This window comes from Gigantopelta aegis, unplaced genomic scaffold (genome assembly GCF_016097555.1).
Source record: "Gigantopelta aegis isolate Gae_Host unplaced genomic scaffold, Gae_host_genome ctg2798_pilon_pilon, whole genome shotgun sequence".
NCBI classification, from domain to species: domain Eukaryota; kingdom Metazoa; phylum Mollusca; class Gastropoda; order Neomphalida; family Peltospiridae; genus Gigantopelta; species Gigantopelta aegis.
In genome coordinates, this window is record NW_024533043.1 from 7,186 (window position 1) to 79,274 (window position 72,089).

General features: G+C 31.0%; 1 protein-coding gene and 1 pseudogene across 1 annotated transcript; one reads left to right on the top strand and one right to left on the bottom strand.

Annotated features, from left to right (window-relative positions):
• Positions 1–13,766: 13,766 nt before the first annotated feature.
• On the top strand, positions 13,767–34,364 carry LOC121391666 (annotated as a pseudogene).
• Positions 34,365–35,933: 1,569 nt separating this feature from the next.
• Positions 35,934–36,784, bottom strand: LOC121391667 (serine/threonine-protein kinase rio1-like; the record flags this gene model as incomplete). Its single annotated transcript, XM_041523216.1, is given in 4 exon segments — positions 35,934–36,139; positions 36,142–36,396; positions 36,399–36,723; positions 36,725–36,784. Coding segments are annotated over 4 exon segments (846 nt in total), but the record flags the coding sequence as incomplete, so codon positions are not given.
• Between the last annotated feature and the right edge of the window lie 35,305 nt (positions 36,785–72,089).

The window sequence follows — 72,089 nt, forward strand, 5'->3', positions numbered from 1 at the left end:
GAATAAGTTATATGATTAATAATTAATAAAGATGTTTATAAAAACAATCATTGATCAAGAATCAAACATAATAAAATGTTTGGGTTATAGTGATTGTCAAATATTTGATTACCTATGGACGATTGAAATTATAAAATAATTTCCATGAATGGTAAACTAAATTATAATTTGCTATCAATTTGTAATATGTCAATAATTACTGCTTAGTACTTGAATATATATTGAAGACTAATTCCTATACCCAAATCTTAACATTAGTGTGTTTTTATATAGAACGTTACATCTATATTATTTGATTGATTATAATCAATTGTGCAGACCTACCTTGAGTCATTATTATATATTTCTTTTTAATAAGGAAACAAATGATATTTACTTTTAATATATATAAATACATATATAAATAAATAATAATATTTACAATAATATATCTATATTATTATGACTATATATCTATTAATATAATGACACAGTTAGAAGTTATTCAGTACCCAGATCCAGATCCAGATCATCATTGTTATTATCACCAGTAAAACTTATTATAATAACTGGACATCAAACTGTAACTTGAATCCAGCACCTGTTGCATCTCTTTCATCAGAAATAACACTAAGAAGTATGAAGTGTGGAATTGGTATATTTTGTAGCAATGATTTGTCACTACCAGTAATTGACTGATAGACATTGTGCTTTTTATAGTCTATTATTCTCACTGAATCACCTTTGCTATATCAATCTCAGATCCCTCCTCTGATATTTTAACATGACTGTCATTGCATGGGCATGCTATGGTGTAGTTTATACATATTCACTCTTGAAATAGTTACTACAACCATATCGTGGGGATTTGGCTTACAGAAATGCCGTGATATGACAAAGCCAGACTGAAGAAGGGTGCCAATGTCACAGTCTGTTCTCTTTAGGTTCTTCTAGTGTGCATAATGGCAGGACACGGTTGGGGTATTGATGTTCTTCTCAATATGAGTATCTTTTAGCATAAAACATTTGAGGAAACTATTAAAGAGAAAAACATGATAATGAAGTGAAGAAACTGTCCAATTAGTTAACTCACTTTACAGGTACTTCCATGCTGGTATTGCACTATGGACTAAGAGCTACTGGAAGGTTAAGACCTGGATAAGTGAACCTTGGTCGTTCATGGTTTGGGTCCCCTGCTCACATTCTCATTGCCATTTATGGGCTTCATCTTTTATGTTAGACATGGTCATTTTTTGAAGAAAGGCTTCTAGCAGATCGGACATTTTGAAGAGGAGCTGCAGTTGTCCACTGACTACAAATACAACTAGAATTGTAGCACAGAAAAGAGTATGTTGTATAGTTGACAATATCTTGTTTTACAAAGATATATTTCTTTTCTTTCTTTTTACTATAGATATATTTCAATTTATGTTCTTGTTGTATCTTCATTTGAGAGTTAACCTATTTATACTTTCCAGCTAAGTTCCTAAACAACACAATGATATTATTTCATACAACTAGTTCATTACGTCATTGGTAATTATTTGTATTCAAGTCACTAGCTCAACAATAGACATCTGTCCAAACATACATTAATAATACAAGTCAATAAGTGATGTTAATATACTAAATCTCCAAGTGTCAAAACAGAAATTTGAGAAAGTTGTAAGTCTTTTTGGGATATCATGATGTTGATTTACAATAACCATCATTTATGGTGAATTATCTTTTAAAACCTATTGAATTAGAAGAACTTACATGATAATATTTGAGTAAAGTGAAATGTTGAGAAATTAAGAGAATGATGTATATGAGTTAATGTAAACTAGTACTGTAATGCTAACTTGCACCCCAGACTCTTTGAGCTTTTATCTGATGTCCACCAGATTGCTATATAAATTAAAACAGTTAAATAAGGGTAATGACATATTATGACATTAATGTAAACTAGTAGTTTATGCCTGTTTAAACTTGCAACCAGACTCTTTGGCCCTTGATCCTGTGTACAACAATGCTATATAATCAAAACAGAAATTAGAGTTAATAATGCATTATGAGTTAATGTAACTAGTAATGTATACTGTTAATGTTCAGCCCAGAGTCTTTGAGATACGATGGATGTCTTGAGCCTTGATCTTGATATCAACAATGTATTGTTTTATGGACGGAATTGGTACTTCAAAATTAGTATTGATTCAGATGATATTACCATGATAATATTTAAGTAAAGTTTTATGCTACATTAATAACTATACAATATTTATACAACTGTACATAAAATACTATATACAACTGTCATAGTTATATCATATATATTTATTTCTATACTATGTATTAAATATTATAATAATTTATGTCATACAAGTTAAGATTATATAAAGACATTTTATAATTAATATACTGCATCTGTTGAACTTCAATAAGTATTATTTGTAAAGATAGATATGATTAATCATACAACTGATGATATTATATAAGAATCAAAATGTTATGATATCATATATATTTTGATGTTAATGAACTAGTATTACAATAAAAGGACTCAATGCTTTAGTAGTTAATGATGTCATGTATTGATTAATAACTTAGCTAAAACAGTATTAATAGATTGACTTATCAGGTGAAGATATAATCACTGTAAAAATAGATTGATTTTATTTTATGTTGCATACACACTCGCAATAACCATTGACAAGTGTTGTTTTTTACTATATGGAAATGAGAACTTCATGTACTTCAAACAAACATTTCTTAAAAAAGACATGTTATTTATGTAGACTGTTTCTATTTTAAATTCCATAGTGACATTCTGTCACATATAGACCCAGTCCAGGAATTCTTGTGTCTAACCATATTATAAAGACTATTCTGCCCCCCAATTCATGGGCTGATTTATATTCAAACTTAATAACTATTATTTTAGTTAAACTATCCAATCAATTTTTAGTAATCTTTATCCAATAACTGGAAATATTTTCTGTAAAAAAAGGAAGAAAAATAGGAGTATATCTTTATAAACAAGTATTTTTTGACGGACATAATGGTTTAGTAGTTTTAGTTAATAATGATATCATTGTGTTGATTTAGAAAATACTTGAATGACTATCAATAAGTTGACTCTCAGATATGTCACTGTTAATGAGATTGGTTATTTATCCTATTATAGGTTGCATACAACGATTCCCAACTTGTATTGAATTAATTAGATTTACTATGGAATGGATATTCCATGTACTTCAACAAACCGGCTTTCTTAGAAAAGGACATGTTATTCATGTAGGACTGTCCTATTATAAATTCCATATGTGACATTCTGTTAAGCTATAACTAGTGATTGACCTCTGTAGCAGAAAATTATTCTGTTGTGATAATCGACTATGAAAACACAATGTCTATGAGTCAATTAATGGTAGTGACAAAATCATTGCTAACAAAAATACCACAATTCACACTTCAGACTTCTTAGTATCATTTATGAGTGAAAGAGATTCACAGTGCTTACTCATAGTTAAGTTTTGAATGTCCAGTTAATAATGAAGAGAATTGGTGATTATGGATCTGGATCTGGTTACTAAATAGTGAATAGATAAAACAGTAATTATGCACTTTTGATGATAATAGTTTATACACGAATTGTTTAAAGCACCCAAGTTTTCAAATTATAATTTTACATGCATTGTTATTATTTCTTGATTTTATTCAACCAGAAACCAAGCAGGTGTCATAGCTACATGCAATTATTATAGTTAAATATAAATTAATAAACATCAAAATTAGTAGTAATTAATACTTATTATTAATTAAATAATTAATAAATATTTCTTCCGAATATTACTGACTCTTAATTAATATATCTTTACTTTTATCTTAATTATTAAAATTCATGTTTTAAACAATACACATCATTGATCAGATATATTGATAAACAATATCTGTAATGAATGACTAAGTGATATAGTATACATAGTGGTCATTTTAAAGTTATGCAAGTGGGAATAATGAACATGTTTGGTATACCCAGATGGACAAATCATTCATTTAATTTTGAAATGACCTTATAAAATTATTTAATGAAGTATAAAAATATTTACACTTAAATCAACACAACAATATCAATAGCCAGAACATCATATGAAAGAGTGAGTATTTAAAAGTTATTTGGAAGGAAGACAACAAACTAGATGGTTAAACTTAACATGACCATCTGTCCAATGGTTGTTTTAAATAATGTCAAAACAAACTTTTGAGAAAACAGAACAAAGTTATTTAAAGACTTAGTTAGGGAAGCAGGGAATTATAAAATGGTAGAATAACAAATAATACCATTTTAATTGCTATATACTTGATTGATTAATTATATCTTACAAATAATACATATTGAAGTTTAACAAATGCAGTTTATTAATGTCTTTGTTATAATCTTAACTTGTATGATATAAATTATTATTGATCTAATATTTATATCATTGTATAGAATGAAATATAATTTTTTATAAGTAACTTCTTAATGTGTCATAAACAGTTTACTCAATAGTGTTTTAAAGTGCTAGAGATTCTCCATAAATAATACCATCATAAAATCAACATCATGATATCACTGATAATACCACATTAGTCTTTGAACAACTTACAACTTCCACAAAATTTGTTTTTGACACTAGACTTAGTATATATAAAATCAATGTTGACTTATATATTCATGTAGTGTTGGACAGATGGTCATTGTTGAGCTAGTGACTTGAATGACAATTACCTGACGTAATGAACTAGTTACTAACAATGGGAATTATTGTTTAGTAGTTTTAGTTAAATATATCATTGTGTTGATTTAGGAACTTAGCTGGAAAGTATAAATAGGTTGAGTCTCAAGTGAAGATACAACAAGAACAAAATTGAAACATTTCAATAGCAAAAGAAGAGAAAAGAATATATCTTTATAAACAAGATAATGTCAACTAAACAACATACTCTTTTCTGTGCTACAAGTTCTAGTTGTATTTGTAGTTCAGTGGACAACTGCAGCTCCTCTTCAAAATGTCCGATCTGCTAGAAGCCTTCTTCAAAAAATGACCTGTCTACACAAAGATGAAGCCAATTGGAAGACTTGTGTTAGAGGATCCAAAAATGAACGACCAAGGTTTCACTTACCCAGGCCTTAACCTCCAGTAGCTCTTAGTCATAGTGCAATACCAGCAATGGAAGTACCTGTAAAGTGAGTTAATAATGTGACATTCTCACTTCATTATCATTTTTCCTCTTTAATAGTTCCTTCAAATGTTTTTTATGTTAGAAGATACTCTATTGAGAAGAATATTGGTACCCCAACGTGTCCTGCATTATGCAAACTAGTAGGTCCTAAAGAGAAAGACTGTGAAATTGGCAACCTTCTTCAGTCTGGCTTTATCAATAGTCGAGGCATTTTGTAGTCAAATCCCCACGATATGGTTGTAGTAACTATTTCAAGAGTGAAATATGTATCTACAACATTAGCATGCCATGCAAAGACAGTCATGTTAAAATATCAGAGGAAAGGATCTGAGATTGATATAGCAGAAGGTGATTCAGTTGAGATAATAGACTATAAAAAACACAATGTCTATCAGTCAATTACTGGTAGTGACAAATCATTGTTACAAAATATACCAATTCACACTTCAGACTTCTTAGTGTTATTTCTGAGTGAAAGAGATGCAACTCAAGGTGCTGGATTCAAGTTACAGTTTGAATGTCCAGTTATTTTAAATAAAGTTGTTGAATCTGGATCTGGATCTGGATCTGGTACTGAATAACTTATAACTATGTCATTATAATATGTGTTTCTTTATTTCTCTAATGTACTAATATCAAATACATGACTGAATTATAATTAATTACATCTACAAATTTTATATATTATAAAAATATCGTATTATTTATTTATCATATTTGATACTATTATTATTTCATTTTGCCTTAGTTAAATGATTTAAACAAAGAAATTAATGACTTTAAGTGTTTGCTGCAAAAGTGATTAGAATCAATAGTATAAATAGGTTGACTCTTCATGTGAAGATATAATAAGAACAAAATTGGAAAAAAACTCAATAGCAAAAGAAAAAAAAGAAATATATCTTCACAAATACAATAATGTCAACTAAACAGAGATATTTCTTTTCTGTACTACAGTTCTAATTGTATTTGTGATTCAGTGGACAATTACAGTTCCTCTTAAAATATCAGACCTGCTAGAAGATTACTTATGAAAATGACTTGTCTTCATAATAGTGTATTAGTGATGCTAAAAAAGAAAGACTGTGAGGCTTGTATATTCTACCCATTGCTGAATAATTACCATTCATTTATCTAGGCCTTAACATTCCTTTAGGTCTTAGTCATAGTGTAGCAGTGGAAGTACTTGTAAAGTGATTCCAAATATAGTTGTTTCCGAATATATAGCCAATGTGGCTGAACATCATATACTTTTATTATTTTCATTAGTTTTTCACATGTTTTTACTGTTCAAAGATTCTCAAGTAGAAGATCATTGGCATTCCAACCTGTCCCAGACTATTAGATATTAAAGCGAAACTGGTCAAATTGACAATCTACTTCAAACTGGTTTGTCAACACTCACTGCGTCTCTGTGGTTAAATCCCTACGATATGGGTTGTAGTAATTATCTCAAAAGTGAAATATGTATCTACAACATTAGCATCCATTGTTGAGGTGTAAGAGTTAAAAATTTTTATGCATAACAATAAAATGTAATAGAAAATAATTAATTAATTAAAATTTAGTTAATTAGTTATATAATAAATAGTTCATAGTTAATTAATTAGATCGTTATAGTAGAAATAGTTATATAATAAATAGTTCATAATACCCTAAGTGATTTTATATACTCATGATGTACAGTTGTACACTATTACATGTGTCTTTGTTTTAGAACAATTGTATCAACCACAGCTTGTTTCCTATGTTAGTTCATTTCCTTTTTTTACATAGATATTTGTTCAGTTTTTGCTAATTCTTTTTGTTTAAAATATTTATTGTATTTAAAATATAATTATTAAGAATAATAATTATAATATTTGTTATATGAGTTGATGAATACATATTTAATTATATAATAGATATATAATTAATTATGATTATACTGTAAAAAAATTATAAAAAAATAAAATTAGAAAGTATTGTTCATTGTTTGACTGTAATGATTGCCAAAGTTTGCCATATCTATCATAATGTCTTGATTTCTGTGGAAATTAAAATAAGATAACAGATCTTCATCACTATATGGTAAAATTATAATCTGTATAATACACGTTCGTATGTAAGCAATCATCATTAAGTTTGTATACACGAATACTGCTTACCTATTAAATCCATTACCAGATCCAGATCCATCATTGTCATCATCATTGTCATTATCTTTATTTATAATAACTGGACATTCAAACTGCAACTTGAATCCAGCACCTTGGGTTGAGTCTCTTTCACTCAGAAAATAACACTAAGAAGTCTGAAGTCTGAATTGGTATATTTTTGTAGCAATGATTTGTCACTACCAGTAATTGATGGATAGACGTCATGTTTTTTATAGTCAATTATCACAACAGAATCATTTTCTGCTATATCAATTTCAGAACCTTTCTCTGATATTTTAATGTAACTGTCATTGCATGGCATGCTAATGTTGTAGATACATATTTCACTCTTGAAATAGTTACTACAACCATATCGTGGAGATTTGGCTACAATGATGCCTTGATTAAGAAAGCTTGTATGAAGAAGGTTTCCAATTTTGCATTCATCAGATTCTTTAACGTTGTCCAATTTACACAGAGCTGGACAAGTAGAGATTTTAAGGCTCTCATCAGTGGCATATCTTCGAACAGCAAAGCATTTGAAAGAACTGTTGAAAGAAAGAATACATAAATATTAAAAGTAAAATTGAACATTAGATACAATGTAAATAAATGGTGATTATTTTGTAACTCACTTCACTGGTATCTCCATTGCTGGTAACATACTGAGACTAAGAGATACTGGAATGTTGAGGCCTGGGTATAGGTAAGATGGTTTGGTCAGCGTTAGCTCCTCTAACACAAGTCTTCCATTCTTTCTTTTTAGCATCACTATTACGGAGGCAGGTTATTTTCTGTATTAAGCTTTAGCAGCAGGTCGAACATTTTTAAGAGGAGCTGCAGTTGTCCACTGAACCATGGATACAACTAGAACTGCAATACAGCAAACAGTAGGTAATTTAATTGACATCCTTTTATTTGATGTATTCTCAGGATTTGTCTTTCTTGTTATTAGAAGACTTAAATTATAGTTGATTTACCATACTTCTCAACTCCTTTTATACTGCCAAAGTTTACTACAGACGGCCCACATTTATTTCCACCTTGAAAGTCTGAAATCCCCACATGTATAGTGAAGATGATAATGAACATATCATGTTTCCTATTTTCTTGGTGATATAACAAGAGGATAGAGGGGGAGTAAATATTGCATATTCATTTTCCCCTGTATACGATACTATTATAGTGAGATCAGCATTTCCTTAGTTTTTTTATCTCATGTACATATATGGCTTGGCTCGTGATAATGCCATGTCACAGTTATTTGTTGTTTTGATAGTAGCATTCTGTTTTTATATATTAGTGGCAATAGATATCACTGTTAGTAATTGTGGAAACATAAATGATGCCCCTAGGTAATTTGACTGTTTTAAGGCCATGATGTCATTATGACATACACTTCTATATAAGATTGTTAATAGTATGTGTACATCATATTTTTTATATGAGAATATAGGTAAAGTTAATAGGAATAGCAAGTTTAAATTAGAGAATACACTTAAAGACTCAGTTCATGTAAATCATATGCTGTCTTCAAGCCCGTAGCCAGGGGGGAGGGCATTTGGGGCTTGAGCCCCCCCTTTGGCCAAAATACACCCACACTTAATTACATTGATCAATGGGTGGAGCTGATGCACTGTTAGGCTTCTTAGCTACGCTACATGCACAAACCACAAACATAACTCACCATTAGCACCTACAAACCACTGAATAAGACTCAATGGATCAGCTTGTTCCTATGATGCAATACTTTTTTCTTATTTTGTAACTATATATTATAATAGAATTTTAATTTAGCAGCTGTCCACTCAGCTATCCAGCAGCATAGAAACTAAGTACAGGTGTAACAGTATACTATGTTTGCTAGGAGGCATCCACGTCGCTTGCAACTTGAGAAAATTATTAACAATTAGTATTATACATGTTTTAACTCTACATGGTATGAATCATTCTTTCTTTAATATGACAAAGTAAAGTCATGGGTGTGGATATGGATAGTCACTGATTAAGGGTGTGGTTTATTTTTTTACAAAAACCCCCCCCCCCTTTAAGAAAATCCTGGCTACGGGCCTGGTCTTGATATAATGAAAATAGAGAAGATTTATCTATATCTTAAACTTGTATTTGATTAAATGTTGCTATCATATGGGTAAGCCTTAGGTTTATAATTAACAGAGTGCTGGCAATATGCATATTCAATATTTAAGTTATGTTGAGGTGCAAGAGTTAAGAATTTCTATGCATAACAATAAAATGTAATAGAAAATAATTAATTAATTAAACATAGTTATGTAGAAAAAAGTTATATAATAAAATAGTTCATAATATCCTAAGTGATTTTATATATCATGATGTACAGTTGTAGACTATTACATGTCTTTGTTTTAAAACAATTGTATCAACCACAGCTTGTTTCCTACTGTTAGTTCATTTTCCCTTTTAATTTGCATAGACTTTTTACAATTTTTGTTAATTTTTTCTTTAAAAAATTTAAATAAGATAACAATTATAATCTATTATATAAGTTGCATTGATCAAGTACATATTTCATAATATAATAGATATAAATGACACTGTAAAATATAATTATAATTGTTATAAAGTATTGTTCATTGTTTGACTGTAATGATTGCCAAAGTTTGCCATATAGCTATTATAATTGTATCTGTGGAGATGAAAATAAGATAACAGATCTTTATAACTATATGGGAAAATTATCATTTGTTATAGTACAAATCACACTTGTTCTTATGTAACCAATCATTGTTAAGTTTGTATACATGATTACTGCTTAACCTATTAAAATCCAGTACCAGATCAGATCCATCATTGTCATCATCATTGTCATTGTCTTATTTATAATAACTGGACATTCAAACTGCAACTTGAATCCAGCACCTTGAGTTGCATCTCTTTCACTCAGAAATAACACTAAGAAGTCTGAAGTATGAATTGGTATATTTTGTAGCAATGATTTGTCACTACCAGTAATTGACTCATAGACTTTGTGCTTTTCATAGTCTATTATCACACAACAGAATCATTTTCTGCTATATCAATTTCAGAACCTTTCTCTGATATTTTAATGTACTGTCATGCATGGCATGCTAATATGTAGATACATATTTCACTCTTGAAATAGTTACTACAACCATATCGTGGAGATTTGCCTTACAATGATGCCTTGGACTAAGAAAGCTTGTATGAAGAAGGTTTCCAATTTTGCATTCATCAGATTCTTTTAACAGGTGTCCAATTACACAAAGCTGGGACAAGTAGAGATTAGAAGGGCTCTTTTCAGTGGCATATTTTCCGGACCCACCGCAAAGCATTTGAAATCACTGTTGAAAGAAAGAATACATAAATATTACAAAAGTAAAATTGAACATTAGATACAATGTAAATAAATGGTGATTATTTTGTAACTCAACTTCCCTGGTATCTCCATTGCTGTAATATACTGAGACTAAGAGATGCTGGAATGGTTGAGGCCTGGGTATAGGTAAGATGGTTGATCAGCATTAGTTCCTCTAACACAAGTCTTCCATTCTTTCTTTTTAGCATCACTATTACGGAGGCAGGTCATTTTCTGTAGTAAACTTCTAGCAGGTCGAACGTTTCAATAGGAGCTGCAGTTGTCCACTGAACCATGGATACAACTAGAACTGCAATACAACAAACAGTAGGTAATTTAATTGACATCCTTTTATTTGATGTATTCTCAGAATTTGTCTTTCTTGTTATTAGATTTTAAATTTTAGTGATTTACCTTACTTTCTCAACTCATTTTATACTGTCAAAAGTTCTACTACAACGCCCACATTCATTTCCATCTTGAAAGTCTGAAACCCTAACATGTAAGTGAAGATGATAATGTACATATCATGTTTTCCTATTTTCTTGGCAATATAACAAGAGGATAGAGGGGGAGTAAATATTGCATATTCATTTTCCCCTGTATACGATATTATGATAGTGAGATCAGCATTTCCTTAGTTTTTTATCTTATGTACATATATGGCTTGGCTCAGTTGATAGTGCCATGTCACGGTTATTGTTGTTTTGATAGTAGCATTCTGTTTTTATATATTAGTGGCAATAGATATCACTGTTAGTAATTGTGGAACCATAAATGATGCCCTAGGTAATTTTGACTGTTTTAAGGCCATGATGTCATTATGACATACACTTCTATATAAGATCGTTAATAATATGTGTACATCATATTTATATATGAGATATAGGTAAAAGTTAATAGGAATAGCAAGTTTAAGTTAGAGAATACACTTAAAGACTCAGTTCATGTAAATCATATGTTGTCTTGATATAATGAAAATAGAGAAGATTTATCTATATCTTAAACTTGTATTGGATGAAATGTGGCTATCATATGGGTAAGCCTTAGGTTTATAATTAACAGAGTGCTGGCAATATGCATATTCAATATTTAAGTTTTGTTGAGGTACAAGAGTTAAGAATTTCTATGCATAACAATAAAATGTACTATAAAATAATTAATTAATTAAACATAGTTATGTAGAAATAGTTATATAATAAAATAGTTCATAATACCCTAAGTGATTTTATATACTCATGATGTACAGTTGTACACTATTTCTTTAAAAAATTTAAATAAGATAAAAAATCTATTATATAAGTAAGTTATTATATAATTAAATAATCTATATATAAGTTGATCAGTACATATTTCATAATATAATAGATATAAATGAAAACTGTAAAACATAATTATAATTGAATAAAATTATAAAAGTATTGTTCATTGTTTGACTGTAATGACTGCCAAAGTTTGCCATATAGCTATTATTAATGTATTGATTCCTGTGGAGATGAAAATAAGATAACAGATCTTTATCAATATATGGGAAAAATTATCATTTGTTATAGTACAAATCACACTTGTTCTTATGTAAGCAATCATCATTAAATTTGTATACATGCATATTGCTTACCTATTCAAGCACAGTACCAGATCCAGAGCCATCATCATTGTCATCATTATTGTCATTGTCTTTATTTATAATAACTGGAATTCAAACTGCAACTTGAATCCAGCACTGAGTTGCATCTCTTTCACTAGAAATAACACTAAGAAGTCTGAAGTGTGAATTGGTATATTTTGTAGCAATGATTTGTCACTACCAGTAATTGACTGATAGACATTGTGCTTTATAGTCTATTATCTCAACTGAATCACCTTCTGCTATATCAATCTCAGATCCCTTCTCTGATTATTTTAATATAACTGTCCTTTGCATGGCATGCTAATGTTGTAGATACATATTTCGCTCCTGAAATAGTTACCCACTACCATATCGTGGGGATTGGCTACAGAGATGCCATGACTGTCAAGAAAGGTTGTATAAAGAAGACCTTCATAGAATTCATTAAGTTTATAATTAGTATCTCTCAGTTTACACAAAGCTGGACAGGTATGAACTTTAAGACTCTCGTCTTCGGCATATCTCTGAACTGTGAAACATCTGAAAGAAACTGTTGCAATTGAAAGAAAGAAAAATGCATTTATAATTATTTACTTGAAAAAGTGGACTATTATACTGAAAATCAATGGTGATATATTAAACTCACTTCACAGGTATTTTCATTGCTTTTTTTTTTTTTTTTTTTTTTTTGGCAATGCACTGTTACTAAGAGATCTTGGAATGTCAAGGCCTGGGTATAGGGTAAGATGGGTGCTCAGCATTAGTTCCTCTAACACAAGTTTTCCAGTCTTTCTTATTTGCATCACCATTATTGAGACAGGTCATCTTTTTGCTAACATCTATTGCAGTCGTCCACTGTACCATGGATACAATTAGAACTGCAGCACAGCAAAGATTAGGTAATTTGGTTGACATTGTCTTGTTTTAATGGTTAGTAGCCTCTTTTGTTCTTAGTAGGTAGGTTGGTTGATTTTACTGCAGCTTCAGTTCCTTTTATACTGTACAACCCCACACTTATTACACCTCAAGAAATTCCCCAAAGAATCCCCATTGATGTTGTAGTCATTGAGATGGGTATGTATATGGACAGTGAGTAATATTGATGTAGGAGAGGAAGTGAGCCATTAATTATTAGTATTGTAATCGTTAATTGTTTTTAAAGTCTACATTACGATGTGATTAGTAATTTCTCAGTTTTTGTAACTATTGTGCATATTAACATATTGTTACTTAGTAGATAATTATTATACTAATAAGTGTGGTTTGTTTATTTTATGCCGTCAGTTTCAGTCTGGCCAACAATCAGTGCCGGTTGATATTTTCAGAGTAGATATTGCTGCTAGTAATCAAGATGCATAAACTTGTCCCTTGATAGTTGACTGCAGTAAGGCCATGATGTCATTATGATCACTTAGAAACTACCAAACTCATCATCATGTGAAAGGGCGTGTCACAATTAATTGCTGGGTGCAACAAAATGGCGACTGTCGACGAAGGTCAGAAAGAACAAACCAAAACGAGATCGAGCTTTCTTAGGTCAACTCCCAAGTGATTTCTTACGTGTGGAGGAGTCACCTCGGAGTGAGCAACGTACCAATAATGGACAGAGGTACGCGAGCGCTCTGATATATTAATTACCCATGAAAACAGAGATAGCATATTGAACTGTCATTACATATCAGAATGTCAGAATAGGCTGTGCTTGTGTTATTACAATCAATGTTTCAAGGCTTACTTGAATTTGTATATTATTAATGCATTTATACAATGCATTATTCATACAGGTGTTATCAATCACAATACATTAAATAAAGGCCTGTCTTCACTGTATTTTTTATGCGCATTCGATCCGGATTAATGTGCATTCCTTGCGTCCACATTCAATGCGCATTAGACAAAACTGTTTTTCAAACCAGTTCAAAGTCAATCCACTTCCGAAGGTGGTTTGAATCCAGTTCAAAGTGGTTTTGTTGATCTGTTACATCACTCACGTGACCATTACAAGTGTCAAAATGGCTACTGGCTTATTAGTCTCTTTTGATAGTATTTTTTTTCTCTAGCCTCTCTCTCCATTATATTTATCCTACATAGCATCACAAAACGCCCAGAAAAGCATCAGCAAAACAACTTGATATGAATTGGCCATCTTTATTTCACAAGTTATCCATGTGATGTTTATAGGCGGAGTTATGCAAGTGTTGGATGGCTGATGCGGATTCATTCATTGCGGGCTTTGCGGATTCATTTTGAATCCAGCTTGTTTTTTGATATGGTATAGACAGGCCTTTAGATAGGACTAAATCTAAAACTTAACCTATTAACATATAATAAACCTGATTTCTAGAACTTAAATCTATTATTCATATTAAAATGTTATATTTTATTCAGCATTTAATATCTTTTATTTATCTAGGGATCATCCTCATCTAGTACCCATGACATATACTCCACTTCCAACTCAGTTTTGGACATGGTGATGGGTTACGTTGCAGACTTAAAAGTAACAATAGCTCAAGTCAGTAATCAACTATGACTTTGACCTTTGTATGTTTTATAATCATAAATTATTGCTTAGTCTCAGTTGAGGTGTCTTGTCATATCATCACTTTTACTAATCTTTAATTATTACCATATTGGTATCTAATTAGTATGTTTATTGTTTGGATATGTAATATGTTTAGGATTTTTCCTCCTACTTTTCTTATGATTGGGATTGTCCCATGGATATTCCTACTTTTTTCTTGATGACATCATTTTAGGGTGTGTGATTCCATTATCACTGTAACAGGATCTTTAGTAAATAGTAGTAATGTTTGAACTTTGTAGTGTTACTTAGGGTATTTAGGACAGATTACACATTATGTCATCACTACTATGAACTTTAGACCAGTACTGACACATTGATCTGGGATAGCTGTCATTAGTAAGCCTCTATACTAGTGAACATTAGTACTTAACATAGTAACCTAGGATAGCTACCATTAATATTTTCTAGACTAGTGAACATCAGTGCTTATCATAGTAGGCTAGGATAGCTACCATTAGTAAGTTCTAGACTAGTAAACATCAATACTTACTACAGTAACCTAGGATAGCTACCTATTAGTAAGTTCTAGAATAGTAAACATCAATACTTACTACAGTAACCTAGGATAGCTACCATTAGTAATTTCTAGACTAGTTAACATCAATACTTACTACAGTAACCTAGGATAGCTACCATTAGTAAGATCTAGACTAGTAAATCAATACTTACTACAGTAACCTAGGATAGCTACCATTAGTAAGTTCTAGACTAGTAAACATCAATACTTACTACAGTAACCTAGGATAGCTACCATTAGTAAGTTCTAGACTAGTAAACATCAATACTTACTACAGTAACCTAGGATAGCTACTATTAGTAAGATCTAGACTAGTAAAAATCAATACTTACTACAGTAACCTAGGATAGCTACTATTAGTAAGATCTATACTAGTAAACATCAATACTTACTACAGTAACTAGGATAGCTACCATTAGTAAGTTCTAGACTAGTAAACATCAATACTTACTACAGTAACCTAGGATAGCTACTATTAGTAAGATCTATAATAGTGAAGTGATATGTTCACAATGATAGATCTAGTAATTTCGTGTAGTTGACAGATATGTCTAACACAGACTTGCAATGTCGCTTATGAATAAGTCTGATCATAACAATATTCAGATGTACCTATTAGGTATTGAATCAATGGATTACTCTTTTAGGTAATACAGACTGACTACATCTTGCTGCAAGTTTTATTTTTAGTCGTATGGGTTTTCATTATTGTAGGCGAAATTAGTCAAGAATTACGGCTTGACTCGCATGGATCCATATTGTAGAGTGAGAATTGGACACTCTGTCTATGAGACTCCCACTGATGTAAATGGGTCAAAAAATCCTCGTTGGAATAAGGCTTTCTCATGTGAGTACAATGTACCCACACACAACACACACACACATACACTCTTTTGTGACACAATCATTTTCTTTAACTCTTAGCAATTTAGCACGAGGTGTTACCAGTATGTACATCGAGGTCTTCAATGAGGTAAATTTATTATTGTAGTCTATTTGCTATTAAAATACTATTGGACAATGCTGGTATTAAGTATACTATATTATAATAGCTTAGTTGTGTATGTTTTCTAAATGTTTCCAAGCTATATCAAAATTGAATGCACATTTATAGTTTCTATCTTGTTCATGATTATATCACTACATTTAACTAATAGCATTATCTAAATGCTTCCTACTTGTTATGTTCCTCTTTCAATTTCTCTTGTTACCACAACTTCTCTTCCTCTATATAGCGTTACTTATCTCTTGACGATCGTATTGCTTGGGGTTATTATGAATTTCCTGAAGATATGTATAAAGGAGAGACTATAGAGGAATGGGTACCTTTAACAGAAAACAGGGAGATGAAAAAAGAAGGCAATGTTAATATGATCATGTCTTTGACGGTCAGTAACATTAACAATTGTGTTCATGATTAGTTACTTTGTTCATAGCCTTTGCAGCAAACATATCATCATCAACTCAGTGCTTATGGTGGCCATCCTGTAGTTCTAGGTGGCCAACCATCCTTAATCTGGCTACCAATATCCTCAGGATTTGTACCCCAACAACCTGTTCTGTATCCTCAATATCCTGACCCAGTTGCTGTTCCTCAACAAGGACCACCACATCCCACAGGTGGACCAGGTAACCCTTATGTCCATACATCTATCCATTTAATTACTAATCTTTTTCCTATCAGTACCTCGACGTCCCATCACAGATGTAGGATGTGAAATCGATACAGGAGATGTTTCCTACAGTTGAGGAAGGTGTCATACGCTCAGTATTAGAGGCTGCAGGAGGTAAACGGGGGGGGACCAGCTGTCACAAATCTCCTCACAATGACTACAGATTAGACAGAACTTTGACTACTTGTTTACAAACACTGGTTATAATATTGATTGTATATTAATTGTATTTTTTTGATTATAGAGTATTATAGTTTAATTAGTTGGATTCAGTTCCACTCTTTTTTTTGTAGGTCTTGTTTATTTAAGTTTGTGTGTGTCAATTAAAAAGTTAAAAAAATCATTTCTCTATAATGAATGACAACCTTCAGTTAGGTAATTGGAAGCATGGTTGCAATTGTTAGACATGACAACACATGTGACCATAATATAGAGTTATGATAGTATTGAACTGTTGATGTACACGTGCTGATATGTGCACTAAAAATTATGATCTAAATTTAATTTATGATATCTTAACAGACTTTTCATGTATCATATAGATACATTTTAGCTATTGACTTCTCACATAGATACATAACAATTGTTTCTGAACCTATGAGTTTAATAAAGGACAATATCTTCTATGTAAACACTAACTAATATATATATGGTTCCTTTAGTAATTTATCAGTGGTTTCACAATACAACAATTTTTCCCTTAGATAACTTGTGTATATACAGAGCATATGTACAAGTGGAAATGAATAACAACTTTTTTTATCACTATATGTTATCAGGTAAAGATTAGTTTCCCTCTCTGTACCACATTTAACATATATATATGTGGAATGGATATTAAAATAACAAGGAAATACAAACTAGAAGGATATCCTGTTAGAGGTGCCAAACACCTTTTATGACAGTGTATCATTACTACAATTTGTATAGTAAAATATATTTTCCCTTTTACATCATTTATAGTAAATTTGTACAATCCTAACACTTGTATTTCAGATAAGATATGCTCACACAAGTGAAGAGTAAAATGTTCATAAATTACTAGTACAAGATATTAATTACCACATAACAATTTGGCTTAATTTTCATAAGACAATGTGTAGAGTTTCATTGGACTTTACACTAATAGTCCATACTAAATAAAAATATTAAAGACAAACCATTATCATGACATTTAGTTACCACATCAAAAAAAAATGAATAACTAATAATTATTTTAACACTTTTCTATAGTATTATATGTCATTATGAAGTGGACAATTTCAGTTCCACTGTTTTTATCAAGTTTTGTACAACACACTCAAAAAAAAATAACAACATGCAAATTTTTGAAAAAAACTTTGTTTCATGTTCGTGAATGACTTGCAAATTTCCCATAAGAAAAACACCCAAACTAAAGCTTACATCATTATATGTAATTGATTTTTAAAAACTATATATAATATGATATAGTAAAAAAAGTGTTAAAATTATTTGTTTGTCAGGTGATGAAAAGTACCATGTATGAAAAATAAGTAATTGATTTTATTATGAAATATTGCTTTTCTAGTTTTCTAAATAAACCTACCTAATTTTCTCACACATATATAATTGATAGAAATGTTTATTAAAATTTGTACATTTTTGCACATAAGATGACATCTTTACACATAATGCTGTAATGTAATACTAAAAAAACCCTCTTCTTGTGTGTCCTTACTATCAATGATTTGAATTTATTATAAGTAGCTATGAATATTGATATCATCAGGTGATTTTTTTTGTCTAATGTTTCTAATTCAACTTTAAACATTTTAAAACACTGGTCACTAGGTCCTTCTTTTGGGTAAAACATATAGTTATTATTAAAATACCGTGTAGTTAAGGGATTATATAATACAAGGTAATCTTGTGTCTGTTTATATAATGGACTGTCATGTTACTTAGACATTTATTGATACCATATTATAATAGCCAGAGCATCATATGCTGTAATGATGGCTATTTAGTGACATTTGATACTAGAAGTTTACAGTATCAGTGCCAACCTATATTGATTAGCAGAAGCCATCACATATATGACATCATGGGTGTGAGTTATTATTTACAATTGAGAATTAGAGTAGCATGCAAGCACATGATAGGACTATTCAAGGGGAAAATTATGTCAATGATTACAATCATGAATTTTTACTTTACTTTAAAATTTTAGATCTAATTTTGCACACACATGTCAGGGGGACTGTTCATGGGAAGATTATGTCAATAATCATAATCATGAATTTCCCTCTCCTACTGACTATATAATTAACGGAATAAACTGGTTAGCTACAGATCAAACTTCCCTCTCAGAAAACCAATTGAAAAAAGGATGTCTTTCACTGCAACTGGCTTTTTTTGTGCTGGCTAGTACAATAATTACTAATTATCATAAATCTACAATGGGGTTGTCCCTCAGTCGGCCCATGTACTGTTAATGCAGGGCTGGTGGTTCAACTTCAACTTGGTATGATTCAATATGAATCTTACAATATTGTAGATAGTCAAGGAAATGTGTGTCCTACCAGTGGTACCATTCCCTAAAAAAGTATGTTAAAGTACTGTATATAATTATTATATATTTATTCTTCGCCCTCTAGGTGGGTACAGATGTTTCCAGCACAGACTCTGCTCAAACAATTGTAGACTTCGAACATGGATGGGAAATTCCACCTCTGAACAGTCCAGCATGCCAGCAGATAGTAATAATCCTACTACAGTAATACTTAAAAGACACCAAACTCCCCAAATCCATATCGCAAAAATGGATATTTGTGTGTACAACCATTTCATAAGTGGATGTCCCTAGTACTGTACGTGTTAACTTTGATAAGTTCAACTTTTCCAGGAATAGCTAATTTCAAAAGATTCCTGCAACAGATTATGTCCAGTTTCTGATGGACAATTACATACCAACGATGTGGCCAATCAAAAACTGGAGAATATGTACTATTACCTTCATCTAACTTTTTAGTATGTTCTTCTCTGATAAACTTAGTAGACATTTGAGGACAAGGATTTCAATTGAGAACTCATGTGGTTAAGTTATGCAAATACAGAATCGAACATATCTCCATCAAACTTTAAATTTATATATCAACAATATTTTTCCTTCATAATTATATACTTTTAGTTTAATTATTATACTTACTATTTGTATATTAAAACCTTATTTTATATAATTATTTTACATATAATATGTAGTATACTTCTCATTTTATTTTATTCAATAAAAAGCTGACAATACCATGACATGTTGATGTCACAACACTCACTCATTTCTGACCCATCACCTTTATTATTAGTAGTAACTATTATTTGTATAAGTAAACATGTATTTTCCTTTTTCATGATCTATACAGTAAATTGTACAGTCCTAACATTTAAATTTCAGATACTATATGCCCACGAACTAAAGAGTAAATGTTCATAATTACTAGTACAAGATATTATATATCACATAACAATTTTGGCTTAATTTTCATAAGTCATGTGTAGTTTCATTGGACTCTACACTATAGTCATACTAATAAAATATTAAGACAAAACCATTATCATATACAGTAGGTCTACATAAAAGAAAATATATTATAATTTTTTTAACATTTATATAATTGTAATTAGGTTAGTCATAATGAAGGTCATTATGACTTGTTTGTTTGTTTTCTAGTAGTTCCCTGTTTATCAATTTTTTTTTGTACAAAACACTCAATATAATACAAATTTTAAAAAAAAACTATTCAGCTGTGAATGACTTGGAAATCCCCATGAATAACACCCAAATTAAAGCCACATCATTAATGTATTGATAAAATACTATATATATATATATATATAATCTTATATATTAATAGTAGAAACTGTGTACGTTTTATTTTTCTCATTGATTTTAGTGGATGCAAAAGCACCATGTATTGAAACTTTCCCATTTGATTTATTATGAATAATTGAACTACCTACTTTTTCTCAATATATTAGGATGATAGAATCTTAGAAAATTTGTACATATGACATCTTGTGTTTTACATATAATGTTGTAATATAATAAAACTCTTCTTGTCTGTGTCTTATTATCAATCTTTAATATCACCTTAAGTAGTTATGAATATTGTATCATCAGGTGTTATTTTTTTCATTTGTTTTCAAATTTCACTCTAACCGTTTAATACACTGGTCCCACTAGTCCTTTCCTCTTTGTAATCATATTGTTTATCTCAAAGAACCTTAAATATTCGTAGTAAGGGATTATTCCTTATAAGGTAATATTGTGTCCCTGTTATAATACTGGACGGTAATGTCCCCCCACTTAGCCATTTCATTTGATTACTATATTAATAGACCGTTGCATCATATGCTTGTTTCTATATGTCTACATTGGAGACTAGAAATGTAGTTAGCACCAAACTATAGTGATTAGCCAGAGCTGTAATTATACTCATCATGGGTGTTAGTAATAAATTTTTAGATTTTAATTTTGCCACACGCATGTCAGGGACTGACCCTGTTTCATGGGGAAGAGAATTATTCGTCAATAATCATAGCTCAAGGAATTTCCTCCTCCTATAACATATATAAGACTGAATAACTGCTTAGCTCTTACATATCAATTTAGGCTCTAGGAAAACCAAGTGAAAAAAGGATTGTCCTTTCACAGCAACTGGCTTTTTTGTGCTGGCTAGTACAATATTACTAGTTTCATCAAATACTACAATGGGTTTGTTCCTCAGTCGGCATGTACCGTTAATGCAGGCTCCGGGTGTTCACTTCAACTGGTTATGTGATGCAAATGATCTACAATTGTAGATTAGTCAAGGCAAAGTGTGCCTACAGGTGTACAATTCCCAAAAGTATGTCCATTACTCCATATAAATAATATATATTTATCTTCTTCCTATAATAGTCCGAATACAGTTATGTTTTCAAGCATAGATTCCTGTTCCAAACAATTGGTAGACTTCGAACATGGAGTGGAACCCACCTCTTGACAGTCAAACATCCAGCACTGATAGTTAATAATCCTACTACAGGTATACTTAAAGACCAAAAAATTCCCAAGTCCCATATCGTAAAAATGATATTTGTGTGTACAACATTTCATTAACGTGGATGTCCTAGTACTGTAGTGTTTAACTTTGATAAGTTTCACTTTTCCAGGAATAGCTAATTCACAGATTCTTGGCCACAGATTATGTCCAGTTTCATGATGGACAATTACATACCAAACGATGTTGGCAATCAAACTGAGAATATGTACTATTTACTTCATCTAACTTTTTTTAGTATTGTTCTTCTCTGATAACTTAGAACAACAAAGATATCGGATTCAATTTGAGAACTCAATGTGGTTAAGTTAGATATGCAACTACAGAAAGCTAGCAAATCTTCCAGCAAACTTTATATTATCACAAAACATTTTTCTTCATAGTTATCTCTTTTAGGTTTTATTATTATACTTACTATTTGTATAATTAAAAACTATATTTTAGATAATTTTTTCACATAATATATATGTATGTTTACATTTTTTTTTACAATAATGAACATTCATGAAAAAGAACATATGATATTTTCTGACAATAACATGACATATTGATGCCAACAACACTCACTCATTAAGACATACCCTCATCATGACAGTAGTCCAAATTAAAAGAAAATATACTATATAATTATTTAACACCTATAAAAACTATAGTTAGCTTTATTATAATGATGTCATTATGAATTGTTGTTGTTTTTGTTACATATTAGTTCAAAAGAAACACACACCAAGAGGTGCCAACAACACCCATTTATTCAGACAGTTATCATTACTATAAATTTGAGTTTTTTAGATATTTTTCCCTTTTGCATCATTTATAGTAAAATGCTACAGTCCTAACACTTACATTTACAAGTGAAGAGTAATATATTCATAATTTCTAGTACAAGATATTAATTATCACATAACACAATTTTGGTTTAAATCTGATAAGATAAGTGTATTTCATTGGACTTTACTTTTATAGTCTACTAATAAAATATAAGACAAACCCTTATCATGACGGTAAGTCCACATGTAAACAGAAACGGTATACTATCATTATTTAACACCTATAAAACTATAATTAACATATAGTCCATAATGATGTCATTATGAATTTGTTCATATTTTTTGTGGTTTTTTGTTCCACTGTTTTTTTATGCAAAACACTCAAAATAAATAACAAAATAACTTTTTTTTTAAAACTTTTCATGAATGGACTTGCAAAATCCCATAGAAAACACCCAAAACTAAAGCTACATCATTATATGTAATTGATAAAAACTATATATATTATATATAGTAAAAAATGTTAAAATTATTTGTTTGTCATTGATTGTCAGGTTGATAAAAAAGTACCATGTATTGAAAAAATAATGAACTTTCCATTGATTTTCTTATGAATATTGGATTTCTATAGTTTCTAAATAAATTACCTAATTTTCTCACACATATATAACTGATAGAAATTTTTTAATTAAATAGCAATAAGATGACATCTTCTTTACAATAAGGCCTGTAATGTAATACTAAAAACCCTCTTTTTTGTGGGTCTTACTATCAAGGATTTGAATATCAAATTTAAGTTAGCGCTAGCTGCTACCCTGAATGAATTAGCTTATGAATGAATATTGATATCATCAGGTGTTATTTTGTCTATTCTTTCTAATTTCATCACTCCAACAGTTTAAAACACTGGTCACTAAGTCCTTCTCTTTGTAAAACATATTTATTATTCTAAAAAAGTAGTTAAGCGGATTATACAATTATAAAGTAATCTTTAATATACTGACTGTCATGTCACTTATATTAGACATTTTATTGATACTATATTGTAATAGCCAGTGCATCATATGTTTCTATATAGTAAACATTTGATACTAGAATGTATTAACACCAGCCTATATTGATTTAGCAGAGCTGTAATTATGACATCATGGGTGTTAGTAATAAAATTATCTAATTTTTGCACACACAGTGTCAGGGACTGTTCATGGGAAAAATTATGTCAATAATCATAACTCGCATGAATTTTCCTCTCCTACAGATTATATAAGAATGGAATAAACTGCTTTAGCTACAGAATCAACTTACTTCTCAGAAAACAAACTTGAAAAAAAAGGATGTCTTCTATTACAAATGGCCTTTTTTGTGCTGGCTAGTAAATATTACTAATTTATCATAAATACCTACATGGCGTGTCCTCAGTCAGCATGTACCATTTAATGCAGGCTGGTGTTCAACTTCAACGGTTATGATGCAAACGATCTTACAATTGTAGATAGTCAAAGAAATGTGTGCCTACCAGTGTGGTACCCCATTCCTAAAAAAAGTATGTTGTTAATTACTGTTATATATAATTAATGATATTTTATCTTCTTCCTCTATAGGATACAGATTGTTTCAAGCACAGACTCTTGCTCAAAAATTGTAGACTTCGAACATGGAGTGGAACCCACCTCCTGACAGTCAAACATCCAGCAGATAGTATAATCCTATCCTACAGTATACTTAAAGACACCAAAATGAAGGTCATCCCAAGTCCATATCGTAAAAAAATCTTAGGGGGAATATTAGTTGTGTGTACAACAGGGTATTTCATTAAGTGGATGTCCTAGTACTGTACGTGTTCCAACTTTGATAAGTTCACTTTCCCATGAAATACGGAAAATTCAACAGATTATTGCACAGATTATGTCCAGTTTCATGATGGGACACATTACATACCAAACAAACGATGTGGCAATCAAACTGGGAGTAAAATATGTACTATTACCATCATCTAACTTTTTTAGTATTGTTCTTCTTTCTGATAAACTTAGAACATCTGAAGATATCGGATTCAATTTGAGAACTCAATGTGGTTAACTTATATATGCACTACAGAAGCGATCATATCTTCCAACAAACTTAATATATCAAGAAACAAATTTTCCTTCATAATTATATACTTTTAGTTTAGTTATTTATACTTACTATTGTCTATAATTATAAACTTTATTTTTATAATTATTTTACATATATATGTATTATACATCTCATTATTTATTCAATAATAAAATCAATTACATATAATAACAGTCATGAAAAGGAATAATATGATGATAACAACTTATAGAGGAACGATATTGTTGGTACATCAAACACCCAATCACTTCTTGCTGTTATCTCTACTATTTGTTTTAAATATAATCGTAACTTCTTCAGTATAATTTATACCATAAATAGCATAAGATATCTAGTACAGTTCAAGCCTACATATGAAGGATAATTACCAATATGAAGATATGCCATCGTGTAAATTATCCTATCACTAATACATGTATTGATTACCAATCATATCACCAAAATTTTCCGCACCAAAAGATGAGGGACTGCCTGTTGTTGAGAAATTATGAGGAATGCTGATGGCTGTTCTTGAGCATCAGTCTATTGACCAATATCACTAAGAGTCCAGGAGCTACCTGAATGCTTTACATGTTGTCATCTCTGAGATTGTGGATGGATGATTTCAATTGTTTTGTATTGCTGTTCGGTTTTCCATAGGTTTTCTCCTTTTTATGTAGACCCCCATACTGTTCACATCACTGTAGAACTGACTTTAAGTTATGCTACACATGTATGGTCTTTAGCTACAGATTATAGTGAAGGCCCCATTTACTATAGCACATGGTTTGGCGATCAATGATATTGTTCACAAGGCCACTAACTTAGTTCAGTTCATATTTTCATATAGACGGGTAACCTTCAGCTGGTCTATCATTCAGATGAAGTGCCTCCCAATGGCATCACAACAGCGTCTGTGAAAGAATTGGAAAGTTGTTTAATGTGGGGATGCAACTTGGTTCCTAGAGACATATACCCTGTAATATGGTTGCTAGTGCACTATGGAAGCAGAAAAGTAGCTATCATTAGAGAGTAGAAGATAGAAATACTCTCATTTTTTTTAACACCACCCACTTCTTTCTTTTTTCCCTGGCAATAGAGGACACCTAGGAGTTTTGGGACGGGACCATCAAGAACATCCTTACAGTATTTACATACATTTTCAATGAGATAAATTTATTTATTGAGTTTACTGTGCTATTAAAATAATCCCGGGACATTGACTGGTATTAATATACTATAGTATAATAGCAATTAGTTGTGTGGGTTTGCCAATATTTCCAAACTATATCATATTAAATTGAATACACAATTTACAGTTCTATCTTGTTCATGATCATATCCCTTACATTTAACTCAATGAAATTATCTAGCTGTGTTCCTATGTTAATGTTCCTCCTTTCAAATTTCTTCTTTTGTTACTATAAACTTCTCGCTTCTCTATATCCTTCTATTTGTTGTTATAGTGTTACTTATCTCTTGACAATTTCGTATGCTTGGGGTTCTTGTGAATTTTCTCTGAAGATATGTATAAAAGGAGAAGAATATAGGATAAATTAGAAACATAGCTTGTAAAAATTGTTGAGACAGACAATGACCAACACACGGACGGACATGGCTGACCAGCTATAATAGTACTGAACTGTTTTGAAACCCACACATGATGGACATTATTGAATATAAATGAATGAATAACATTATCTTAATTATGATATTTTCACTTGAAATATCATAATAGTGCATTTAGCTATCAATATGTATGAATAATAACTATTTATTTCCCTTAGATAAAATTGTGTATAGACAGAGCAGATGTACAAGTGGAATATGAATAACAACCATTTTTATCACTATATGTTATTAGAGAAAAGACTAGTTTCCCTCTCTGTACAAGTTTAGTTGACATATATATTATTTCTATTACTATGTTTTTAGAAAAGACTAGTTCCCCCTCTCTGTACATAGTGTTCCTATAACATTATTTCTATTACTATGTGTTTATTAGAAAAGACTAGTTTCCCCTCTCTGTACATAGTTACATATAGCATTATGGAGGATGGATATTAAAAATAACAAGAGAACTACACACCAAGAGGTGCCAACAACACCCATTAAATTCAGGACAGTTATCATTACTATAATTTAGTAATATTTCCTTTTGCATCATTATAGGTAAAATGTACAGGTCCTTAACACTTACGTTTTTTCAAAAGTTGAAGAGTAAATATTCATAATTACTAGTACAAGAATAATAATTACCATTGTTTACCCACATAACAATTTTTGGCTTAAATTTGATAAGTACAATGTGTAGTTTCATTCCACTTGACACTATAGTCCCATACTAATACAAATATTAAGATCAAACCCCTTATCATGAACAGTAGTCCACATTAAAAGACAATATACTATAATTATTTAACACCTATAAAACTTAAATTAACATAGTCATAATGATGTCATTATGAAATTTGTTTATTTTTTGGGATCTTTGTTCTCACACTGTTTACCAATGTTTTTTTATGCAAACACTCAAAAATAAAACAAATATACATTTTTAAAAAAATCTTTGTTTTCAGTTTGTGAATGACTTGCAAATCCCCATAGAAAAACACCCAAACTAAAGTACATTCATTATATGTAATTTGATAAAAACTATATATTATATAATATAAAAAAAAAATGTAAAATTATTTGTTTGTCAGGTGATGAAAAAGTACCATGTATGAAAAAATTAACTTTTCCATTGATTATTAGAATATTGATTCTTAGTTTTCTAAATAAATACCTATTTTTCCTCACACATATATAACTGATAGAAATTTTTTATTAAATTTGCCACATAAGATGGACATTCTTTTACACGTAATGTTTGTAATGTAATACTAAAAACCCTCTTTTTTGTGCGTCCTTACTAGTCAAGCGCTTTGAATATTATTATAAGTAAGCTTATGTGAATATTGATATCATCAGGTGATATTATTTGTCTATTGTTTCTAATTTCAGCTCAACAGTTTTTAAAACACTGGTCACTAGTCCTCCCTTTTTTTGTAACCCATATTATTATCTGAAAGATGCATCATATACTATGGTATTAAGGGATTATATAAATACAGGTAATCCTGTGTCCTGTTATTATACTGGACTGTATGTCAACTTAGATATTTCCATTGATACTATATAGTGTAATAGCCAGAGTTATCTTTGGTGTGTTTTTAATAATGCTTTATAGAGCTATATGACATATGATACTAGAAAATTCTATAATATCAATGCCAAACCTATACAATCCCAGTACTAATAATTGCCATTAATTAACAATAATCCAGCCTTGATGGACATCCAAAGATCATGATTGTTTTTGTCTAAGCGGACATATCATGTAAGACCCAAGGCTTATCCCTAGGGGAACATGTAATAAGGTGGCAGGAGCAATATAGATTCTATAAAGACAGAAAAGGCCAGAGGTATATTTTCAGAAAAATACGATTACTTACTTAGAAAAAAAATGTTTGACTACTCCAACTAGTTGTTTTGGTGGTAAATAGTGCTCTTGGATAGCAATACTTAATTTTTCAGTGTCATGCACTCAGTCCAGCATGTACCATTAATGCAGGCTGGTGTTCGCCTTCATCTGGGTAATGATTGCAAATTAGTGCGCTTACGATTGTGATACTCGTCAAGGAAAGTGTTGTGTCTACCGGGTTGGTACTATTCCCAAAAAAGTATTTCAATTTACTCCATATAAATAATGAATATATTTTATCTCTCTCCTCTATAGTGAAAAATACAGAAATGTTTTAAGCATAGACGTCGTGTTAAAACATTTGTAGACTTCGAACAGGAAGCGGAAACCCACTCTTACAGTCCAAACATCCAGCAGATAGTAAACTAAGCCTACAAGTATTACTTAAGAACACCAAAATGCCAAACCCTTATCGCAAAAATGATATTTGTTGGTTACAAATATTCATTAAGTTGGCTGCCCCAAGACTGGTACCGTGTTAACTTGATAAAGCTTTTGTCACTTTTCCAGGAATAGCTAATTCAACAGATTTTGGCCTTATTATGTTCCCCGTTGCATGATGGACAATTACATACCAAACTTGTGTTGGCAATCAAACCTTGGAGAATATTAACTATTACCATCATCTTAACTTTTTAGTATTGTTCGTCCTCTGGAATAAACTTTTAGAACCAACTAAAGATTATCGGATTTCAATTTGGAAACTCAATGTTTTCAAATAAATAATATAACATATGCTCTCAAATGTCATCATTCCATATGTAATTATGATTTTTAAAAATTTATGAGATACATTATTTTTTCTAATGTTTTTTTTTTATTATTAAAATCACACATTCCTAACGTTTTTAGGTAAAATCCCTCATCATTGGATATTATACTACTATAAAGAATTTTATTCAAATTACCAATATCTATCAGTAGGTCAATCTCCACAATGTTCCAATTTCCTAATGTCAATTAACAAAATGGTTACTGAGTGGTTTGACGTGCATTTTTTGTTAAGCTAAGATAAACTATCGTCCCCTTGGCCTGGCCACTGGTTTTTTCCTCAACTCAAACCAGAGTTAAAAATTTGAGATAAATGTATTCAACCTGTCCGTAGCAAGATAGGGGTACAGTATATGCATTTGGGTTACTGCCAATTAATGTAGCAATCGTTATGCTTTTATCCACACCTTGAATTTATTAGTTTTATTTATTAAGTTGTCCTCTAGCAGCCAAAATTGAATTCTACATTTTTTCCATAGAATAGACTCTAATCAATATGATTCTTGCACCACCACGTTGAGTAACAGATAATAAGCATACACAGAATCCAATGTAAAGAATGTGGTAAATTACAATTGCATGGACCACAAGAATTCATATAAGTATAGTGAGTGGTGTGTTTAGGCTACATTAGAACCTGCACAATTTGCCAATCTTCATATTTTTCTTTACAGAAGTAGTAAAGAGTAACCAGACTGAAGAGACAACCAATTGCAATTCATTATGTCTAGTGTATTAATTCTAGCACTGCTTGTGCTATTTTTGTATGAGAGCTCAGGCAATACCTTGACAGGGATTGCTTGAATTTGGTACGGGGACCATGACTCTTCTTTGCCAATGGTGATGATGAAACGTCGAGCGTGTTCTTGCAAATAAATTTTGGCTTCTATGATCTAACTACATTAATCTTTTTGAAGTTTACATAAGAACTACAAACACACATATATATTTATCTTTGCATTATTACATTCTATCAGATATCTACTAATGGAGCCATTTCACTAGGAGATGAGCTGTCAACAGTTGTAACTGTTCCATTCCCCCTTTCAAATGACGAACCCCTCATTGCTCCCTTTTTTGCTGATGTAGACCCTCGTGGTAATGGTACAGTCTGGTATCGTGGTTAGCACTACCCAGTCAAGATATTGCCTTTGCTGAAGGACAAATTAGACATGCTTTTTTGCAGCAGCTACTCAACATTCACTCCAACAACAGTTGTTGTCGTTACCTGGGATGTGTGGGTATTATAGGAGAAATACTGATAAGGTAAGTAGTAGTCTGTTTTATTGTTATATATATTTAGTCAATTTATGAAAATATGCTTTCCTTTAGTGGACTATAGCATGAGAGTTTATTTAATTTATAAATAGTTGTATCAATTAGGTGTTGACTACAATATAAATCATATTTACTAATCTTAATTAGTTATGGATGTATTTTTACTTGACAGACCAATACATTTCAATGTATTCTAGCCTGGAATAACTACATGTCATTCACTATAGTCCCTTATGTTGAAGACCTTCAATGGGACAACTGGAGATATCAATGGTGGGGAACGAAATGGGTCTTGGAGGAGAACGAAGCTCAAGTGGATTTAACTCTGGTGGCCGGAAGCCATTTTTTCTTTACCAGAAATCACAAACACCTAAGGTCTTGATGTTGGATACAACAAGTAATGTTTCGATTACCTGGTGTGTGGTTTTCAAGTAGATGGCTCCAATCTCAACATATCTGAGCAAGTAAGTCATTGAATATTTCTTTACATTACTGGAAGTAGATGTTTTAAAATTGCTATTGTCAGAACCAATAGTCAAGGTCACTAGGGTTGTAGTGTTTCTTGTTCAAAACTGGAATGATATTGTTTGGTTCTTGTTCTAATTAAGACAAAAACTGTGTTATAATTCTTGTTGCCTTTTGATAATAATAGACTTGAAATGAGTGGAACCATTTTCAATAGGTAAATTTCCTGAAATGTTTTTATTGTTGTTTGTATAACTTGGATTGTATAGGAACAGACAAGGAAATAACTACAGTTACTACTGTACATGCATTAGTATGTTCAACATTAAATTCCAATAAATATCCAACATGGTATCCACGCCAACCTATAGGAAAATTACCTTATGTGAGAATTAGACGGTAGCTATCCATACTCATTGTCTCCCACATGTTCATTAATTTTTTTATTAAATATTTCACTTACAATTTTCAGTATTGAGTGCATAGTCAAATTCAACTCATCATTCATAGAATCATAATTTGCCAATGAGCATGAAATTGATAGTAACTACAAATAAGAAATATGTAAATATTTACATTCATTCCTCTTTTAATCTCTCTGTGTATAGTCCCCCATTGATGTGGTACTCTGACATAAACAGTAATTCCACTGTCATAGCTCCAAATACTACATTTTGAAACAGAGCAGTCTATATTCCTGTCCGTGTGGGTTTTACACTTCGTGGAGACTCTGTTAGAACATGTCAAATTGATGGACAGTGGTCTGGGAATGCCCCAATTGCACAGGTCAGTGGACAATATATATATATATATATATATATAGATATATATATAATAGTTTAAGTCTAATATCATCTTTAATATTCAGCTGCTGAGTTGTGGAATGCCTGACACTCCTGACACCCACTGGTTTAACTGTTACAACACCATGTCCAACTAAATATAAGGAGTTGCTACATATTCCTGCTCTCCAATTGGATATGTACTGGTTGTACAGCAAATCGAACCTGCAATCTAACAGTATGTGGTCTGAGAGGCACCCACATCCTGTGAATGTAAGTTGATCATAGCTTACTTTTCACATGGACTGACTGTTACATAATCCCATTCAAGTATCAATAGATTCATAGTTCTCCAATTAGCTTAATAAAACTGAATTTCAGCAACACCAACAATATCCTATTACTGTATTAATATTCCCATCTTTTCATTAGTGATGAAAATGCAGTAAGGCTGATTTGATTCCAGTAATACATCTGTTCTCGCTATTAAGCTCCCATAGTGACATATAACAGTACGGCTGTGTATTCCTGTCTGCCAGGATACGCTGTAAGAAATAATGTCAGTCGAACATGTCAAGCTAATGGTGATTGGACAGGAGCAGCCTCTACTTGGAAAGTTAGTGAATCTGTCCATCCATCCATCCTTCCATCCATCATCTACCATTCATCCATTCATTCATCCATCTATCCATCCATCCATCATCTACCATTCATCCATTCAATTCATCCATCCATTCATCCATTCATCCACCATCCCATCCTTCCATCCATCATCTACCATTCATCTATTTATTATTTATTTATCATCAATCCTCCATTTCTTGGTTTACATCTATGTGCTTTCATGTAGTATTAACTGTGGTCCACCTGATCTGCCTACAGCTAACTCAACTGGACTTATTGTAACTAATACTAGCACATTTCTTGATGGGATAGCTACATATAGTTGTTCTATTGGATATAATTTTGTAGGAAGTAACACTAGAGTTTGTGAGGAGGAACAGGGTTGGAGCGGGAGAACCACCTCAATGCCATCGTAAAATAAAAACTTGACCAAAAATATAATTAAGCTCTAGCTCAGTGCTAATTTTCCTTCATTGTTAAAGTATTAACAACACCAGAAATGCAGGAAATATGTGATGAGAATAATTAGAATGAAGGAGAAACATTTCTATTTTTGCTTAGCAAAGTTTGTATACATTGTAATTATCTGCTAGTATTTTCCTCATAGCTTAAGAAAATGAAAATTAATTAACTAATTATGGCAACAGTTAATCTTCATTCCTACTACTGATTGTAGAACATATTGTATCTAGTCTAACTTAATTATTATCCACAAGTAATAAACAATATCTTCTTTGGCTATAGTGGTAGACTGTGGTAGTCCTCCTCTTCATGCCACAAACAGAGTCAGTCAGTGTCTGCTCCCAGTACTATATTCAATCAAATTGCCACATACTCCTGTGCCGTGGGATTCACTCTTCAGGGCCCAGGCCACAAGAAGATGCCTGAAAATGGGTCTGGAGTGGAGATGCTCCGCTCTGTCTAGGTAAGTTGGTTATTATGTAGTGATATGTTTGTATTACATTGAAGGTTAGAACCATTCAATATATCCTTGTTATATATACTGTGTATATACATAATATATATATATATACAGTATATATGTATAATAAATAATATCTATATATATATATAATTAATATATATTAATATATATGTATGTATGTATGTATGTATGTTGTGTGTATGTAGTATGTGTGTATGCATGTGTTATATATATATGTTAATTGCATTCTTATATGCACAATGTTTAGCTAACTAAATGTAATCGCTTTGATATCTAAATCCATTGTGGGAGCTACTTAATATGATATATTAATATTACGTGTTATCATATATTGGTTAACAAATTGAATTGTTTCTTTTTAGTTGTTGATGTGTGTAAACCTGATTTTCCATCGTCTGGTACAGCTGGAGGACTTACAGTGATTTATGATCTCACTGAATATAATGCGACAGCTACATATTATTGTAATATTACTGGGTATGAATTAAATGGAGAGAATGAAAGAGAGTGTTTGGTAAATGGGAATTGGTCAGGAGAACCTCCTGGTGTCAATGTAAGATTATTTTTTTATTTACTATTATCACTAGCTTTTGGTTAGTGACCCCAAACCTACTGTAATACCAACCTTACTGTTTAATTTATTTTATTTTGATCTTAGTGATTGACTGTGGTGAGCCTGAATCTGCAAACTTCACTATGGAGACCGATATTGAAGTAACAACAACATCTACCACATATAATAGTGTAGCAACTGTACACTTGTGTTGAGGAAGGAACGAGGGATTGGTTGAGAAAGTGAAAGGATATGTGGAGCTGATGGAAACTGGACAGGAGATTCACCAATGGACTGTGAATGTAAGTGAAGTATAAATATTTATAAATGTATTAACAGCATTATTTTTTATTGTAGTTTATTGACTGTGGACAGCCAGACCTTCCTTCTGCTGAGGTTTTGGAGCTGGCTGGAATTGTTTTATGACAATACTACATTCAACAATAGTGTCTATTACAACTGCTCGGATGAGGGCACTCACTCTTGTAGGAGAAGAGGAGAATATGCCAAGTTGATGGAACCTGGAGTGGAGAAGCACCATACTGTCGAGTAAGATGAGAATACAAAGACAAGTTTGATAATACTATCCATACTGCATATGATTATCTTTGTTGTGTTGATCACTTCAATAAAGAGAGCATTTGGTAATACAAGTACTTTCAATTACTCCATGTTAGTATATGTTAATTTGATATACCATATATGGTGTTAATCTAGATGATAGTACTGCTTTATGAGTTATGTTCTCCTTTCCTTATTGTGTTGACCACTTCAATAGACATTTGGTAATACAAGTACTTTCCATGTTGGTATATGTAACTTGATAATACCATATATGGTGTTAATCTAGATGATAGTACTATCAATACTGCTTATGAGTTTGTTTCCTTTCCTTATTTGTGTTGATCACTTCAGTAGACCAAATAGTAGTTCTTATTAATCTCTCTATTTGTTTCTAAAGGACGCTCTCATTCATTTGTTATTGGTCTCAGTATTGGAGTTACTTTCGCTGTTATAATTCTCCTGTTGTTAATACTTCTTATAATCTTTTGGTTTTGTTTTCGTGTTTGTAGAAAGAAAGATCATTCAGAGAATAAAAAACACATGATCCTGAACAGCCGCTATAATAATGAGTAAGATATGTTGTTGTATATTGTTAGTGATACTTTATATGGTCATTTTTAGCAAACAAAAAATATAAATAACATGTCAGTGACGAAGAGGAAAATGGTGGGATTGAAGAAAGTAATGGTGATGTTGGTTGAGAAAGATCCATTTGCTGACTTTGATCTAGAGGAATACCCAAATGTTGACTATCGTCTCCATTATACTGGCTCAGACACAGAGAGTCTTGCTAGTGCACATTCTTTTAGGAGGAAAAAAAATCTAAGTCCTCTACTGTAGAAAAAAAAACAACAGCAAGTCTTTATGCCATTTCAGTTTTTACATAGTTATAACTATAATGAAATTAATTAATTAACTTTTATTGTGCTAGTTTTTTGCATAAATTTTTTAATCAAAACACAAAACACAATCAATATATATTCTTAAAATATAAATAAAATCTTAAACAGAATTTATTTTTTAGAAAAATCTCTGTCTTGCCACTTTCTCTTTTCTCTTCTAACATGTTTTTGGTATTGTTTTTTTCGTTTCTCTCTTTTCTCTTCTTTGACAGCTTGTTTATGTGCTTACGTAACTCAGCTCGTTCCTTTCTTTGATTATCACCCTTAGAGGGTGTGCTTCACTTGAATTTGTCATCATCGTTATCAGAATTTCTCTATATTTGACAAATTGCCAGAGTTTTCATCGGAATCACTAAGAGGTGGAGTGGTCTCCTTCTTTTGATATATGGTCAGTGGGAGTATCAAGTAATAACTGAGGAACAGTCTGAGCCCCAGACAGATCAGGTCTCAGTCCAGTCACAGTCTGATAAGCTATATCTAAAGGCTGACCACTCTGTATTTGATTGACATCTTTTCAAAGCTAGGAACTTCACCAGTGATCGTGGAATAAAAATGTTCTGAAATCAGCTTCCGAAACTTCATCTTCAACTGACTTAGATGAAAAATCTCTTGAAGTGGCCTTTTCTTGAACACGTTCTAAATATTCCTCCAAGTTATCTTCTGTGATAGTGGGGTCAGTAATTAATTCAAATAATTCTCTAACATCCATAACATGCACATATTTCTTACGGAAAATTCCGTGATATTAGTACAGTCTTTACGAAGGAACTCTAAGGCTTGCTTTGGGTGATCATGCTCAACCGATTGAGATACATCGATAATATAAGGTGTTTTGTTACCATAAAGAATGTTGTACTCACTCAAATCAGCATGCACAAGTCTGCAATGATGGTATAACTTACGCATCATCAAGATACATTCTAGATATTTTTCACGTGCTTTACTATCACTAAGATCAATGTCTTTTAATTTAGGATATGGCCACCATTGTTACCTAAAAACTTCATCACCAATACATGACTACGCAGTATGATAGGTTTGAGGACAAGTATACCGTGTTGGTACAATCGCGACAAATTACGCATCTCTTTCTCTGCCCAGAGACGAACCATCTTTCGTGGATTATGGCGAGAATAGCCATGTCTGAAACGGAATTCACCGGTCACATATTTGTCTCTGTCCTTGAAAACTAAAATAGATGTTTTATAGACTTTTATTGCACAATCTCCTTCAGGACTTGTTGCGTGATACAACTTTGGCTTCTTTCCTGTACTGACACACCCATTTATCTCTGATATGTAGCCTCGACTGAGGAGTTTTTAAACATATCATTCTGGTCCGAGGGTCAAGAACTTGTTCAGTAGTTGCACGATCTGATTTTTATCCTTGGAACGTATCCGCCTCAATTCAGTTTTTACGACACAGACCTTCCAAGCTGTTAACACTAGATGTTGATAAAACTGGAGCTTCATAAGTACCTAGATTGATTTTGTTTTCAAATTTTTTTTAGTACTTTTGAAGATGGGTCAAAGTTCTTTACAGTAGGTTTATTTGGATTTGATGTGTTTGGCCAGCCTTTGCAGCATTATATTTCTTAGTGAAATCAGCTGAAAAGGGAGAGAAATAAAGGCAAGTAAATAAAAATAGCACATTGATCCATAATATGCAACTGAACATCTGATTTGCAATAACTATAAGAAAAAGGGAAGCAAATTTATAATAGAGTAATATAATGTGGTCGTTGATTATATGTCTGACCCAAATATTAATAGTTTAACGAGTAATCTCAACATAATATTCATATTCATTATAGCAGATAACGATAAAACAGATATAGGTACTTACTAGTCTCATCTTCCCAGTCCCAATTAACGTCTTCTTCATCATCGCTTGGCCAATTATCATCAACGCGTATTTCTTTCTTCCATGGTCACCACGTGTTTGAGCCACACCCACTTATATAGCAAGATTATTGCGCATGCGTGTAAATTTGAACAGTTTTGCGGGACCGGGATCTAATGTGTGTGAGTGCTAAGTGGTGTCTTGTTTCAAATTTGTAACAGAACTCTTGTGTATTCATTAAAGTATTTCTGATCAACATGGCAGCTGCTCCACCGACTCCAGGTTATTGTGGTGGTTCAAATTCAAGATCTTGTTCACGTAGACTGAAAAGTCCGTTGAATCATGGCATCAAATAGAAATAGGGTCAACCCATTGTTGTCATGGCAACAAGCAAATGAACCTATTAAGAAGAGATTATTTGACTCACATGATGACATACCAGAAGAGTCAGAATTATGGCGACTTGATGTTCAGAGTCAATACCAATGGAAAGCCCCACAAGTCCTTTTGTGAGTTTTAACCCTTTACATTACATAAGATAATTATGTCACTGTCTTGCATAGTCAATCCCTGGCTAGTCCTGCCCCAGCCTATAACACCCTATATCAAAAAATAGTCTGGTACCTTTGCTTGGTTTTCTTGGGACAGAAGCTTAAATATTGTATTATTGATAATTTATATGCCATGTCCCTGTTTTCCTACCAGTCTAAAATAGTATCTCTAGTTTTAGATGATGATAACTTATTCACTTACCAAGATTTAAATTGAATGATTTCATTTGGATTAGCAATGCCATGTCATTTTGCTATGACCAATGAGATTACTCAATTTAAATTTTTGGTATATAATATTGTTATTATTATCTAAAGCCAAGTTACTATGTTTAGACTTGGCAGGAAACAGGACATAGGCAGATAAACATCATATTGCGACATTTAAGACTTCCTGTCTCAAGAAAATCAAGTAAAGATACCAGACTACTTTTTACCATAGGCTAGTGTAAGACTAGCCCCTACCTATATGACAATATCATTATAATCTCATTGAACCAACCACATTTCAAAGATGTGTTTTGCTCCTTAAAATGACTGTAAGATTATCAGTATGTGGTGTGAACTTTACTTGTACAGTTGGACTACTTCTCTTGTATATCCTTATAATGAGTTGTCCTTAATTCAGTGGTTAATTTATATGTATGGTTTTATAGGATTATTCTTTGTGTGTCCTTATTATGGAGTTGTCCTTAATTCAGTGGTTAATTTATGTATATTGGTTTATAGGACTATTTCTCTTGTTTATCCTTATTATGAATTGTCCTTAATTTTAGACCGTCTGTAATTATAAGGTTTGTAATAGTAATGTTTTCTCCTTTATCCTTTCTTATGTGTAATTCAAGACAGGATGATGTGATAAGGTCATAGTTTACTATTGAATTCCATTGATGTACTTGTTTTTGTGTTGTATGATGACATAGCCTTGTGTGATATCTATTACCGAAAAAGTCATTTGCTGTTTTATCATTTCACAGAAACAAATTGAGAGACATATTCATGAAATATTATTTCTAAAGCCACTGTTGTTGTTGTCATGAGTTTTTTTAAGCAACCTTTTTTTGATCCATTGATATTCTAAATGTCATCATATGATTCAATAAGTATCCTTCAACCGAAGAAAACTCCTTCTAAAGCTCTTTATTATAATATATAGCATTGAATATTTTAAATATCAGGTTATTGAACTCTGGTATAAATTCAGTATTATGGTTTTGGTAATATTTTTTGATGGTCAGCTCTTGGTTATGGAGACCAATTATACAAAATGGCTGACAAAGGTTTACTTCTTGTGATGACAAGTACAAATTATTATAAATTTGTTGTTTGGTTTGGTAAGGATAGTCTTGTTTCTATACTAGATTTTTTGTGGTAAATTTTTGAATAACCCAGATCATGTTAGTAATGTTGTTATAATCTATTATTCTACTATTACTCCTATTGACATGCGTGTGCGTGTTTGTGATGGTTACAATTTTATAGTGGTTCATTGAACAAAGTCATTACATTACATATATATTTCCAATAAATTAATGATCTTACATAGAACAAATAATAATGAAATATTATGAGAAAAATACATTTAATTTTTTTTTTTGTTTGAAGTAGTGTTATTTTTGCTTGTGCTTCCAACCTTTGTAAGTATTCTGCTGTTCTGGTATTTGATCTATGTATATGTTATGTAACTTCTCCCAGACTTTGATCTTAAAACCGGCTTTAATAAGATTTACAAGACCTTGATCATCATCTCTATCACTGAGGTGCCATATTTGTCCAACGTATAGGGTAGGTTTATGATGGTTTTTAAAATACTCGACTAGAGCTTTTGAGCAGTTTGCACATGATGTATTCTTAATCCCATAAGTTGTAATATTTTGAGGATTAGATTGACCTTTCATAAACATCACTTCAGCATGTGGGTCCTCCAGGAGTATTAATATAGATCTGTATAAGAAAAAAAATTCTTTTAATTTTAATGTTTAAAAGCTTAGCTTATGAATTTAGTTAATACTACTTACACACTGCAGCTAAATAGCTACCACAGTGGCTGTTTTACCTTGCCAGTGTTAGTCAGTAGTAGTGTTCCAGTTTCTTCACACTTGCTCTCATTGCAACATCATATTCCTTATTATTATCTCCATCATCAATTGACTCCAGTGGTGGTTCAAACTCTGATGCGACTGTATAATATATGTTAGTTTTGAGAACTTGGTATTGCAAGCCGCCATTGTTTAAATCACCAATTTCTACATTAACATTTGTCATTTTCTTTGTTTTTATATGAACTGCTTCAATACTTGATACAACTGCCTTGTTCTTTCTTGATGTCTTCTTGCAAAGGCATACACAACAGGAAACAGATGCATAGTGCAAAAAATGACAGCTGATAATACAGCTAAGGTTATCAATAGAGCAAAATATAGAGTCTCCATTTTGAGTCTAATGGAATAAACACCTTACTAGTTCTTCTGATCTAGTAGACAGAATGACTTAGTATATCCTTTTATAATCTGTTCATGCTGAGCAGGTAGAAACTATATACTGCTTTATTATAGTATGTTATTTACTAACTTTACTATATGAATAGTCCTATGATATTTTCCCTACATGTTTACTGCATTACCTCATAGTGCTATTCTAGGACAGTTACTATTAATTGCTTTTGTTGGTTAATTGTATTCATTGTGTATTTTATTCATTGCTATATATACAGTAGTACGTCATGAAGTGTTAATAGATTTAGGTTAACTTTGCTATTGAGACTAATACATGTGCTGTCAAGTTTATGATAACTTGTTATTTGTTTGTGTGTGTGGTGTTATTTTTGTGACTAGCCATCTGGTGTTGTTGTTATAATATAAATACATTACATATGATGACATCATAATGAAAGGATAGATTTTGCTATTCTTGCTCTTGAATATTATAATAAAAATTCATCGGGTATGAAGTTTACTGACATGTTAATTGTTAAAATTTGTAAGTAACAAACAACTGATGTGAATTAAAATGCATTTTATGGATGTCCTTCATGTGTTGTTTATTTTATATATCATAACAATATGATAGAAAATTCATAAATCTCCAAACATCTAATTTGAAGCGGCTGTTCACTAATTTGTGTAATGCCCTATTATTATCATATCTAAGGTCAGAAATCTCTTTGATACTGATGGTTAGTTTCAGTTTTGAAAGAAATATTTTAGTTGTCACATGTCACACTATGTACATGTTGAAATCTTATATTGGTAAAGTTAGATCTGTTTTAAGAATCCATCATACTTGTTCAGAATGTACAAACTGATTGTTTTTATAGACTTCTCTAGTGTTAATAACAAGATAGATGTGAGATTGATTGTGTACACACTAAAAAGTTAAATCTATAAATAGCAACATGCTGAAAATTAAGTCTATAAATAGTAACACACTAATTACAATTAGAGGAAATCCTGTCAATTAGTTTATATTATTTCTTAATAAGATTATGAATAACATGTCATGGGATACATAATTTTTAATCACAACCACGCACACACACACACACACACACACACACACACACACCACACACATTGACTTAGTAACAATATTTCATTACTTGTGACCAACTATTCACTTATGATATTATTAATGAGTTATAAACTCACTTTAGATACACAATGGACAAAAACTAACCACATAAAGTTACTCTTAATAATTATATTTATAATTCTTTTTTCTTGCTTGTTCTTTAAGTTATATAAGTAGTTTGTAGTCTTGGGACTTGATCCGTATTTCCTGTTTTGAAATGTTTCCCATTCCTTTTGATCTTAAAACCTGCTCTCATAACATGTATGAGTTCTCATCTGTATTAGGGTGCCATATTTTTTAATTCATCAATGATGTGTACTAGTCATTAATTCCTGGTTATGGAGGGAAGGAGGGGGGGGGTAACCACAATAACACCTAGACAAAGCCATATAAGTTTCTATAAACTTTTTTGTTTATCACAATGGGTCATCAGTTTTAGTTTTACTTTAGATCTGTTTTGTCTTATATAACAATTCATCAATACTTGTCAGGATGCACAAACTGATTGTTTTTTATAGACGACTTTAGTGCTAGTAACAAGATAGATGTGAGATTGATTATGCGCATTAAATATTAAATTTATAAATAGTAATGTACTGAACGTTAAGTCTATAAATAGTAACACACTAATGACAATGAGAGGGAATCCTGTCAATCATTTTATTAATTCTCTCTCAGTAAAATTATGAATAATTTGTCACAGCATTCATAATTTTGATTACACCACACAATGGGCAGTAATAAAATATTCATTACTTGTGACCTTCTTTAACTGTGTATAATGATTTATTAATAAGTTGGAAGAAAGCTAAATAGTAAATACATAAAAGGCATTCTTAATAATAATAATTAGAGTTCTTTATGTTGTTTCTTATTCATTTTTTCCCATAATTTTCTTAGGTAATCTTTAGTCCTGGTATCTGAACCATACATCATATCATGTAATGGTCTCCCACACTTCGATTTTAAAGCCTGCTTTAATAAGATTTATGAGTCCTTGATCATCATTTTTATCATTGAAGTGCCATATTCGTCCAACATAAATGGTCGGTTTGTGATGATTTTTTTTTAAAATAGTCAAGAAGTGCTCCTGAACCATGAACACATGGCGAATTCTTGATCCACAGCTCTTTGATAAGATTTCGATTGATAGATTTGTCATTTATAAACTGATTTCAGCGTGTGTTCCTCTAGGAGTGTTAAGATATTCCTGTAAAAATAAACAAAGTAATACTGAAGTCACAAATAGAATATCGCACTAGTGGTTTTATAGGAATTTGCTGAATATTTTTAAAGCTACAGTAGTTATACAACTTTGTTTGAGTACTTTTCTGGCTATTTTTAGATCCTTCTGGAATTACACACTTTGTTGTGTATTAAATTGATCCCCACTTCCTAACCCAAAACACTTAATAATATACAACAAAGTTTGACTTCTTGCTGGACGTACAGGTACTATTACCCTTTTTTATTATGTACTATTTACTTTGCCAGTGTTGGGTCAGTAAAAGTGTTCCGTGAGAGTTATTAGCTTTTTTTTGCTGCATCATAATCATTATTACTGACTCCTGTTATTATTGTTGTCAGTAAAATAAGTAAACATAAGATCTTCATGTTGAGTTTGCTAGAATAAAAGTATATAATAATTTTACACAAGTTTATAGTTCTATTCTACGTATAAAAACTACAGTGATAATTTTATATTTATTATACTAATATTGTGGACAAATACGTTTTAATAGTATAAAGGTTTACTTTTAGGAGCTTGATTAAGTTTAGAAACTCTCCCCTTGCAATTTTAGTTCATTTTGTCTCTTGTTAATTACACTATAAAATACCTGGAAATTCCCACGGTAATTTTTGGTGCAGGGTCAATTGTTGATATAGTTTTTAATTATATTCACTGAGATGACTGTTTTTTATGATACCATTGACTGTATCTGTATTCTTGACTAGATTATCATAGTTTATAATGTTATTAATGATTTTTAGTATCAAAGTATAAATTAATTTAAATATTATTATTCAAACATAAAACAATTAGATATTATATATCAATAATGACCTTCTCTTGTTTGTGTTTCTAATTTACGCAAGTATTTGCAGTCATTTGATCTGATCCATACATCATGGTATGTAATGTTTCCCATACTTTGATTTTAAACCTGCTTTCATAGGTTTACGAGTCCTTCATCATCTTTTATGACATAAAGATGCCATATTCGTCCAACATATATAGTAGGTTTACGATATAAGTTAAAATATTCAAGAAGTGCTCTTGAACAATCTGCACATGGTGAATTCTTGATCCATAGAGTTGTGATATGATTTGGCTTGTTAGATCTGTCATTTATAAACTTGATTTCAGCATGCACTTCTCCAGGATTATTAAGATATTCCTATATAGTGAAAAGAAATCCATGACTATATGAAATATCGTACTTAAACAGTAAATCAATACAAATGCGTTGTCATAGTTAATTGTTGGCTACTGTAAGAGGTACAAATTTAATTGGAGATCACTATCATTTGCATTTTTTGTTTACCTTGTCAGTATTGGTCCATAAAAGTGTTCCATACTCTTTGTCACTCTCATTGCAACTCATACTCCTTTTTAGCTTTGCTGTTAGTTGAATGTAATAGTGGTTCAATGTCTGTTGTAGAAACTGAAGAATCAGAACTACTATCTTCTAAATCAGTATTTTTAATGACCCATTGCTTTGGTTTTAACTTTCTCTGTGTTGACAGGATGGCCTGCTTCAATATCAGGTTTTACTTGGTATTTCTTTTGTGTGTTCTGCTGGTGGTGACACCAACAACAGGCACAACAGCAGACAATAATACTACCTATTATAATTAGTAAAATATATATGGTCACCATCTTGTGTCTACTGGAAATAGAAATATATTAGTAGTAAACTTATAGGTCAAGTATTTTATAATGAGATTATATGAAGGAGTTTATGACAGCTATACCACTATTATTAGTATAGAATACATTATATTATATAACATTATTATAATACATACTATATACAATGTTGCTTACTTTTGGTGTTTCTTGGTCTCAGTAAGAATTTATAAACTTTCCACTAAAGAGTACATTGTCACTGATTGTGTTATTTATACTCTTCAGTTGTTGCTGACTGCGTAGATTGCTCAATATTTTTTTAGTTGTTTGCTGTATCAGCTCTTTAATATTATAGTTCTTTATTAATGATTTGTATTAGTCTCAATTCCTGTTCTTGTGAGTAACCGCAATAACATGAACTATAGACAAAGCCATATAAGTTTCTATAAACTTTTTTGTTTAGTAATTCTATCACTTAGAATTTAATTAAACTCATTTCTAAGTAGCTCTTGTTCTGATAGACAGATTTATTAGGTTATATCTATACTTACGAACTGTGAGTCACTTCACTAATGCTTGCTCCATGTCTGGTTGTGACATGTATATGTTAATATTTAGGGTTTCTTTCTCTTCAGTTATTGTTTCTTGAGGTAAGTTTTCTTGATTAGTTATGTGACAGTATCTTATACCTAGTAAAGATGGTGTATTTTTGCGTGTGAGAGTTCAATGTTAAATTGATTGTGGTTATGTTACTAAAATCTGATTAGTTATCTATACTCGCTAACTAAGTGCTGAGTCAACCAGATTGTTTGCCACACATAGGAGAAGGTCTTTATATTTGGTTTATTTTTGCCAGACTTTGTCCCACCCATTTTTATTAGATAATGTAACAAGGATATGAATTGTTTTAATTAAAACTAATAACGCATATTATAGATATATTCCAATGTTCGTTTAGTTTTTATACTATAACAATATAATAGAAAAATCATAAGTCTCCACTCACTATATTAAAACCATCATTTACTAACTCTCTTAATGCCCTACAGTTATCATTTCCAAAATCATAAATCCTTCCGACACTGATAGTTGGGTTTGACTCGGCAATTTTGAAAGAATTGTTTTAATTGGCCCTAGCACACTGTGTACATGGTGACTCTTTATCCAAATATGAGTAACTTTTAGATCTGTCTTTATTTCTATAATCATCCATAAATGCTTCCTCAGCATGAACAAAGTGGTGATTTTTGTAGATCTCTCTAGTGTTAGTAACAGATAGACATGAATCCATCAAGTTTAGCAGAGATAGCTGTACACAGTAGTGTCCACTTTAGCAATATCCACTTGACTATATACCATATCACCACTGTCAATATTATAATGATGATAAACACTACTAACACTAGAGAAATAATTGGATAACATATATACTGTACTGTATAATGATAATACTTACTACTAATATCAGCCATTACGTCAACTCACTTTGTATGTTTTCCTATTCTGTTATGATCCAATCAGATTTCTTGGTAGTTTTTTTCTTTGAATGATTGTTTATATTATGTGTATACTGTATGTAGTGTAATGTCCTATTTTTAAACTATTGGGTTCCCAAGAATTGAAATCTATAAATAGTAACATACTAATTAAAGGGACCTTCTCTTTAAAAGAATGCCATGAATTAATTCAGTAATTATTTCCCATTGAAATAATAATATTCATTATTTCAGAAAATTAGATCACTAGTCCATTTAAAATTTTTTATATATGTTCAGGCTGAAATAACAAGTTTCTGAGAGTCCTTTAGTAATATATACATGATAACTGGAATGATTTCTATTGCTAGTAATACTTCTTCCTTGGAGTATCCCAGACTTCTAGGTAAATCCTTCCTTTTCTCAAATTTCTTAAACCTTGACAATTATACCTATTATCTCCTTCTATCATATCTTTCCAATTATAAATTAGTATTTAATGCATCTCGTAGAAAAATGATTGATGAGACAGCTTGAACAGTCACCACATGGAGATTCTTGATCCAAATATTATGAATATCACTAGCAGATATATGTGTTCTTTGAATCATTACCTCCCTCAGCATGTTTATGAGGCTCACTTCAATAAATGTGACCAGTGTGTTAATACGAAGAAGCAGTACCTTCAGTTGTAAAAGCCATTTTAGCTGCTTCTTCTAGTGAACAGATAGAACCAGTTGAAAGATAACATGGCCTTGTTTTTTGCACATATCTAGGTAGACGAGAAGCGCACATCTTAAATGATATTATATATAATACACAATTAGTATTATATATGACTATTGTACCATAGATAATTCTTTACTCTATTATCTATGGTCGTTCATAGTAAAATATCTCTCATCTTCTGTCTATTTTGAATAGAAATATATTAGTAATAAACTTATAGGTCAAGATTTATAATAAAGATTATGGAAAGTATTCTAGTATAGAATACATTATATTTACGTAACATTATTATAATACATACTATATACAATGTTGCTACATTTTTTGGTGTTTTCTTGATCTCAGTAAGAATTTATAAACTTTCCACTATAGAGTGCATCGTCACTGATTGTGTTATTTATACTCTTCACTTGTTGCTGACTGCATGTATAATTAGATTGCTCAATATATGATACTTGCTTTTTTAAAGTGATTATGTAACTCAATATAGTTGAGGTAGCAATTAAGTTATTATAGTTGTTGTATCATCTCTTTAATCTATTTTGTACTAGTCATTATTTTCCTGTGTATGGAGGAGGATAACTGCAATAATACTAGCAATAGACAAAGCCATATAAGTTGAATGTAAACAATTTGTTTTTTCGCTTATTAATACTATCACACTATTCATCAGTTTTAGTTATTAAAAAGATATTACTATGGTTACACAATTTAGAGAAGAGTTAATGGCTCACATTAATACAGTTGACCCAAACATCACCCATGACATAACACCTTTTGTATTTGATTCATCCTCGTTTATTGATAAGGACATAAATTTATTATGTTAAAATATGTTGTGGATGTATTTCATTTGTTGTCACTAAAACATACTAAAATGGGGGTGTATAACAATCCCTCACTAACTTTTTTATAATGCTCTATTGCTATCATTTCTAAAGCCAAAGTAGGTTGATAGAATCGACGTTTATAAATAGTACACACTAATGAAAGGGACCTCCCCTTTAGAGGAATTCCAGTAACTCTCCCACTAAGAGTGGTATTCTTAATTTTTATAATTTTGAACAATATTAGATATTCATAAGTTTAGAGAGCAAACATTTCCTGGGAGTGGTTTAGTGAGCCAACAAATAGAGTTCTGTTAATAGAAACATTTTGACAACCAAAAAACATTTAGACAGCTGAAACATAGCTCTTGAAATTTTGCCATTTATATTGACTTATGTCATTTAAGAAGACCTCTGTACATGTCTACATTTGTCTTATAGTTTTTTCTTTGGATAATTTGAAAAAGTATGATTATCAACCAATTGATATTATCAACTAGAAATGCATATTATGGATATAATTCAAATGTCTTTCAGTAGTTTTGTCATTACAATGCATTAAGAAATGCATAGATAAATGTCCATACTTCTAACTTAAAGCCATCATTTACTAACTCTCGCAGTGCCCTATTGTTATCATTTCCAAAGTCATAATCCTTCCAACACTGATAGTTGGTTTGGCTCGACAGTTTTTTGAAAGAATTGCTTCAAATCCCAAGCACACTGCATACATGGTGAACTCTTTATCCAAATATGAGTGACTTTAGATCTGTTTTTATCTCTATAAGCATTCATTAATACTTGCTCAGCATGAACAAACTGATTGTTTTTGTAGACTTCTCTTGTGTAGTAACAAGATAGACGTGAGATTTGTTACGTCTAGCAAAGATAGCTGTACAAATTAGTGTCCACTTTAGTAACAGCCAGCATATTGTAATCTTTAGTCCATATAAGATTACCAATAGTATGATTATTAGAACAATATATCTAGCATCAAATGAAATAATTTATATATACCATGGAATATATTATACTTACTACTAATATCAGCCATGGTCTTAGCCTTTGTAAGTTTCCTAGTCCGTTGCTAATGATTTAAGCAACAATTTCTCTGGTAGGTGTTATTTCTTCTTTCTAGTTATGACTTTATCATACAGTATAAAACTTGTAGTAATCTATATTTTAAATTGAATTAAAGTCTATAAATAGTAACACTAATGACACTAACTCGAGGGACTCCTTTTTAAAGAATCTCCTCATTTCATTAATTCTCTTTCGCTAAGATTACAAATACTGTAATATTTAGAATTTGATTCCTTAAAGATATTCATAATTTCAGTGAGATAGGCTCCTATAGAAGTCTTTCAGTGTTGTACTTAAAACATTTTATCATTGTTTCTGGGTAATTTTAGCCAATTGTCTTCACATTCATGAGATTCTTGCTTTGTTAGTAATCCAAGCATTTTCCTAATAGTTTTCTTTATTGGGATGGTTGTTAGAATGTCGATATTGGAGTGTTATTAATTATTAGCCCTTCTTGCTGCATCATGTACATTATTACTGACTTCTATTATTATTATTGTCAATAAAGTAGCTATAAACATAGGATCTTGATGTTGAGTTTGTTGGAATAAAAGTAATAACATAATTATGACTAATTATGTTTTTATTCTATATATAAAAACTACAGTCAAAAATTTACTACTATATCAAACAAAATACTGTTTAAATAATGTAATGGTTACTTTTGAGAGGTTATTGAAATTTGGAAATTCTCCCCTTGCAGTATTAGTTCAGTTTGTCTCTTGTTAATTACAATATAAAAATACCTGGGAAATTCCCAGGTGTTTTTTGTGCAGAGTTATTGTTGATATAGTTTTAATTATATTCATTGGAGATGACTGTTTCTCTACTGACAATACTTTTATTTCCACGTACTAGATTATGTTAGTTGTGATACATTGATTGTATTTGTATTCTTGACTAGATTATTATAGTTTATAACGTCATTAATGAGTTTTGGTTTCAAGTTATAAATTAATTTAATATTTATTATTCAAACATAAAACAATTATATATTATATATTAATAATAAGCTCCTCTTGCTTGTGTTTCTAATTTATGCAAGTGATCTACAGTCTCGTTATATATAATCGATACTTTAGTTTTATTGTATTGTTTTCCCATACTTTGATCTTTAAACCTGCTTTCATAAGATTTATGAGTCCTTGATCATCGTTTATGTTATCAAAAGCGCCATATTTTTTCCAACATAAATTGTCGGTTTTGTGATGATCTTCAAAATATTTATGAAGTGCTCTTGAGCATTTATCACATGGTGAATTCTTGATCCATAGAGTTGTAATGTCATTTGGATTGTTAGATCTGTCTTTATAAACATGATTTCAGCATGTCGTTTTTCCGGAGTGTTTAAGATATTCCTGTATTATTAAAGGTTATACTTTGATACTGATAACTATAGATTAATAGAATAAAACAATGCAAATTTTAATGTGTTGACTCTGAGTCTCTTGTACTCACTCGATATAAGACATTGACAGATGTAGTAGATAAATTATCTATGTTTTAGTTAGTTTATTACTAGTGAAACGATTATGTGTCATAATTAATTGTTATGCTGCTGTTAGAGGTAAAACTTAAGATCACTATCACATACATTTAACCTTTTTTACCTTATCAGTATCAGTCCTTAAAAGTGTTCCTTTCCGTTTCTTAGCTCTCATTGCAGCATCATGCTCCTTAGTTCTGTCATCAGTTGAATCTAATAGTGGTTCAATGCCTGTTGTAGTAAAACTGACAAATAAGAACTACTGTCTTCTAAATCAGTAATTTTAATGGCCTGTTGTAATGGGTTTGATTTCCCTCTGTGTTAATAGGATGTAAATTAATAAATTGTAAATTATCTGTCTCCATCTTGTTTCTATTGGAATAAAAAATATATTAGTAGTAAACTTATAGGTCGAGTATTTATAATGAAGATTATATGAAGGACTTTATGACAGCTATACCACTATTGTTAGTAAAGAATACATTATATTTATATAACATTATTATAATACATACTATATACAATGTTGCTTACTTTTGGTGTTTTCTTGGTCTCAGTAAGAATTTATAAACTTTCCACTATAGAGTGCATCGTCACTGATTGTGTTATTTATACTCTTCAGTTATTGCTGACTGCATGTGTATTAGATTGCTCAATACATGATACTTAAAGTGATTATGTAACTCAATATAGTTGAGGTGGCAAATATTTTTATTAGCTGTTTGCTGTATCATCTCTTTATAAAATATTTATAATTCTTCATTAATAATTTGTACTAGTCATCAATTCCTGTTCTTGTGAGTAACCATGAGCTATAGACAAAGCCATATAAGTTTCTATAAACTTTTTGTTTAGTAATTCTATCACTTAGATTTATTTTTAACTCATTTCTAAGTAGCTTTTTGTTCTGATAGACAGGTTTTATTTGGTTATTCTATCTATGCTTATGAAATGTTCTTGTATTGTTGTACGAATACCTTATTTTGTTGTGAGTCATTGCCTATCCCATGTCTAGTTGTGACATGTATTTGTTAATATTAGATTTTTTTCTTTATTTTCTGTTTATCTAATTAAGTTTTCTTGAGTTAGTTATGTGACAGTATTGTTTATGTATCTTTTACACCTAGTAAGATGTTGTATTTGTGTGTGTGAGAGTTCAATGTTAAATTGATTGTGGTTATGTTACTAAAATCTGATTAGTTATCTATACTCGCTAACTAAGTGCTGAGTCAACCAGATTGTTTGCCACACATAGGAGAAGGTCTTTATATTTGGTTTATGTTTGCCAGACTTTGTCCCACCCATTTTTATTAAATAACGTAACAAGGATATGAATTGTTTAATATTATTTAACTAATAACGCATATTATAGATATATTCCAAATGTCGTTTAGTTTTTATACTATAACAATATAATATAAAAAACCATAAGTCTCCACTCAACTATCTTAAAACCATCATTTACTAACTCTCGTAATGCCCTACAGTTATCATTTCCAAAATCATAAATCCTTCCAACACTGATAGTTGGTTTGACTCGACAATTTTGAAAGAATTGCTTTAATTTCCTAGCACACTGTGTACATGGTGAACTCTTTATCCAAATATGAGTAACTTTAGATCTGTCTTTATTTCTATAATCATCCATAAATGCTTCCTCAGCATGAACAAAGTGGTGATTTTTGTAGATCTCTCTAGTGTTAGTAACAAGATAGACATGAAATCCATCAAGCTTAGCAGAGATAGCTGTACACACTAGTGTCCACTTTAGCAATAGCCAAATTATTCTCTCAACTACATACCATATCACGACTGTCAATAATGGTATAATAATGATGATAAACACTACTAACACTAGAGAAATAAATTTGTTAACATATATACTGTACATGTATATGATGTAATACTTACTACTAATATCAGCCATTACGTTATCTTGCTTTGTATATTTTCTATTCTGTTATGGTCCAATCAGATTTCTTGGTAGGTTTTTTTCTTTGAGTGATTGTTTATATTATGTGTATTGCAATGTCTATTTTTAAACTATGTAGGTCCTAAGAATTGAAATCTATAAGTAGTAACATACTAATTAAAGGGACCTTTGATTTCTCTTTAAAAGAATTCCATGAATTAGTTCAGTAATTATTTCCTATTGAAATTATAATATTCATTATTTCTGAAAATTAGATCACTAGTCCATTTAAAATATTCTTATAATATGTTCGGAAATAACAAGTTTCTGAGAGTCTTTTAGTAATATATCCCACGGCAACTGGAATGATTTCTATTGCTAGTACATTTCTTCAAACACTTAATACAGCTGCAATATAACACTTAAAGTTGCGCCTTTTTTATGTTGAGATATTTCATGTAATGAAAACTCTATTATCAACAAAAATACAATTGATTATATACAACAAATGGGATACTCATTCTTTTTTAGCCAAACCTAACTTAACAATCAAACTTAATAGTATTTCTTTATTTACTAATAGTAATTGTTATCTCCTTCATTACTACTGTTTACTAGTTAGAGATCAGCAAGGTAATTCCTGGTCTGTTGAATGTTATGGTTCTTTGGAGTATCCCAGACTTGTAGGGTGAACCCTTTCATTCTCAAATTTCTTAAACCTCGACGATTATTTCCATTATCTCCTTCCCATATCTTTCCAATATAAATAGTAGGTTTAGTGCGTCTCATAGAAAAATGATCAATAAGACAGCTTGAACAGTCAGCACATGGAGAGTTCTTGATCCAAATACTATGAATATCGCTAGCAGATGTTTGTCTAATGAATACTCTCTCAGCATGTTCATAAGGCTCACTCCAATAAATATGACCAGTGTTAATACGAAGAAGAGTACCCTCAGTTGTAAAAGCCATTTCAGCTGCTTTTTCTAGTGAACAGGTAGAACCAGTTTGAAACATAACGTGGCCTTGTTTCTTGTATATATCTGGGTGGCCTTGTTTTCTTGCACATATCTGGCAAGAGAGAAGCGCACATCTGAAAATGTTATCACAATTAGTATTATATATGACTATTTTACCATAGGTAATTCTTTACTCTATTATCTATGGTCGTTCATAGATGTCTTTCTTTACCTTGGACCAATGTAATTGGGTTCCTGGCATAACTGACAAAAAATATAAAAAGGATTACTACCAACAGAATAACTAGGACGAATACAATATAGAGCATTCTTCTGGAGTTTTGTGATCCATGTTAAGTTCACTATAAGGCAATCCTGTTAGAATGAAAGATAAGTAGAATGAGAAGACAATGGGTTTACCTCTTTTAAACTCTTGTTAGCATACACAGGGGTGCTAATTGTTATGTGGGATTGTACTGGGAAGTTTTATCTATAGAAGATAGCAATGACTGGAATCTCCCCTTTTTGGTTTGATAATTCTTAGTAATGTGTACCAACTGTCACTGACATTATGAATATATTAATTCATCTAATTCCTTGAAGTATGGTAATGTTAATAAATATTGACAAGGTTCATTTGTAAGTGTATTTTTTATATACATATAATTCACTACATGTAATCCTGAAATACAATTGTAAATATCTTGACATATGCAGTTATTTAAAAGGGCAACCATAATATATAAATATTGTGTTTTATTTGTAATTGTATCTGAATATATTGCTTTCTATCGGTATTAGAATTATTTGTTTGAAGTTTAACAAGTTGAAATTTCATTTGGTCATTCAATTGTGGTTTTATTAAAGATATGTATTGTTTATTAAGTTATTTCATGTTTCAATTCATTTTAATTTTTATTTTACACTGGTTATCTACAGACAAAATACAATGGTGGAAACTAATAGCATTGGTTTTTAGCTTGTTGAAGGGATAAATTTGGCAAATTTTTTTCATTATAGCACCCTCACGATTATTCCGTTAAAAATACAACGTATTGTATTTTTATACATACTGTGTATTGCATTCTCTATTTTTAAACTATGTAGGTCGTAAGAATAAAAGATATAACTATGGTTGCACAATTTAGAGTAGAGTCATGGCTCACATTAATACAGTTAATCCAAATGTCACCCAAGAGATAATTTGTATTTGTAGTTTATTGATAAGGGCATACATTTATTATGTTAAGTAGAAATAGATGTTATGGATGTATTTTTTTTTTTTGTGTCACTAAAAAGCGTTAAAATGGGGTGTATAACAATCCCTCACTAACTTTTTATAATGTTTTATTGCTATCATTTTTAAAGCCAAAGTAGGTTCATAGAATCGAAGTTTATAAATAGTAACACACTAATGAAAGGAACCTCCCCTTTAGAGGAATTCCAGTAAACTCCTCCACTAAGAGTGGTATTCTTAATTTTTATAATTTTGAACAATATTAGATATTCATAAGTTTAGAGAGCAAACAATTTCCTGGGAGTGGTTTAGTGAGAACAAATAGAGTTTTATTAATAGGAACATTTTGACAAGACATTTAGACAGCTGAAACATAGTTCTTGAAATTGTGCCATTTATATTGACTTATGTCATTTAAGAAGAGACCTCTGTACATGTCTACATTTGCCTTAAGTTTTTTCTTTTGATAATAAAAAAGTATAAATTATCAACCAATCAATATTATCAACTAGAAATGCATATTATGGATATAATTCAAATGTCTTTCAGTAGTTTTTGTCATTACAATGCATTAAGAAATGCATAAATTGTCCACACTTCTAACTTAAAACCATCATTTACTAACTCTCGTTAATGCCCTATTATTATCATTTCCAAAGTCATAAATCCTTCCAACACTGATAGTTGGTTTGGCTCGACAGTTTTGAAAGAATTGCTTCAAATCCCAAGCACACTGCATACATGGTGAACTCTTTATCCAAATATGAGTGACTTAGATCTGGGTTTTTATCTCTATAAGCATTCATTAATACTTGCTCAGCATGAACAAACTGATTGTTTTTTGTAGACTTCTCTTGTGTTAGTAACAAGATAGACGTGAGATTTGTCACATCTAGCAGAGATAGCTGTATAACTAGTTTCCACTTGAGTAACAGCCAGCATATTGTAATCTTTAGTCCATATAAGATTACCAATAGTATGACTAGTAAGAACAATATATCTAGCATCAAATGAAATAATTATTTATACAATGGAATATATTATACTTTACTACTAATATCAGCCATGGTCTTAGCCTTTGTAAGTTTCCTAGTCAGTTGCTAATGGATTAAGCAACAATTTCTCTGGTAGTGTTATTTTCTTGTTAGTTTATGACTTTATCATACAGTATAATAACTTGTAGTAATATCTATTTTTAAATTGAATTAAAGTCTATAAATAGTAACACTAATGACCATAATTTTAGGGGCCTCCTCTTTAGAGGATTTCATTTCATTAATTCTCTCACATTTGGATTAAAATTACTGTAAAATTTAAAATTTGATCTGTTAAAGATATTCATAATTTCAGAGTGAATAAGTTCCTGAAGTCCTTCAGTGTTGTGTGCCGTATTTTAATAAAATTACTTGGAACATTTTCGTCATTGTTTTTCTGGCTAACTTTAGCCAATGTCTTTCCATTTATGACTTTCTTACTTTGGTAAGTGATCCAAGCAGATTTCCTATAGTTTTCTTTATAGGATAGTTTGTTTAGAGAGTGTCTATATTGGGATGTATAATTATTAGCTCTTCTTGTAGTATTAAGTTCATTATTACTGACTTCTTTTATTTTATCAGTAAAAATATTAAACATAGGCTCTTCGTGTTGAGTTTTGTTAGAATACAAAGTAATAAGACAATTAAGACTAGTTATATTCTACATATAAAATCACCTGGGAAATTCCCAGGTGATTTTTGTGTCAGTCATTGTAGCTTTAATTATATTCATTGGAGATGACTGTTTGCCATGATACTTTCATTTCCTTGTACTGGATTATGTGTTTGTGATACATTAACTGTATTTGATATTCTTGACTAGATTATTGGTGTTGATGGAAATTAATAAGTTTTAGTAAAGTATAAATTAGTTTAAATATTATTGTTCAAACACAAAACAATTACGATATTGTATATCAATAATGACCTTCTCTTGTTTGTGTTTATAATTTATGCAAGTAATTTGCAGTCATTTGATCTGATCCATACATCATGGTATGTAATGTTTCCCATACTGTGATTTTAAAACCTGCTTTCATAAGGTGTACGAGTCCTTGATCATCATTTATATCATAAAGATGCCATATTCGAGTCCAATATATAGTAGGTTTTACGACATGAGTAAAATATTCAAGAAAGTGCTCTGAACACTCTGCACATGGTGAGTTCTTGATCCACAGAGCTTTGATATGATTTGGTTTGTTCAATGGGTCATTTTATAAACATGAGTTCAGCATGTGGTCCTCCTGGAGTATTAAGATATACGGGGTCATAATAATCCTATATAATGAAAGAAATCCATGCTAGATGAAATATTGTACTTAAACAGCAAATTAATGTATTTAATCCTCTAGTAAATTAGTACAATTGTGTTGTCTTCATTAATTGTCAGTTATTGTAAAAGGTACAAACTTAATAGATATCTATCATTTGCTTTTATTTTTTGTTCACCAGGTCCGTATTGATCCATAAAAGTGTTTCCATGCTCTTTGTCAGCTTTCGTTGCAATAGCATGCTCTTCTTAGCTTTGCCATCCGTTTGAATCTAATAGTGGTTCAATGTCTGTTGTATGTGAATCTGAGTACTGTCCTTCTAAATCAGGTGATTTCAATATCCCATTGTTTTGGTTTGACTTTCTCTGTGTTTGATAGGATGACCTGCTTCAATATCATGTAGTACTTTGTTTTTCTTGTGTGTGTTCTGGTGGTAGGACACCAACAGCACAACAACAGAGACAATATAAACAATAATGCTAACTATTGCAATAGTAAAAGGACTAAATATATGGTCTCCATCTTGTATCTATTGGGAATATAAATATATTAGTAAAGACTTATAGGTCAAGTATTTATAATGAAGATTATATGAAGGGGGGAGTTTATGACAGCTATACCACTATTATTAGTACATATTACAGTATAAATTACATAACATTATTTATAAATATTATAATATGTACTATTGCTTACTTTCAGTGTTTTCTGGGTGGTCTACGTAAGATTTATAAAACTTTTCCCACTATAGAGTGAGTATATCGTCACTGATTGTGTTATTTATACCTTCCTTCAGTTTGTTGCTGACTGTGTAATTAGATTGCTCACATATATGATACTTTCTTTTTTAAAAGTGATTATGTAACTCATATAGTTGAGGTAGCAAATATTTTTTATTAGTTGATTGGCTGTATCAGCTCTTTAAAATATTTATAATTCATTGATAATTTGTACAAGTCCTCAATTCCTGTTATTGTGGGTAACGGCAATAACATGAAGCTAATAGACAAAACCTTATAAGTTTCTTTTTTGTTTAGTAATTCTATCACTTAGAAAATTTAATTATTAACTCATTTCTAAGTCAACTTTTTTGTTCTGTAGACTGATTTATTAGGTTAGATCTATGCTTATGAATGGTCTTGCATCTTTGTACAAATAAATTATTTTGTTGTGAGTCATTTCACTAATGCTTGGCCCTGTGTCTGGTTGTGACATGTATATGTTTATTATTAATTTTTCCTTCTCTTCAGTTACAGTTTATCTAAGTAAATTTTCTTGAGTTAATTATGTGACAGTATCGTTTATGTCTACGTTAAAGGCCAATTGTATGTGTGTGTGTGTGTGTGAGAGAGTTCAATGTTAAATTAATAGTGGTTTATGTTACTAAAATTCAATTAGTTATCTATACCCACTAACTAAGTGCTGAGTCAACCAGATTGTTTGCCATACACAGGAGAATGGTCTTTACATTTGGTTTATGTTTGCCAGACTTTGTCTCCCACCCATTTTTTTTTATTAAATAACATAACAAGGATAAAATGAATTGTTTAATATTGTTAAACTAATAAACGCCTATTATAGATATATTCCAATGTCGTTTAGTTTTTTATACTATAACAATATAAATAGAAAAACCATAAGTCTCCCACTCAACTATCGTAAAACCATCATTTACTAACGCTCGGAATGCCCTAAACAGTTATCATTTTCCAAAATCATAAATCCTTCCGCATTGATAGTTGGTTTGACTCGACAATTTTGAACAGAATTGCACTTTAATTTCCTAGCACACTGTGTACATGGTGAACTCTTTATCCAAATATGAGTAACTTTAGATCTGTCTTTATTTCTATAATCATTCCATAAATGCTTCCTCAGCATGGACAAAGTGGTGAGTTTTTTGTAGATCTCTCTAGTGTTAGTAACAACGATAGACATGAATCCCATCAAGTTTAGCAGAGATAGCTTGACACACTAGTGTCCCACTTTAGCAATAGCCCAAATTATCCTCTCAAAACTACATACCATATCACCACTGTCAATAATGTTATAATAACAATAGATAAACACTACTAACACTTAGAGAAATAAATTTGTTAACATATCAATACTGTACATGTATATGAGTGTAATACTTACCTACTAATATCAGCCATTAGTTACCATCACCTTGCTTTGTATGGGTTTTCTATTCCTGTTATTGTCCAATCAGATTTCTGGTAGGTTTTTTTTCTTTGATGATTGTTTATATATGTGTAACTGTGGCAATTGTCTATTTTGTCAACTATGTAGGTCCCAAGAATTGAAACTAATAAATAGTAACATACTAATTAAAGGGGGGGGGGGGGGGGGGGGGGGGGGGGGGGGGGGGGGGGGGGGGGGGGGGGGGGGGGGGGGGGGGGACCTGCTCTTTAAAAGAATTCCATGAATTCGTTCATAATTATGTTTCCCATTGAAATTATAGTATCATTATTTCTGAAAATTAGATCACTAGTCCATTTAAAATATTCTTTATAATATGTTCAGGGAAATAAACACGTTTTCTGAAGTCTTTGAGTAATATATCCACCGCAACTGAATGATTCTATTGCTAGTCACATTTTCTTCAACACTTAGTAAGCTGCAATATACCACTTAAATTGCCGCCTTTTTATGTTGAGGTATTTTCATGTACATAAACTCTATAGTCAATCAAAAAAAAAAAAAAAAAAATACAATTGAGTAATATACAACAAATGGGATACTCAACCTCTTTTTTAGCCATAACCTAACTTAAACATCAAACTTAATAGTATTTCTTTATTTATACCTAGTAATTGTTATCTCCTTCATTACTACTGTTTTCTACTTAGAGATCAGCAAGGTAATTCCTGGTCTGTGAACTGTTACGGTTCCTTGGAGTATCCCGACTTGTAGGTGAACCCTTCATTCTCAAATTTCTTAAACCTTGACGATGATTTCCATTATCTCCTTCCCATATCTTTCCAATATAAATAGTAGGTTAGTGCTTCTCATAGAAAAAATGATGAATAAGACCAGCTTTAACAGTCAGCACATGGAGAGGTTCTTGTATCCAAACTACTATGAATATGCAGCTAGCAGATGTTTGTCTAATGAATACTTCTCAGCATGTTCATAAGGCTCACTCCAATAAATATGACCAGTGTTAAGATCAAGAAGAGTACCTTCAGTTGTAAAACGCGCCTTTCTGCTGCTTTTCTATGGAAACAGGTAGAACCAGTTGAAACATAAAGTTGCCTTGTTTTCTTGTAATTATCTGGTGGCCCTTGTTTCTGACAGCTATACCACTATTTGTAAATATTAATATTTAAATACTTTTAAATATTAAATATGGGTTGTTCTTTGTTTTTTCTTGGTCCTGTAAGAATTTATAAACTTTCCACTATAAGAGTACTCGTCACTGAGTGCGTTATTTATACTCTTCATTTTGCTGACGGGGGGGTGTTTAAGTAGATTGCGCAATATCATGATACTTTTCTTTTTTAAACAAAGTGTCTGTAACTCAATATAGTTGAGGTAGCAAATATTTTTATTAGTTATTGCGTATCAGCTCTTAAAACATTTTAATATTCATCGAAAGGGGGGGGTGATAATTTGTACAATTCTCCAATTCCTGTATATGGGTGGTAACTGCAATAACATGAGCTAATATACAAGAACCTTATAGAGTTTCCTTTTTTGTTTTAGTAATTCTATCACTTAGAATTTAATTAAACTCCATTTCTAAGTAGCTTTTTTGTTCTGGTAACTGATTTATTTCTGTTATCTCGTATCGCTATCATAATGTTTCTTCGCATCTTTGTAAAATAAATTATTTTGGTTGTGAGTCATTTCACTAATGACCTTGCCCTGTGTCTGGTTTTGACATGTATATGTTATTATTACATTTTCCTTCTCTTCATTTACGGTTTATCTAAGTAAATTGTTCTTAGTTAATTATGTGGACAGTGATTCGTTTATAGTCTATTAAAAGGCATTGATTTGTGTGTGTGGTGTGGAAGAGGTTCAATGTGTAAATTAATAGTGGTTGATGTTACGAAAATTCAATTAGTTATCATATACCCCTACTACGTGCTGAGCAACCAGATTGTTTGCCTACACAGGAGAAGGTCTCTTACCATGTTGGTTTATGTTTGCACAGACTTTGTCCCACCCATTTTTATTAAATAACGTAACAAGGATATGAATTGTTTATCAATTGTTAAACCCCCACCCCCTAATAACCCATATTATATAAGATTATTCCAAATGGCCGTTTAGTTTTTATACCTATAACAATATATAGAAAAACCATAATCCTCCACTCAACTATCTTAAACCCTCATGTAACTAACTCTCGTATGCCCTACATTATCTTTTCCAAAATTCATATCCTTTCCGACACTGTGATATTGGTTTGACTCGCCAATTCTTCGAAAGAATGCTTTAATTTCCTAGCACACTGTGTGACATGGGTGAACTCTTTTATCCAATATGAGTAACTTTAGATCTGTCTTTATTTCTATAATCATCCATAAATGCTCCTCAGCATGAACAAAGTGGTGATTTTTGTAGATCTCTCTAAAGTGTTAGTACACAAGATAGACAATGAAAATCCATCAAGTTTAGCCAGAGATAGCTGTACATCACTAGTGTCCACTTTAGCAATAGCCAATTATCCCTCGTCAACTACATACCATATCACCACTGTCAATGGTATAATAACAATGATAAACACTACTGAACACTAGAGAATTAAATTTGTTAACATCTATACTGTAACATGTATAAATGATGTAATACTTACTACTAATATCACCATTACGTTTATCTTGCTTTGTATATTTTCTATTCTGTTATGGTCCAATCAGATTTCTTAGGTAGTTTTTTTGAATTTGATATGATTGTGTTTATATTACGTATGTATTGCAAATGTCTATTTTTAAACTATTAGGTCCCAAGAATTGAAATCTATAAATAGTAACATACTAATTAAAGGGACCTCTCTTTAAAGAATTCCCTGAATTAGCTCCAGTAAATATTTCCCATTGAATGATTAGAGTATTCATTATTTCTGAAAATACATCACTAGGTCCATTTAATATTCTTAATTATTTTCAGGGAAATAACAAGTTCTGAGATTCTTTTTAGTAATATCCACCGCAACTGGAATGATTTCTATTGCTAGTAACATTTCTTCAACACTTAGTACAGCCTGCAATATAAACACTTAAAGTTGCCCTTTTATGTTGAGATATTTCATGTAATAAACTCTATTATCAACAAAATACATTGATTAATATACAACAAATGGGATACTCACTCCTTTTTTGAGCCAAACCTAACTTAACAATCAACCTTAATAGTATTCTTTATTTATACCTAGTAATTGTTATCTCCTTCATTACTACTGTTTCCTACTAAGATCAGCAAGGTAATTCTGGTCTGTTGAAATGTTACGGTTTCCTTGGAGTATCCCATACTTGTAGAGGTGAACCCTTTCATTCTCAAATTTCTTAAAACCTTGACGATTATTTCCATTATCTCCTTCCCCATATCCTTTCCCATAAAATAGTAGGTTTAGTAGTCTCATAGAAAAATGATGAATAAGACAGCTTGAACAGTCAGCACATGGAGAGTTCTTGATCCAATACTCATGAATATTGCTAGCAGAATGTTTGTCCTAATGAATACTCTCTCGCCATGTCTTCATAAGCTCACTCCAATAAATATGAACATGGTTATATGAAGAAGAGTACCTTCATTTTTTGTAAAAGCCATTTCAGCTGCTTTTTCTAGTTGAACAGAGTAGAACCAGTTGAAACATAACGTAGCCTTGTTTCGTGTATATATCTGGGTGGCCTTGTTTCTTTTTTTGTCACATTCTGGGCAAGAGAAGCGCACATCTTACAAATGTTATCACAATTAAGTTATTATATATGACTATTGTACCATAGGTAAGTCTTACACTCTCTATTATCTATGGGTTGTTCATAGATGTCCTTCTTACCTTGGACCAATGTTATTGGTTCTGGCATAACCGACAAAAATATAAAAAGGATACTATGAATAGAATAACTAGGACGAATAACATAGAGCATCTCCTGGAGTTTTTGTGATCCATGTTTAGTTCACTATAAGGAGATCCTGTTAGAATGAAAGATTAGTATAATGAGAGAGACATGGAGTTTACCTCTTTTTAAACTCTTGTTAGCATACACGGGCATGCTAATTGTTAATGTGGGATTGTACTGGGAAGTTTTTTCTATAGATAGCAATGACTGAGTCCTCCCCTTTTGGTTTGATAATTCTTAGTAATGTGTGCCAACTGTCATTGACATTATGGATAATATTTAATTCATCTAATTTCTTGAAGTATTCGTAGTTTAATAAATATTGAAAAGTCATTTGTAAGTGTATTTTTTTATATACATATTCACTACATTAATCCTGAAATACAATGTAAATATCTTGACATATGCAGTTATTAAAAGGCAACCATAATATACCTAAATATTGTGTTTATTTGTAATTATATCTGAATATACTGCTTTGGTAGGTTTTTTTCTTGGAGTGATTTGTTTATTTGTGTATTGTAATGTCTCTTTTTTAAACTATGTAGGTCCTAAGAATTGAAATCTATAAAATAGTAACATACTAATTAAAGGGAACCTTCTCTTTAAAGAATTCCATGAATTAGTTCAGTAATTATTTCCCATTGAAAATTAATAATATTCATTATTTCTGAAAATTAGATCACTAGTCCATTTAAAATATTCTTATAATATGTTCAGGGAATAACAAGTTTCTGAGAGTCTTTTAGTAATATATGCACAATAACTGGAATGATTTCTATTACTTTCTGTCAAACACTTAGTACAGCTGCATTATACCACTTAAAGTTGCGCCTTATATGTTGAATATTTCATGTAATAAACTCTATTACACCAAAATACAATTGATTAATATACACAAATGGAATACCTCAGTAGTTGTAGCCAAACAACTTAACATCACACTAAATAGTATTTCTTTATTACTACTATAATTGTTATCTCCTTCATTACTGCTGTTTACTACTTATAGATCAGCAAGGGTACTGGTCTGTTTGAATGTCACGGTTCCTTGGAGTATCCCAGACTTGTAGGGTGAACCCTTCCATTCTCAAATTTTCTAATCCCTTGACGATTATCTTCATTTGTCTCCCTCCCATATCTTTTTCCAATGTAAATAGTAGGCTTTGAATCTGTCATAGAAAAAATGATGAATATAGACAACTTGAACAATCAGCCATGGAGAGTTTCTTGATCCAAATGCTATGAATATTATTAGCAGCTTTAAGTGTTCTACGAATCATTACTCTCTCAGCATGTTCATAACGCTCACTCCAATAATGTTACCAGTGTTAATACGAAGAAGAGTACCTTCAGTTGTAAAAGCCCTTTCAGCTGCTTCTTCTAGTGAACATTTAGAACCAGTTGGACGATCATGTGGCCTGTGTTCTCTTGTATATATCTGGGCAGAGAGTAGTGGTATTGTAAATGACTGTTTTATTAGACTAATGTCTTTCTTTACTTTGGAACATCTGCAGGCCTTTTACAGAACCAGCTACACAAAGCTATGAGAATGATTACCAGAATTATTAGGAAAGTTAATTGGATATCTTCTGGTGTCATGTGATCTGTATTGATTTCACTAGTAAACAGACTTGTAAGAAATATGTTAAGAATGATATAGACATTTACCTCTTAACTTTCTGGACGATTAACCTAATGGATATAATTATAGTGTTGTTGTTACACGTGTATATATTTGTGACAGTAAGGTCACTTGTGGTTTGAGTCTATAAATAGTAACATAAAAAATAACTGGAATTCCCCACTTATTTTTTATGATAATTTTTTATAAATCTATTAATGTTCTCACTGACTTATGAATATTCCTCCCTTTGTTTACAAAATTGTTATATCAAATGTAAGGACGTGTTGTGTTCTGTTTGTTTACTAATAATCAAATCGTGTGTAATTATAGAAGGAACTGTTAGCTCGTTACTATAAATCAATTTTTAGGTTTTATAAATTAACTAATACTCGTAACAATTTATCAAGATAGTCTTTAGTGTGTTCAATGTTTTTGTTTCTTGGAGTATCCCCAAACTTTTAACATGAACCCTTCAATTATCAAATTTCTTAGACCTTGACGATTATCACCATCATCTCCGTCCCATATCTTTCCAATGTAAATAGTAGGCTTTGAATCTGTCATAGAAAAATGATCAATAAGAAGTCTTGAACAGTCAGCACATGGAGAATTTCTTTATCCAAATACTATGAATATCACTAGCAGATACACTTGTAGTATGAACAAATATTTTCTCAGCATGTTGTTGATGACGTTCACTCCAATAAATGTGACCAGTGTTTACATGAAGAAGAGTACCGTCAGTTTTAAAAGCCATTTTAGCTGCTTCTTCTAATGAGCAGGTAGAATCAGTTGGAAGATCACGATATCGTCCTGATTCGGGGACAGATATTGGTTTTTGATCTCTCGTTGGAGATATGCTGACCTCTCCTAGAAAGAGTCAGGCACATATGTAGGCTCTGATGCTCGAGGAGAATCGTGTGGGTTTCTCATAGAGGAGTCTGGTGTCTGATAAGGAGGGTACTTATATCCCCTAGAAAAAAGATTGTTACATTTATATATATATATATATATATATATATATATATGGAAATATAAGTTTTTATCACTTTCTTACTTTGGATTATCTTGGTAGTCTAACCAAACTAGAGCTAGTAATAATATTATTGGTAACAGTATAGGTACTAGGTTCATAAGATCTTCAAATGAAATGGAGTCCATAATGAGTTATGTTAAGAACAGAAATGACCCCTTTAAATCTTCTACTGTACCAGGTGTTGTGGTTACTATTCAATAGCCACAATTTGTAATAATATTCATAATTTTCAGTATATATACTTAGTATATAATACTGACCTTGTTTTTCTTAAAATTGCTTTTTATGACATGAGTGATAATACTGTGTTAATGGAGTACTAGGAAAGCAGTATCATAATTAATGGATGAGATTATTTTTAATCTAGTAGACCACTAAACTTATTTGATGCATATAATATTATATATATATATATATATAATATTAGTAGCTTCACTTGTGTAAGTTAAATATTAATTTTCTTGTGTTGTATAAATAAAGTATTGAAATTGCTGTCCAAATTCAAATTTGATTTTTAATCCTCAATTGATAGGTCAATTAGTTTTATATATTTAACTAATATCATTGACAGTTTATCAAGATCAAGATAGTCTTTAATGTGTTTCATGTTTTTGTTTCTAGGAGTATCCCAAACTTTTAAACATGAACCCTTCAATTATCAAATTTCTTAGACCTTGACTATTATCACTATCATCTCTGTTCCAATGTAATAGTAGTTTTGAATCTGTCATAGAAAAATGATAGTCTTGAACAGTCAGCTCATGGAGAATTCTTTATCCAAATACTATGAATATCACTAGCAGATACACTTGTAGTACGAACAAATACTCCCTCAGCAATGTTGTTGATGTTGTTTCACTCCAATAAATATGACCATGTTAATACGAAGAAGAGCAACATCTGTTGTAAATACCATTATAGCTGCTTCTTCTAGTGAGCAAGTAGAACCACTTGGAAACTCGCTGTATTCTTGTTCTTCATCTTCATCCATATATGACTCTGATGTTCTATTAAAATGATTCCTTTTTCTTCTATGTGGTCTATAGAATAGTAGCATTAAATAGTACGGCTTTTGGAATAGGTCTGTGTCTTCTTACCTTGGTTTGTGTCTATGTTCAGTTCCTTGACATAATCAACAAAACAGACATATTATAAATATTAGTAATACATATAATGTCTATACATACTGTGTGTATTGCAAATGTCTATTTTTAAAGTATGTTAGGTTCCCAAGAATTAAAATCTATAAATAGTAACATACTAATTAAAGGGACCTTCTCTTTAGAAGAATTCCATGAATTAGTTCAGTAATTATTTCTCATTGAAATAATATTATTCATTATTTCTGAAAATTACATCACTAGTCCATTTAAAATATTCTTAATATTTCTTTATTTATTACTAGTTATTGTTATCTCCTTCATTACTTATGTTTACTACTTAGAGTTCAGCAAGGTAATTCCTGGTCATTTGAATGTTACGATTCTTTGGAGTACGCCAGACTTGTAGTGTGAACCCTTCCTTTCTCAAATTTCTTAAACCTTGACGATTATTTCCATTATCTCCTTCCCATATCTTTCCAATATAAATAGTAGGTTTAGTGCATCTCATAGAAAAATAATCAATAAGACAGCTTGAACAGTCAGCACATGGAGAGTTCTTGATCCAATACTATGAATATCGCTAGCAGATGTTTGTTCAATGAATACTTTCTCAGCATGTTCATAAGGCTCACTCCAATAAATATGACAGTGTTAATACGAAGAAGAGTACCCTCAGTTGTAAAAGCCATTTTAGCTGCTTTATCTATTGAACAGGTAGAACCAGTTGGAAGATCACGTGGCTTTGTTTTCCTTGTTTCTTGCACATATCTGGGTAGAGAGAAGTGCACATCTTAAAATGATATTATATAATACACAGTTAGTATTAATACATTATACCATAGATAATTCTTTACTCTATTATTTATGGTTGTTCATAGATATCCTTTACCTTGGACCAATGTAATTGGGTTCCTGGAATTCGAATAACTGACAAAAAAAATATAAAAAGGATTAGAATAACTAGCACGAATAACCATTGAGCATCTTCTGCAAAAGGGCTAGTAATAATATTATTGGTAACAGTATACATACTAGCTTCATAAGATGGAATGGAGTCCATAATGAGTTCTCTTGTATAGGAAAGAACAGGAATGACACAACCCCTTGAATTCTTTTATTGTACCAGGTGTTGTGGTTACTATTCAATAGCCACAACTTGTAATAAATATTCATAACTTTTCAGTATATATACTTAGTATATAATACTGACCTTGTTTTTTTTTTTAAATTGCTTTTTATGACATGAGTGGATAATACTGTGTTAAGTGGAATACTAGGAAAGCAGTATCATAATTAATGGATGAGATTATTTTTAATACTAGTAGACCACTAACTTATTTGATGCATATATAATATATATATATATATATATATATATATTTATATTATATTAGTAGCTTCACTTGTGTAAGTTAAGTATTAATTTTCTTGTGTTGTATAAATAAAGTATTGAAATTGCTGTCCAAATTCAAATTTGATTTTTAATCCTTGATAAGGTCAATTAGTGGTTTTTATATTTAACTAATATCATTTGACAAAGTTTATCAAGATACTCTTTAGTGTGTTCATGTTTTTTGTTTGTAGGAGTATCCCAAACTTTTAACATGAACCCTTCAATTATCAAATTTCTTAGACCTTGACGATTATTACCATCATCTCCGTCCTATATCTTTCCGATGTAAATAGTAGGTTTGAATCTGTCATAGAAAATGATAGTCTTGAACAGTCAGCACATGGAGAATTCTTTATCCAATACTATGAATATCACTAGCAGATACACTTGTAGTTACGAACAAATACTCCTCAGCATGTTGTTGATGTTGTTCATTCCAATAAATATGACCAGTGTACTACGAAGAAGAGCAACATCTGTTGTAAATACTATATAGCTGCTTCTTCTAGTGAGCAAGTAGAATCACTTGAAACTCGCTGTATTCTTGTTCTTCATCTTCATCCATATATGACTCTGATGTTCTATTAAAATGATTCCTTTTTCTTCTATGTGGTCTATCTAGAATAGTAGTATTAAATAGTACTGGCTTTTGGAATAGGTCTGGTGTCTCCTTACCTTGGTTGTGTCTATGTTAGTTCCTTGACATAACCAACAAAACAGACATATTATAAATATTAGTAATACATATAATGTCTATCCATACTGTGTGTATTGCAATGTCTATTTTTAAACTATGTAAGTCCCACGAATTGAAATCTATAAATAGTAACATACTAATTAAAGGACCTTCTCTTAGAAGAATTCCATGAGTTAGTTCAGTAATTATTTCTTATTGAAATAATATTATTCATTATTTCTGAAATTACATCACTAGTCCATTTAAAATATTCTTAGTATTTCTTTATTTACTACTAGTAATGTTATCTTCTTTCATTACTACTGTTTACTACTTAGAGTTCAGCAAGGTAATTTCTGGTCATCTTTGAATGTTACGATTCTTTGGAGTACGCCAGACTTGTAGTGTGAACCCTTCCTTTCTCAAATTTCTTAAACCTTGACGATTATATTCCATTATCTCCTCCCATATCTTTCCAATATAAATAGTAGGTTTAGTGCGTTTCATAGAAAAATGATCAATAAGACAGCTTGAACAGTCAGCACATGGAGAAGTTCTTGATCCAATACTATGAATATCGCTAGCAGATGTTTGTTCAATGAATACTTTCTCAGCATGTTCATAAGGCTCACTCCAATAAATATGACCAGTGTTAATATGAAGAGAGTACCCTCAGTTGTAAAAGCCATTTCAGCTGCTTCTTCTAATGTGCAGGTAGAATCAGTTGACGATCACGATATTGTCCTGATTCTGGGACAGATATTGGTTTTGATCTCTCATTGGAGATATGCTGACCTCTCCTAGAAGAGTCAGGCACATATGTAGGCTCTGATGCTCGAGAAGAACGGGTGTTGGTTTCTCATAAGGGAATCTGATGTCTGATAAGGAGGGTACGTATATCCCCTAGAAAATGATTGTTACATATTATATATATATATATGGAATATAAGTATATTATATATTTATTACTTTCTTACTTTGGATTGTCTTGGTAGTCTAACCAAACTAGAGCTAGTAATAATATTATTGGTAACAGTATAGATACTAGCTTCATAAGATCTTCAAATGGAATGGAGTCCATAATGAGTTCTCTTGTATAAGGAAAGAACAGGAAGACACACCCCTTGAATTCTTCTACTGTACCAGGTGTTGTAGTTGCTATTCAATAGCCACAACTTGTAATAAATATTTATAACTTTCAGTATATATACTTAGTATATAATACTGACCTTGTTTTTTCTTAAAATTGCTTTTATGACATGAGTGATAATACAGTGTTAAGTGGAGTATTAAGAAAGCAGTATCATAATTAATGGATGAGATTATTTTAATACTAGTACACCACTAAACTTATTTTATGCATATATTATATATATATATATATATATATATATATATATATATAATATATATATATATTATATTAGTAGCTTCACTTGTGTAAGTTAAGTATTAATTTTCTTGTGTTGTATAAATAAGTATTGAAATTGCTGTCCAAATTCAAATTTGATTTTTAGTCCTTAATTGATAGGTCAATTAGTGTTTATATATTTAACTAATATCATTTGACAGTTTATCAAGATGTCTTTAGTGTGTTCAATGTTTTTGTTTGTAGGAGTATCCCAAAACTTTTAACATGAAACCCTTCAATTATCAAATTTCTGTGTTTAGACCTTGACTATTATCACTATCATCATTGAAATCATATTATAAATAGTAAACATACTAATTAAAGGGACCTTCTCTTTAGAAGAATTCCATGAATTAGTTCAGTAATTATTTATCATTGAAAATAATATTATTCATTATTTCTGAAAATTACATCACTAGTCCATTTAAAATATTCTTAGTATTTCTTTATTTACTACTAGTAATTGTTATCTCCTTCATTACTGCTGTTTACTACTTAGAGTTCAGCAAGGTAATTCCTGGTCATTTGAATGTTACGATTCTTTGGAGTACGCCAGACTTGTAGACTTCCTTTTTTCAAATTTCTTAAACCTTGACGATTATTTCCATTATCTCCTTCCCATATTTTTTTCAGTATAAATAGTAGGTTTAGTACATCTCATAGAAAAATGATCAATGAGAAGTCTTGAACAGTCAGCACATGGAGAGTTCTTAATCCAAATACTATGAATATCGCTAGCAGATGTTTGTTTAATGAATACTTTCTCAGCATGTTCATAAGGCTCACTCCAATAAATGTGACCAGTGTTAATACGAAGAAGAGTACCCTCAGTTGTAAAAGCCATTTTAGCTGCTTTATCTATTGAACAGGTAGAACCAGTTGGAAGATCACGTGGCTTTGTAACCCTTTTTTCTTGCACATATCTGGGTAGAGAGAAGTGCACATTTTAAAATGGTATTATATAATACACAATTAGTATTATATATGAGTATTTTACCATAGATAATTCTTTACTCTATTATCTATGGTTGTTCATAGATGTCCTTCTTTACCTTGGACCAATGTAATTGGTTCCTGAATAACTGACAAAAACTATAAAAAGGATTACTATGAATAGATAACTGGCACAGATAACAATAGATCATCTTCTGAAGTTTTGTGATCCATGTTAAGTTCACTATCAGGCAATCCTGTTAGAATGAAAGATGAGTAGAATGAGAAGACAACAAATTTACCTCTTTTAAACTCTTAGTATACACGGCATGCTAATTGTTAATGTGGTATTGTACTGGAAGTTTTGTCTACAAGATAGCAATGACTGGAACCTCCCCTTTTAGTTTGATAATTCTTAATAATGTCTCACTGAAATTATGATCATATATTAAGTCATCTAATTCCTTGAAGTATGTAGTGTTAATAAATATTGAAAAGTTCATTTGTAAGTGATATTTATATCATATATAATTCTTTAATTTTCGTTTCATGTAATTGAAATACTCAATGTAAAATATCTTGACATATGTAACTATTCAAAAGGACAAACATATAAATGTACTTAATGTACGTAGTATTTTATTTGTAATTGTATCTGAATATATTGCTTTCTATCGGTATTAGAATTGTTTGTTTGAAGTTTAACAAGTTTAAATTTCATTTGTCATTCAATTGTGGTTTTATTAAAGATGTGTATTGTTTATTAAGTTATTGTGTGTTTCAATTTATATTAAATTTTATTTTGGTTGGTTATCTACAGGAAAAATATAATGGCGGAAACTGTTAGCATTGATACTAGCATTTTGAAGGGGTAAATTTTGCAAATTTTATTTCATTGCAGCACATTATGTTGAGATATTTCATGTAATTATCAACAAATACAATTGATTATATACAACAAATGGATACTCACTACCAAAACTAACTTAACAATCACGCTAAATAGTATTTCTTTATTTACTACTAGTAATTGTTAACTTCTTCATTATTATTGTCACTACTTAGAGTTCATCAAGGTACCTCCCTGGTCTGTTGAATGTCACAGTTCCTTGGAGTATCCCAGACTTGTAGGGTAAACCCTTCCATTCTCAAATTTTCTAATCCTTGACGATTATCTTCATTGTCTCCTTCCCATATCTTTCCAATATAATAGTAGGTTTAGTGCATCTCATAGAAAAATGATCAATAAGACAGCTTTAACAGTCACGACATGGAGAGTTCTTGATCCAAATACCATGATATCTATAAATAGTAACATAAAAATAACTGGATTCCCACTAATTTTTTATGATAATTTTATAAATCTATTAATGTTATCACTGACTTATGAATACTCCTCCTTTGTTTACAAAATTGTTATATCAAATGTAAGACATTGTTACACGTGATGTGTTTCTGTTTGTTTTACTAATAATCAAATTGTGTGTAATTATAGATGGAGTCGTTAAACTCATTACTATAAATCAGTTTTTAGGTTTTATAAATTTAACTAATACTCTTAACAATTTATCAAGATAGTCTTTAGTGTGTTCAATGTTTTTT